General features: G+C 45.4%; 1 protein-coding gene across 4 annotated transcripts; it reads left to right on the top strand.

Annotated features, from left to right (window-relative positions):
- Positions 1–25,859: 25,859 nt before the first annotated feature.
- LOC142575244 (uncharacterized) lies at positions 25,860–63,181 on the top strand. Of its 4 annotated transcripts, none has more exons than XM_075684427.1 (9): positions 25,863–26,191; positions 29,421–29,580; positions 31,664–31,815; positions 33,335–33,517; positions 35,874–35,990; positions 37,065–37,151; positions 46,722–46,860; positions 47,948–48,038; positions 58,584–58,764. In XM_075684427.1, exons 1-9 carry the CDS (start codon positions 26,057–26,059, stop codon positions 58,618–58,620), a joined length of 1,101 nt encoding a protein of 366 aa, XP_075540542.1. In that variant the 5' UTR covers positions 25,863–26,056; the 3' UTR covers positions 58,621–58,764. The 4 variants fall into 4 exon arrangements, with proteins under 4 accessions (XP_075540543.1, XP_075540542.1, XP_075540544.1 ...); XM_075684430.1 differs by lacking the exon at positions 25,863–26,191 and adding an exon at positions 26,619–26,700; XM_075684429.1 differs by lacking the exon at positions 47,948–48,038 and having other exon boundaries at positions 25,866–26,191; positions 58,584–58,788.
- Positions 63,182–63,609: the final 428 nt, after the last annotated feature.

Here is a 63,609-nt window from a genome sequence, read left to right as displayed (position 1 = left end):
AACCCCTGAACCGATTTTAATGAAATTTGTTGCATTTGAGAGAGAATGTAAATTCTAGTGACTGTTGGACATGGAATTTTGATTTATGGGGTGAATATTGTGAAAAAGATTTTCAGAGATTCGAAAATTATAGACGCACGAAGTTTATAAATTAATACCTCTGCATCAAAAAGAGATACCGCAGTTCTGTAAATGTCATCCGTTAGATCATTCAAAGCTGACAAATTCGATACGTCAATTTATGTATTACGTTAATTTTTTACATTGTGTACAAGGGTTCTGCAAGAGCTGTATTTCTGTATTACTGATTTCTTTAGATTCATGTGTAACATATCGATGTTGTCCCCTTTAGAAGTAACATCAGGTGCAATTCACAGAATTGTGATATTATTTTTTCTTGTTGAGTTAGAGAGTTGTAAACACGATAGTTTGGTTCTCTGCAAAGTTTTGATTTTTTGCCAATATTTCAGTAAAAAACTGGCAATCTAAATCAAACATTGTAAACCAACAGTCACTAGATTTTCAGTTCCTCTTTTGCAACAAACCGCCAAATTTGGTGCAGTGGTTGCCGAGAAAAACGAATTCTCCTTTTACATGTGTTTAGGTAGAAGCATCCGAGCTAAGGCTTCCTGTTAAACCCATAAGCAATATGACTGTCACCCGTTATCTCGTCTGGTTTTTCCCTAATTATACAGCACTTTTCGTGCAAACTTGGCAACTGGAAACAAGAGTCGCAAGGAGTTGAGAAGTTAAGCGACCTACTAAGGGAGAGAGCCAAGGCAACAGCCAAACAGGAAGAAAAAGCGAATATTAACAAATTTAACCGCTGTTTATGAAAATCTTTATGGATCAACATATTTTTTTTTTAAAGAGGAAGTAGAGAAAACGCCGCCGGAAGTGGAGAACAATTCAGTGTGTTTTGAATGACGCCTCTGCAGTTATCAGTCGAGCCGCCTGACGTAGCCACTTCTCTGCTGTGCTTATGTGGGTGTTTTTCTAACCTTCCAGGGTGGGCGCAGTGCGTCTACAACCGCAGCGTTCTGCGCTCTACACGGTTGTACGGGACTGGCGGCCACGCATCGTTGCGTAACTTCGCAAGTAACTATGCGAGTCGGTTGTGGCACTTGGTAGAGCAGTAAACGAGGGATCCCAAAGAGCTGTGATTGTTCCACAAATGTATATTCCTCTATAATTCTTCCAGAGATAATTAAAAAAATAACGCTGTTTTAATCGGATACAACTCAAGTCTGCAGTGAAGCCCTGCACACGCCCTCATAACCTCCAGCCACTGTTCCTTCGCGAGGCTGCAAATAATTCGTACTTCAAATTTTGCCTGTTACCCAAATCAGACGGTAACCAGAAAAATAAATTTATTAGCGCGCAAATTTATACGTTTTCCCTCGCCTATTATAGTGGAATGGCGAATGACTAATTCTTTATTGAAGTGAAATAAAATGCTTGCTTCGCAAACATTTGTCAAGTTGCACTTCAATTGGCAGTGAAATTTCATGAGTAAGACGGGCTCAGCAGTGAAATGTACCACATACTTTTGAAGATTTAATTAATTATATAGGTTTAGAAGTGCCGAAACCATGATGCATGTCGTAGTGGGAGACTCCGGCAATTCGTACTACCTGGCGTTTTTTAACGTACATCTAAATCTAAATACATGGGCGTTTTCGCATTTCGCCCCCATCGAAAATGCGGCCGCCGTGGCCGGGATTCGATCCCGCGACCTCGTGCTTCGCAGCCCAACATCGTAGCCACTAAGCAACCACGCCAGGTAGACTTTTGAAGAGTGAAATGCTAAGACTCCATACACTTTGTCCGTGTCTATTGCACACCTCATTGCTACAGTCGATGAAAAGACTCTTCAAGAACAGCAGACGCTCCGGAGGTATCAAGTACGACGCCATTTTGAAAAGGCCGCATGACGACGGCTTTGTTTGTTTCTGTGATTGGCTGTGTTGCGTTTCGCCTGCGACACGTGGTTTTGCCGGCGCGACGGCGGCGGGGCGGCGGACATTTTGGCCCGATCGTCGTCACCGCAACACTCATCGCCAGGTGTTTCCAGGCGCGTCTGCGGCGATGCGACCGCCTAGGGATTTCGTTCCAGTCATTGTGCCCGAAACAGGCGAGGCCAAAGCAGGGATCTCCTTCCAGTTATTGGGCCCGAAACAGGCGATGCCAAAGCAGGGATCTCGTTCCAGTCATTGTGCCCGAAACAGGCGATGCCAAAGCAGGGACCATCTTCTCGTTACAGTCATTGTGTCCGACCGGCAGCGCCACGACAGTGTGCTGCGCAGCGCCACGACAGTATGCTGCGCAGCGCCACGACAGTGTGCTGCGCAGCGCCACGACCAGGTGCTACGAGATCGTGCGCAGCGCCACGACATGGTGCTACGGCATCGCTACGACAGTGTGCGTCACCATTAGCCCATTGTACATTCACGTGCTCGTCTTTTGAGGGGTTCCTTCTTGCCCTCAACTGCGAGAGTATAAAAACAGCTGCCCCCGGACGCCAGAGGAGGGCTCCGATTTCTTCCGTTGAGTGAAGTGCTCTCCCGTCTCTCTACTTCGGTCAAACCTGACCGCCAACTCTTTGCGATGTTAAAATAAACAAGTTGTTTCGTTGTTACCTGTCGACTCATGCTTTGCCGAGACCTTCGGATGCTTGCAGTTGTACCCCAGGCCGCCAGGCCAACGCTACCCTTGGGGCTTGCGACCCAGGTACAACCACGGGCGTCAGCGCCGAGTTCCCAACAGATCGTACCAGCAGTCAGATCCAAACATCTGGTGGCAGCGGTGGGATCGCCTACGACTTCAAACAACGGTCTGCCAGCGGCGAGATCACGACAACGGAGGCCAGCAGCAAAGAGATGCAGTTGACAGTATGCTGAGCAGCTCAACGACGATCCGGGAGCAGTGCAACGAGCCCTGTGTGACGACTGGTTGCCTGCAGCGGAACGACTGCGCGGAATTCCTGCCTGCGAGGTTTGGTGAGTGCGGGACTTTCTTCTACTGAGCTTTGCCAGGCTTTTTGTTAGTGTCAGAAACAGAGCTGGTAATTGTGGTTGTCGTTGCTGCCGGGTTAGTTTGCGGCAAGACAATAGTAAGCAGTAGAGAAAGCAGCATTCAGAGCAGCCATGGATTTGAAGTCGTTGCGCAAACCGAAATTGTTGGAGCTTGCAAGAGTTTCAAGGTCTGTTCTCTGAGAGGCCTGGTAGGACTTCTGTACTTACTCATGATATAGAACTTACCTCCACAGAGCCAGTACGATCCAAGGCGTATCGGGTGTCACCCCGCCAGAGCGATATTATGGAGGCTGAGGTAAAGAAAATGCTACAGCTCGGTGTTATTGAGGCAGGTGAGAGTGATTATACCTCCCCTTTGATTTTAGTTGAGGTACCGGGCAAGGAACCTCGTCCTTGCGTCGACTACCGCAGGCTTAATTCCATCACTAAGGATCAAATTTATCCGATCCCTAACATCGAGGAGCGCCTTGAGAAAGTTAGTAGCGCTCAGTTTATTTCCACCCTAGATCTTGTCAGGGGTTATTGGCAGGTTCCACTTACAGAAGAGGCTAGTAGGTATGCGGCGTTCATTTCACCAATGGGAACATTCCGTCCTAAAGTGTTGAGTTTTGGTTTGAAGAACGCGCCATACTGTTTTTCAAGCCTCATGGATAAAGTGTTGCGGGGACAGCAAGAATTCGCTTTACCGTATCTAAACGACGTAGCGATATTCTCCGCATCCTGGTCGGAGCATATGACACACTTGCGGGCAGTGCTAACCCGCCTGCGCGAAGCAGGCTTGACAGTAAAGGCTCCTAAGTGCCAGTTAGCACAGGCCGAGGTTGTCTACCTCGGTCACGTGATTGGTCAGGGTCGTCGCCGCCCCTCTGAAATAAAAGTGGCCGCTGTGCGAGACTTTCCGCAACCGCGCACAAAGACCGATATTCGGTCGTTCTTAGGTGTCGCCGGCTACTATCAGAGGTACATCCCTAGGTACTCTGATATCGCGGCTCCCCTGACGGATGCTCTAAGAAAGACAGAGCCTCAAACAGTCGTCTGGGACGAGACAAAGGAAAGAGCTTTTAGCGCCCTAAAGAGTGCCCTAACAAGCCAGCCTGTGCTACGATCGCCAGACTATACAAAAGGGTTCATTGTTCAGTGCGATGCTAGTGAGCGAGGCATGGGCGTTGTACTGTGCCAACGGGAAAATGGAGAAGTAGAACACCCCGTCCTGTATGCTAGTCGTAAGCTGACCAGTCGTGAGCAGGCGTATAGCGCCACCGAGAAAGAGTGTGCATGTCTCGTGTGGGCCGTTCAGAAATTGTCATGCTATCTAGCCGGCTCGAGGTTTATCATTGAGACAGATCACTGCCCTCTCCAATGGCTGCAGACCATCTCTCCCAAAAATGGCCGCCTCCTGCGCTGGAGCCTCGCTTTACAACAATATTCCTTTGAGGTGCGTTACAAAAAGGGGAGTCTCAACGGTAACGCCGATGGCTTAAGTCGAAGCCCCTAACGTAGGAATCAGCCTCAAAATTGTTTGTTACTGATGTTTTTCTTCCTGAGGCAGGATTTTTTTTAACATATTGCTTTTGTTTAGTGTTTCAAAGTGATGATATGCTTTCTAGTGCAATTTTTCAATTTGTGGACGCGTTCTGAGTGATGCTAGACTACTGTAAGGAACTAGGCAGTGGTATAAAAAGGGGAAAGAGCCTGGCAGGGCTTAGTGAGGGTTGTGCCGTGCTTGCTGACTGAGCGGTTGAGTTTTCAGCGTAGTTCTAACGCTTGCCGGGAACGAGAACAAAAATGTGAACTCTCCCGAAGTCACTTTGCAGTGTCCCGTGCGAACCTGAACGAGAGAACGAGGCCTTCTCTGTGCGCTGCGCTCAAGAAACGTCAAGGGACGCCCGACTTCGGTTATGAGCATCATCGAGCGACATCCCTCCGGACAGCGGATGCAGTCCCCTGTCCATCGGGATCTCCTTTCCCCGGCGGGGCGGTCTGTTGCGTTTCGCCTGCGACACGTGGTTTTGCCGGCGCGACGGCGGCGGGGCGGCGGACATTTTGGCCCGATCGTCGTCACCGCAACACTCATCGCCAGGTGTTTCCAGGCGCGTCTGCGGCGATGCGACCGCCTAGGGATTTCGTTCCAGTCATTGTGCCCGAAACAGGCGAGGCCAAAGCAGGGATCTCCTTCCAGTTATTGGGCCCGAAACAGGCGATGCCAAAGCAGGGATCTCGTTCCAGTCATTGTGCCCGAAACAGGCGATGCCAAAGCAGGGACCATCTTCTCGTTACAGTCATTGTGTCCGACCGGCAGCGCCACGACAGTGTGCTGCGCAGCGCCACGACAGTATGCTGCGCAGCGCCACGACAGTGTGCTGCGCAGCGCCACGACCAGGTGCTACGAGATCGTGCGCAGCGCCACGACATGGTGCTACGGCATCGCTACGACAGTGTGCGTCACCATTAGCCCATTGTACATTCACGTGCTCGTCTTTTGAGGGGTTCCTTCTTGCCCTCAACTGCGAGAGTATAAAAACAGCTGCCCCCGGACGCCAGAGGAGGGCTCCGATTTCTTCCGTTGAGTGAAGTGCTCTCCCGTCTCTCTACTTCGGTCAAACCTGACCGCCAACTCTTTGCGATGTTAAAATAAACAAGTTGTTTCGTTGTTACCTGTCGACTCATGCTTTGCCGGGACCTTCGGATGCTTGCAGTTGTACCCCAGGCCGCCAGGCCAACGCTACCCTTGGGGCTTGCGACCCAGGTACAACCACGGGCGTCAGCGCCGAGTTCCCAACAGATCGTACCAGCAGTCAGATCCAAACAGCTGGCAGAGTAACACCACCCCGCGTGGGCTGTGTGCCTTGTTTTTCAATTGCTGTTCTTTTTTTAAGTTGTATGTTACCATAGAAATCTTTATTTTACACTTTCGCTTCTTTAATTTTTCTTGGCAATGTTCTTCCTGCGCTTCTTTCCTGCGCGAGTTCATTTGATGTGGTTTCTTGCTTGCCTAGTAAAGGTGACGTGTATCTCACAGGCGTACCTGTGAGATACACCATTTCTCTTTTGCAGGTTTACGCGTCTTTACGGCCAATGGCGGGCGTTATTAACATTGGCACTAGTAAAGGTACCGCCCCCCCTTCATTTGCATAGAAAAGTTACCTTGGGTTGAACCCCCCCCCCCCCGAAAAAAATTCTGGGTACGTGCCTGGTTGAAACGTCAGTGGCAGTTGTGGAGGGCACGGCCACCGTCTCCCAGTAGCGTGTGAGGTAGTCGACGCAAACGATTATCCAATGAATGCCAATGGCTGATTTTGAAGAAGGTCCACGAAGTCGATGCCCCTTGTTGGAAATGCATGCTTGGAGGCGGTATCGGCTGCAGGAGAGCAGCTGGAGCAGTATATAGATGGGCGTTTGTGGCGCTGACACTGCGTGCAGCTGCCCACATACGCCTCAACAGATTGTCGCATTCCAGGCCAATAAAAGCGTTCCTTAATGCGGTAAAGCGTCCTCGCCGAACTTAAATGGCCAGACGTAGGGTCGTCGTGCACAGCACTCAGAACCGCTGTGCGAAGGCTCTCCGGTACCACTAGGAGAAAATGCGCACCAGTGCTGGAAAAAGTTCTTCTTATACAAGAGTTCTTCACGTACACACAAATGGCGTGCTGTAATAGAGGTGGTCATAACGGGGAAGAGCGATGTCAATTTAGTGTCCTTTCGCTGTTCGGCTTTGAAACTGTCGAAGCCTTGAAAGTTCGGCGACACAGAAGCCACAAGTTGAACGAAGCCGTCGGCGTCACACTCCGTAGTGCTAAGTGGCACACGCGAGAAACAGTAGGCGTCAGCGTGTCGCCGACCGCTCTTATAAAAGACGGTATTGGATCTTGCCGTTGAGTGCGGGAGTTGGCCGACGGTGAGGAGGATTTTGAGATGAAACTGAAGGTTTATTTACATTATTTACAGTAATAACACAAAGTTATTAACACAAAGTCATTGACGACCGGCAGCAAATCGGACGCTGCGGCCCGTGGCAAGAAGAACGAAAAAAATGAATGAATGAAGGAATGCTTCTCTCTGCTCTCTCTCGCTTTTAACCCCCTTCGGTGTCTCGGGGTCACGTCTTTTTCAGTCAATCGTCGAGCCCGCTCAGGTGTCGTCATTTTCCTCCAATGGTAGGCACCCGTGCAAGTGCCGTCACAATCGGCAGTTGGGGTGGCTTCAAGGACTCCACTGTCGGACGGGTGAATTGCCACCGGCGTTACCTCATGGCCTGCAAGTGCCGTCACAATCGGCAGATGGGGTGGCTCCAAGGGCTCCACTGTCGGACGGGTGACTTGCCACCGGCGTTGCCTCATGGCCTGCAAGTGCCGTCAAAATCGGCAGATAGGGTAGCTACAAGGGCTCCACTGTCGGACGGGTGAATTGCCATCGGCGTTACCTCATGGCCTGCAAGTGCCGTCACAATCGGCAGATGGGGTTGCTCCAAGGGCTCCACTGTCGGACGGGTGACTTGCCACCGGCGTTGCCTCGTGGCCTGCAAGTGCCGTCACAATCGGCAGATGGGGTGGCTACAAGGGCTCCACTGTCGGACGGGTGACTTGCCACCGGCGCTGCCTCAGGGCCTGCAAGTGCCGTCACAATCGGCAGATGGGGTGGCTCCAAGGGCTCCACTGTCGGACGGGTGACTTGCCACCGGCGTTGCCTCGTGGCCTGCAAGTGCCCAGCGGGAGGAGACGGGTTGTTCTTCGAACGACCTTTCAGAGCTGAAAAACAGCTTTGCTCGGGACCAAGATTACCTGGAACCGTGCCAGGCTCCCGTTGCACTTTCGGGAAGAGTCAAGCAGGGGGCAATAGCTCGACGTGCGGCGCACGAGGAGGGGGTGACAACTTGTCTGACAGGTCCGGGACCGTGTTAGACGCGCTTCCGCGCACCTTAATTGGAATGCGATGGCGATTGGATCTGGTTGGGGAACTCGAGTGATGCCAGGAAAAGTGTCCGTATTTAACAACGGTGAAGCTGTATTTTTGTAGTCAGAGCGCCCAGCGCGCAAGGCGGCCGCAAGTGTCACGAAGGTTTACAGGCCAACACAGTGGTTGGTGACAAATGTGAAGGGACGTTCTTACAGGTAACTGAGATAAGAACGAAACCTTATGAACCGCAAATATCAGCGCGAGGCATTCTTGTTCCGCGACAGTGTAATTCTGCTCAGGCCTACTTAATGAACAACTTGCATATGCGATCACGTGTTCGCGGTCGCCGTAGCGCTGAACTAGGACCGCGCCAATACCTATACCACTGGCATCCGCGTGGAGTTCCGTCGGAGCTGAAGGACTGAACTGCTTAAGAACAGGTCGTGATCTCAGCAGAAACTTCAACTGACGCAAAGAAGAATTGCACTCCGAGGTCCACTCAAATGGGATGTCTTTTCATAGCAGGCATGTCAGTAGATACGCAGCGTCGGCAAATATAAAAATAGAGCGGCGGAAATAGGAACAAAGCCCCAGAAAACTACGTAGCTCCTTGGCAGAGCGCGGTGCACTAAACGCTTAAACGGCTGCTGTCTTCTGGGAACCAAGGCAGATGCCGTCCTTATCGACGAAGTGCTCAAGCACAAGTGTTTGACGATCTCCGAAGTGGCATTTCTTTGAGCTTAAAACTAGGCCAGCGTTTCTGATGCAGTTCAGGACAACATCCAGACGTGAGTTGTGTTCGCTGAAGGTGCGGCCAAAGATGAGGATGTCGTCGAGGTAGCACATGTAGATGTTCTACTTGTTCTTGTTCTACTTGTGCTTGTTCTACCTGTTCTACATGTAAGCCGCACAGAACAGTGTCCATAAATCTCTCGAAAGTTGCCGGAGCGTTGCACAGTCCAAATTACATCACAATAAATTCAAGAAGCCAGTCAGAGGTTACAAAGGAAGTCTTTTCCTTCTCCTCGGAATGCATCGGAATTTGCCAGTAGCCGGATCGTAAGTTTAGTGAGGAAAAGTAAGAGGCGGAATGAAGGCCGTCTATTGCGTCATCAATACGTGAGAGTGGGTACGCGTCCCTTTTTGTTACAGTATTAAATCGGCGATAGTCGACGCAAAATCTCCATGATCCATCTTTCTTTTAACAAGAATCACTGGAGTTGACCACGGACTCGCTGAGCCTTGTATGACTCGTGCTTTTACAATTTGGTGCAGTTGTTCGTTGATAGCCTGGCGCTCTGATGGTGAAACGCGTTATGGCTTTTGTCTAATCGGATTTGCCGAACCCGTGTTGATGGTATGACGTGTTCGAGACACGGGGATTGAAGGTATTTTGTCCTTCTGCGCAAAGTCAAATGCCGAAACGTGCTTCGAAAGCGCACCTACTAACGCTCGGCGTTCACTCGTGCTGAGCGACTTATTTACCATTGACCAAAGGGCCAATTCCGAACTGTGGCCATCAGGTTCTTCCAGCACGTCTGTAAGTTCAGCTATCGATAAGGACGCATGTTCCTTGACGAAGGCTGATTTCAAGCCGTCTGGCAGTATCACGGGCTCCGTAGAACTGTTTACGGTCCATAAGCCAGCGTGTCCGCCTTTGATCGACGCCAGACAATGTGGAATCAACACATTCTTCTTCACATAGTTAATGTGCATCGGTTCTACGGTAGCATCGAAGCTGTCGGAATCGGCGCCGAAACAGACAACGGGAACACAAACGGTAGATGATGCAGGTGCGACGGTATCGGCCACAAACACACAGGGTAGTTTCGCGATCTACAGGGTTCTCCAGGAGTCCTGACGGCATCCTATCACTTACGAATACTTTCCTTGTGCTGTCGATAGTGGCACCCCCAAGAAGTCCATGCCCAGAATAACATCATGGGTCGACAGAGGAATAATCGCAAACTAGATATGTCGTAATAACATGTCCTTCCAATAACACGCACAGCACTACATATAGGTCGCAACGGCTCGCCGCTCACTCCACAGAACATTTTTGCTTCGTCCCATTTGAACACAAACTTCGCCCAAACAAGTCTTTAAAACAGACACTCATAACCAAAATTGTTGCACCTGTGTCACCAGAGCCATCACAGGCACATTATCCACAAAAACGCAGTTTCTTTTTAAGCATCAACACAGGAGGTATTTCTGTCAATAGCACATTTCCAGCGACCTCACCTCCATCGGCTGCGCCGTACCAGACAGCACGTTGTTGTGCCTTACTACGAGCACCATGTGGCTACCACGAGGCGACGAGAGCTCCCACTTCTCCGCGACGAATCAAGAAGTCGACAATGGGTGCGACTTCAAGAAGCGCCCAGCCATCTCCGCGACGAATCAAGAATTCGACGCGGGCGAGGTCATCACCCTGCCCCGCCTGGTTCCTGCCGACGAGAACTCGCCCAAACCTGTTCCTACCGACGAGGTGTCGGCGAAGAGATTTAAGGGAGAACCGGCCCATTGTAAGAACAGAGAGTCGCTTGCAACCGCCCAGTCGGTCTGCTGCGCTCTTAACTGCTACCTATACGCTATCATCCACTATCTGTAAATATTGTATAAAGTGTTTCGTTTCTTCTTCGTCTGCAGAAAGAGTTCGTCTTTCGTTCTCAACCCCGAAGTCACAATGACGTGTGCTGGCCACGGGACAGCGTGGGGCCGTTCGGAGGGTCGTGAAAACTCTGATGGCTGGCCATAACAGGAGGTCATACGGTGGTTGCAAAACCGCGAGGTAAGACCGGGACACCGCAGGAGTAACAGACAGGGACAGGTCGAAACCTTGGTTATTCGCCGATTATCCGAATGTTATCATTTTCCCTCGTGTAGCGGGTTTGTCCATCGCGTGCGTCAGGACGGTACACCGGGCGCCGAGAAGGCCTGCGCTGAGCGCGCCGTTAATAGTGCGACGTCGGAGAGCGTGTTCTCATCCTCGACTGTGGGGCTGCGCTGCACTCCACGGCCGCTGCGCTAGCCGTCGGTTGCCAAGGGGCCGAATGTGGCGCAGTCATGGCCTCACGTGACGTGTGCATGCCATGGATGGTGGTCAGTTGGTGAACGCGACATCTCTTCGTGGTGGGAAATTTCTTCGCGGACAATCTGTCGGATGGTTGAAGGAAGGGGGCAAGGGCAACTGACCAAACTTTGGCGTAATCCGACGCATCTTGAGCGTTTCAAAAGTTCCGCAATGCCGAATGACGTCTGGCACAGAACTTAGGCTTTCACTTCCGATCAGAAAATTATACACACCCTCAGCCACTCCATTCAGCAATTTCCCACCTTAACTTCTTCCGACATAAAAGCACTGACCGTCTTGCACAGCTTTAACACTTCTATATATGTGGCGCATGTCTCACCTGGTAGTTGCGCCCGTTGCGACAGTGTCCGGTCAGCAGGATTCTTTTTGGCGACTGAGTCCCCGAAACACGCCTTTAGCTCGTCAACAAAAAGTTCCCGCATCGTAAGCGCGTGTCCTCGTGGTTCTCGTACCGCACGGTGCAGTATCCGTCAGGGAGAACGCCACATCGGTTCACCGGCCTTCGTTTTCCTCATACGTACATATGTGCAACAATATTCGATTCGCTTCTTGCACTATTCGATCCGCATTCGATTCGGTCTCAAAAACTGCTGTTCGTAGTACGAACAGCAGTTCGTACACTTCTGAAGGCAAACGTCGTTTTACATCGAATCCATAAAATACAAATGGGCGACCACTTTTCAGCAGCCATCGGTTCGTGCCGAATGGCCCAAGCCCTCCTTGTATACTGTTTATCCATTCTGCGCACAACTGAAACCACTCGTATGATTTTGTTTTCTGTGTGCAACTCATTAAATGTGACCCCCCTCCGTCTCTATTCGTTAATTTATAACGTGCCTCTAGTCGTTAGTATCTTATACTTGCCTGTATTGTGTAATGGTGCAATCTGAATTGCTCGCTTCAGGAGCCGCTTAGATGAAAGAAATCTATCTGCCACTGAACAGGATCCGTTGCACACATTCGCGGATACACACCGGCCTACGGGCAAGCACGCACATACAGACAAACACGCCGGCACTAAGACACACGCATGAACGCACGCGTGCGCTGATGAGCACGAACGCGTGCGAACACGCGCGCATATTGCGTTTATATTTCATTTTCCCCTCCGTTGTTATATGCGCAGACGCGCCGCCGGCGCGATAAACGTAACTTTCTGCTTTGCATAAATTTTAGAACACGCAAGGAGTTGTTTCGGAGCCCGGACCCCATCTCGCGGCGGGTGTGCGAGCCAAACTTGCATTGCCGCAGCCTCAGAGACTGTGACGTCAACAATCTCAAAGGCCATGTCTTTTTTTATCTCGCGTTCATTTTCACCTTGCGTGGCGCTACAGCAGATGGCCACACAAGCAGTCGCTATATATGGCTATAGCGAACCCTAGAACTCGTGCACATCTGCATAGTGTGGACGACATTATTCTACCGTGGAGTGAACTAACTATATGGCAGTTCAAGGAGAGGAGGACAGAGGTCACCTCTGCTCCGACCGCGCTGAGTCAAGCTGACTGGACCCTAAATCCACAAGAAAAAGACCGCCAGACACTTGGCAGTCGCAAAATATTGCGCGAAGTTACTGTTGCCAACCCGAATAAATCCGCAATTTCTAGACTCCCTTCTACGGGCTTTTATATGTACACGAAGTACTTTCGCGCTGTTTGTTACTTCGCTTACCTGAACCCTTGAAACTACGCCGCCGCGTATGTGGCGAGGAAAAAAGAAGACATTATCTAGAGAGAGAGAGAGAGAGAGAGAGAAAGCTCTTTATTCAAAATAATGTTCCTGCAACATTATAAGGGTCTTTTAGGCGAAACATTAAAGGGAAGCTGAAGAGTCTGTCGAATTCAATAAGACGCTCATATACGGATGCGGGAACCTTATAAACCATGAAGGTAAAATTTTAGGGGGGATTTTTCACTTAGGAGCGACGCAATCGTCGGTTAAAATTGCGCTGTAGCTCTGCGCCCCGTCGAGCGCCGCGCGCTGCTGCTGACGCTGACGATGCGAGCGGAGACCGGAAACCGCGGCGTACTGACCGTTCCTTCGCAGTCTCCGCGACCGTGCCTGACCGGGCTTATTTCTGCGTGCGTGCCGTCCTAATCTGCTTCGCTCGACCCTACATTCCTTTATTTGTGTGCATATAGGAGTGGTAGTTGACGTGCGCAGCATCAATTGAACTTGTAGGCCGATCATGCCGGCGTTCTGTACAGCCTACGCTTGCACGAACACCAGCGGCCGCGACGATGATCCGATGTTCCATTAGTTCCTGCAAGACAAGAAGCTTTCAGCTAAGTGGGAGGCTGCTGTGAAGCGAAACAACTTCAAGCGCTCAAGAACAAGTGTTGTGCTCTAACCACTTCCGTGACGATTACTATCGGAGTTTATCAATAATGCGTGCTTTGGGTTCTCCTAAAGAAAGCAGTTAGCACGCTGAATGGAAGGTGCATGTTTATCGCCTACCCTTGACGCAGGTTTCATCGCCAAGCGCCGCGAATTTTCTATTCGCACGTGTGTTGTGAAACAGCCTGCATGCGGCTACCATAACGCAGTGCAAGCGTAAAGCTTGCATGTGTTGGAAAGCCTGCTCACGCCAAGACGCTGCGCTCCCCCTTCTCTCGCACACATAAGGAACCGACCATCTCACGTAGCCGACGGAATTCGCCGGTTACGAGTAGCATGCGGATGGCGCGCTGATGAAGGTTCTATACTACACGTGCTACAACAGCCGGTAAACTTTTCCCACGTTTAAACCGTCTGTGTAGATTGCCGACACCTTTGGGGCAGCGCACAAAGGCTGAAGATCGCATCACCGCTTACGTTCTACGAGTAGGCATGCAGGAGCATAACACTACAGTTTTTTGCCCGGAAACGTACTCACTGGAACGCTGAATGCAGCTTAGCAAAAAACATACTCGCCAAAAAACATTTCCAACACAAGGAGATGCTAACACTTCGCCTTCGTTCGCGTGGAAAGCAGTGCTTGCACCAGCATTTTTTGCTTCTTGGAGAGGCCGGCTCTTCGCAATCGGCTCGTACATGTAGTATGTACAAGTATGTATGTACGTGTAGTATGTACAAGTATAAACCTCTTACAAGTGATCTTGCACGCGACAGCGACAGCGCTACAAGCGAGGCGATGAATGTCGCGTTCACTCGTCGTCTGCAAGCCGAACTCCACGCGAGCGACGGCTTTGAGCGACGACTTCCCGGTATGAGGGCGGCAATATACGCGCCGAAACTAGCGTGACGCATGCTTTATCAATTTAAGTTGATGTATTTTACTGACGAAGGAGCATAAAATATTTCTGAAGGTCTTGCACTAGGTTCTTATTGTTGCACGTGTAAAATTCTATAGTTCGGTCGTTCCGTGCGACAAACAGTAGTATTTGAGTTATGTACATCCAGTTTCGGCTTCGCACAATTAGCTAGTCGCTCATAGCATTTCCGGGCGACGAGTCTAGATTTCTAGAAACGAGCGATCGAGCGACAACACCGAGCGATTTGTTCAAGCGACGGCGTGTTTTGTCGCTCGAAGCCGTCGCCCGTCACCGTCGCGCGGAAAATCGCTCTCGTAGAGTTTGAACTTAACGGCGAACTCCTCAGAGAAACGCAAGCTCTCGAAAATTTCCATGACCGTCTCAGCAAAACACCACCAAACTACTTTGCACCGTGCTTCGTGTGTAGCGGCAGCAGTCGGTTCGGATGAACACCATTGTTGACGTCACGAGGCGCCCGACCAATCACAGGCGGAAACGAGGCGCGCGAGCTGGGCGTGTCTGCTGCTGCACTTTTCGTTGAAATAAAATATGTTTGCGCTTTCTTTCGCTCAATTTCAATGCGATATTCGAATTCAGAGGGTTGAAAACCACGGCGTACTGCTCTTCACTCATTTTTTCTGGAAAAGCTTCCAGCTTCCCTTTAAATCAGTTTAGAGTGGCAGAGTATTCTCTTGCGATGTTTACATGTCTTGGAGGCAAAATGTTGATTGCTGGTGTGGAAGAGGAAATTTTATTCAATTTTGTTCCCAAACAGCAGCGCCGATTTCATCGGCGTGGTCAGTTATTCCTTTCTTTCTTTCTTTCCTCCTTTCTTTCTTTCGTCCTTTCTTTTTTTCTTGTGCGTGCGTGTGTGTGTGCGCGTGTGCGTGTGCGTGTGTGCGTGTGTGTGTGTGCGCGCGCGCGCGCGCGTGTGTGTGTGTGTGTGTGTGTGTGTGTGTGTGTGTGTGTGTGTGTGTGTGTGTGTGTGTGTGTGTGTGTGTGTGTGTGTGTGTGTGTCGAAAGTCGAATCCAGTCGCATATATATTTCGGAGTGAAATGCATTTTTTTTCTCTGTTTCCTTATTGATCGCCGCTTAACTTGTACAGCCTCGAGAAGACATTGCCAAAATGCGCGACGTCATGGATAATACAAGGCGGTGATGGCACCGTCTTTCTTTCTCGCGTTCGTTACACCTTACCAGGCCTGCGATTATGGCTGTTTGACACTATTAATATATGTAATGTAGTATTGTATCATTAACAGTTTGCTAATCCAGCTTCGAGAACAGGCGACCGATTTGCAATGACTGTAGATTTACTTGACCTTTCTGCTGTGAGACACGTGACAGCTCCAAGGAAGCCGGCAACATGCAGAGCGAGGCCTACAGTGCGTGGTGACTATTCCCGATATAACTATATACAGCCACGAGCGTCAATTATATCGGGTGACTTCGCATGCCAATATCTTTAAGTTAAATGCTGCCTCGGTTGGAATGCGCATGCAGGCACGCGCGCTTTTATCCTGCGCCGACTGATACAAACCCAGTCAACGAAGAATGACACCCTTGCGACCTCACGTCGCAAGAGCTGTGTTATCGAGGCTCCACTAATCGTTATGACCGATAATAAATTGAACCGGTCGGCGGGGTCTTGTGGCGCTTGCAGGCACAGTTTCCATATACGTGGCTGTTTCACACACACACACACACACACACACACACACACACACACACACACACACATATATATATATATATATATATATATATATATATATATATATATATATATATATATATAATGTGTGTGTGTGTGTTCCAGTTACTTCTGTACTTCAATGCATAAAAGACCGTTTTCTATAGGAAGTAATTGAAACAACAGTGCATATTTACGGCGAGTTTGATGGCGCATATATCTTCCAACTGCTGTCATTCTGGAAATTCGTTCCAAGTGGATACGAATTGCAAGCTCACCGGCTACAATTAAAAATTATGTGGTTTTACGTGCCAAAACCACTTATGAGGCACGCCGTAGTGGAGGACTTCGGAAATTTCGACCAACTGGGGTTTTTTAACGTGCACCTAAATCTAAGTACAAGGGTGTTTTCGCATTTCGCCCCCATCGAAATGCGGCCGCCGTGGCCGGGATTCGATCCTGCGACCTCGTGCTCAGCAGCCCAACACCATAGCCACTGATCAACCACGACGGGTTCACCGGCTACAATCCGTAAGTTATAATATGTGCCATAAAGTAATTAAAGTTAATCCGTGAAATTTTTAATTAGCTGGATATGTGTTTCGATTTCTCGTGCAAGTAATGTCCGCCTCTCCGAATAATCCTGCTCAAAGACTAGACATTATGCTATCTGCAACAGACGATACTTAACATTCCGGAAACCTTAGAAACGATCACCCCTCATAGCGTTGTTCTTTAAGCTATGTTTTGTATATAGAGTGTTCGATCTATTTCGTTCTTTCTTCCTTTCTTTCTTTCTGTCTTATTTTTTTTTCTTTTTTGAGAGATAGAGAGAGAGAGAAAAAGTAATTTTTAGAAACAGAATGCCTGAAATTCGCCAAAAATTTGCGACGAAATAGAATCTTGCTCTAATTATTTTTGAGCTTCAATGCTTTAATTGAATCACTCTGTTAAATAAAGCTAAGAAAACAGCGCATTTTAACGCAAGTTTGACAGCGCTTATCTCAAAACTGGGGCTTGTTTAAAGAGAGAGAGAGGGAGGAAGGCTGGCAGGTTAACAAGAGGCGAGTTTCCGGTTTGCTGCCCTGCGCCGGGATGGGGGATATTAAGGTTGGAAAGAGGGCAGAGAGAGAGAGAGAGAGAGAGAGAGAGAGAGAGAGAGAGAGAGAGAAGCAGGATCAGGTAACAGAAGAGGCGCTCCAATCACGGGCGCTCACACAGGTCGGTCGATCTCATGAAGCGCAGTAGCGCTTGCATGGCCTTCTGATGCGTTGTTAAAAATTTTGTTCTAAGGAATCTGCCTTGAGAACTCACTGGCTTCAATTCATGAATTACATTATGAGCCATAAAGTAATTACCTAAAAAGTTTAATAGTTAAAGTTTGTCCATTTGTCAATTATGCTTTTTATTATTTCTTGTGCAAATACGGTAATCCAGCTCAATTAGTACATTCGTGCCTATAAGCCACAGGTGATTTTCTTTTATTATTTCTTAACGTTAAAAAAAAAAACATACTCCTGGTATGATATTTTCCTCTTGTGTTGGATCTCTCATGTTTGTCTGCATGTCTTGTTTTTCTTTTTTTCTTTTTTGTTACTCCACTTGTTATGCTTGGACGGCATTGTGGTTCGCAGCAATAAATAAAACAGGATCAGCAGGCCAGTTCTGCGTTCTAGCCTTTCATGAGGAGGAGCTCAAGTGCCCTAGCTCTGCGCGTGGCCTTGATTTCTCCCCTCTACATCCCTCCGCATGGGGTTCTCTGATTGCCGGCGCTGGAAACGAGGCAACCGGAGCTGACACAGACTTCTCGCGCCTCGCTGGCGCCGTCTCAACACCGCCATTACATAAGCCTGCCGTGAGTCACCGGGCTGCCGATTCCGGTACAACGGATGGTTTATTTAAGATAAACGTTTGGTCGTTATCGCCCAGGCCCGAGGCTCGTCACTGACCAGGCGCTGGTCCCAATGGCAGTTGTGGGGGTAACATTTGCACCATGGCCTATCCTTCCCGCTAGCTGGCATGCACTCGTGATGTGCCCTCCACGGGAGGCGAAACGTATCGAGTGAATTGCGCTGACAGTCGCTATTGTAAATGCTTTAAGTATACCTCGCAGTCCCGCTTTCAAGATATGTTTCTCGATAGCGTGTTGTAAGCCTACTAACGAAAACATGTTCACGCTACTGATTTACAGGTCGGAGCTGTGTTTGCTCCAGCTTCTACATAAACTTTCTTTCATGTTTTCTCAGGTATTCAATGTCGTTTCTTCATCTTATCTGCATGTATACATCTGCTTTCTCATGATGAAATGTTCCCGTATTGTGCGCATTCGATATATAGAAATAATTAACTTCACTGTTAGACATCATTTCGCCGGCATGCTTTTCTACGTACTAATCCTAAACTACTATCTCGATCATGTTTAATATGATTGATACTGGCTCACGACATTGTTTTGTTATTCTTTGCGAGCTGTCGCCTGCCAGTGACTCCTTGGCCCCGTCATACTGATTGATGCAGCATTCTTGCCAAGGAGACCACCAACATATACAAGTATCGCGCGCAGAGGTGCGGTTAGATCAGTGACAACGAGCAGCCAGAGCGTGCTTCCACAAAAACAATTAAGTGCAAGCGCCGACAAACAATTTTTATGAAAGCAAGCTTTCCGGCGCAAATCAAACCCGTCCTGTTGTTCTTCGTTCTCGTTTAGTTTGCGCCAAAAAGTAATGATTAATCAATATGTACAACTAGCTCGAACCGAGATTTTACAAGAAACTATGTTGGTCTTATGGTCTGGTGTTCGTTGTCACGAGACTTATCTCGGACCTCTCGGGCAGGGAGAGAGCGTATCGCATGCCCGATCACAATGCAGCGACAAAACATTCGCAGCCACAAAGTCATTGACCGAAAAGCGCGGAATAAAAAATGCGAGCGCCGACTCTCCTATCTTGCAGTGCATTTGGTGCGGCCAACTACATTGTCTCAGCGATAAAAGGCGCCCAGTATTGCACAGTGCTCTCGGCCTCCAGCTCACCTCCTCTCTTGTTCGTTGATTCCGACGGCACTCTCCTCCCTTTCTTCCTTTCCTAGCTGCTGGCGCCAAACGCGTGCGCCGCGCGACTTGGCGCGACGATCAAGTCGAGGAACGAACGCGTCGAGAGCCTCCCTCTCGGAACGGAATACGATTGCGGCGCGTTATTCGATTCCGATTGCAACCGGTAAAGGTGTGATCAGCCTATTTTCAGGAGTGAAAAACTCGTTTGCGGCGAAAGTTACTCATTCCAGTCCTAGCATAGAGCTGCCTCTATCTCCGCGGAGATAAAGGCGATCACAGCCCGCCGTCTGAGCAGAGCAGCGGCGGCATATTGGCTTTTGATGGTGACTGCTGGCAGTGGGAACTGTAAGTAGGAAGCGAAATGAAATGCTTTGTACGTGGATGCCATTATGGCGTGCAGCTAGGTTCGTGACCATCACGTGAATAAAATTGCAGTTGCTTTAAGCACAGGTCCAGTATAAAACGGGTGTGCCGATCATCCTGAGTGCCTGCGGTGTGCCCTGACTAACCTTAGGGCACCTGCTAGCAGTGTGTGGTAAACAAACCTCAAACTTTAATCCTAGACGGAGGTAGCTTGGTCGCAGGCGCGTCACATGCATTGCGTAACTGCGAGTTACGTCCACTGAATCGCTTTATTCGGTGATTGCTATAGCAGCAGTGCCATAAAATTAGTCAGGGCATACTGCAGGACCCCAGGAGGATCGACACACCCGTTTTATACTGGTCATCTGCTTAAAGCAGCTGCAATTTTGTTCACGTGATGATCATCAACATAGCTACCATAAGGCATCCAAAGCTTGTTCATTTCTGTTTAACATCTTTAAATGTAACTTCAGAAAAAAAAAAAAAAAGATGCCGACGTACAAAATCAGCTTTTTCAACAGCCGCTGCCATAAGAGTGGCACATATGTAGTAGGTTTTCATGCATATAAATGCAACCAAATATCCCGACAACTTCGGCAGGCGGGAATCGCTAGGACGCCACAGTGTCCCTGTATATCGGGGAGCATGTACGCATGGACATTCGGTCGAACGCCTTTATAGCGAAGTGTTTGGGGCCTCCGAGGTCGCTCGTTATACGCAGGTGACTTCGCTGTAAAGGTCGCGTACCAGGACAGAATTACTCCTTCGTTTTAAACAGGTCATTTTGTTGCAGAGGCGTTCGTTGTAGAAGCTCTCGACTGCACATAACTACAGCACGCGGCACGCGCAGCATGCGAGGAGCACCACGTGGGCAACAGCGGAAATGCACTCGCAGTTCTATACAGGAGAAAGTCCACTTTGACCTGCTTTGTCTCGCTGCACGCTTCGCCGAACATAGACACCCTTCTAGCGAGAGATTTCCGTGCCTTCTATGATTTGCACAGCCAACCGTCTGGCTCGCCGAGGCCTTAGTTCGAACGTCTTATCAGGCTATAGTCGACCGCTCCTGCTTATCTTACTCCGTGAACCGGAGCACCAGACTGTCTATTTAAATACGACCACGCCATGGTCATCGCAAACTACAGCAAAATTCGCGGTACACAAAGTATGTATATTCTTCCTGTCGGATTTCTTTTTCTCTCTCTCTCTCTCTGTCATCTAAGGGAACGCAGCGCGCTAAAGTGTCGAAGATTATTAGCCGTGGCAATGCACGGAACTGCGTTCATATCGCATTTTTGATAAGCGGGTCCTTCCGAGACACGATAGAGACTCGTTGTCGGCTTGGCTGCAAAACGAAAAAAAGAGCCGCACCCAAGATGGACCTTGCCGCACCCGCGCTCCTGCTGCCGGCATGAGCGTCGTACGCACGCGCGTTCTAGCAAGCTACGCCGGTGTGAGCAGAGCGGACCCTAAACGCTCAGGTTTTGTGTACTGAGAGAAGCGTGGCGACGCTCCGCTGAAACTGTCTATAGTTCGTCGGAAATAAATCTTGTCTCTCTCAATAAATTCTACCCACACTGTTATGCAGATCGTTGCCCTGGCTGTGGCAGCTCGCCCACAATCTTCCACGTCACGATTGAGTGCACTGTAAATCTCTTTCCTCCCTTGCCAACTCTCCTTTACCCCCTACGCAACAAAGAGCTGTGGGACGATGCCCTCCGCGACGGAGCTCCCGAGGTCCTCCGAGCTGTGATACAACGGGCTCGAAACATCGCCGGAATCATCCAAGGGACCCTGGACTGAGGGTTCCTCCCACACTGTTCTCGCCATTCAAATATTATTAATAAAGATGTTTTACTCTCTCTCGTCGGAAATACGCGTGTAATGTTTGCGTTTGTTTTGAGCGGCTGTATGAACAAATAACGGGAAAACCTTTGAGTATGAGAAACACACCTGTTATATTGCATCCTGCTGAAGGCGACTACTATCACAAGCGTCGACAACGCGTCCTTCGACTGGAACCCTGCACGGACCTCAGCCTCCAGCGCCTACCGCATTGAGCGTCATGCCTGGTCCATGCTGCGCGAGGAGCCAGAAAGTGGTCTCGGCTGTGTTCGTGCAATCATATATATTGACAGTGGCATACACAAGACTTTTTTGCTCGGGGACGGGGGGACGGGGGGAGGTGTACATAGTGTGCCTGAATATGGCTCCCCTGCGGGACCCATATACACAGGAAAGCTATGGGGGCTGGTGGGTGTTGTCGCACGTCGCTCAGTAATTTCTGAGGGACGCTTTTGGTGGCGGCTACAATGGTGGCAGTAGCAGTAATCGATGTAGCTGTACCTTGCAGAGATCCCGGTTTCGCCGTGGAGAGTGCGTAAATCTCAATGCCATAAGGTCGGCCGCTCTCTCAAATTCAGTCATTGGAAGTGTGCAGATGAAAATTGGCGACTTCGTTCACTAAGTATCTCTTAATTCACGTCACATAGAGGTTTCATTTTACTGGAATTGTTAGGCTGCTTTATTGGGAGCGGCATCGTCGCCGACTACGTAGGGGAGGGGGTGGGGGCGAGCCCCGTCTAGTGTTTTCCAGAGGAGAGAGAGGGGGGGGGGGCGATGCCGACGCCTATATACCTCCAAACCCCTGTTCTGTTACCCACATCATTTAAGGTTTCTTTTAAGATGCCTCTACCTTTTCACTTAAAATTTCATTGCGGCTAAAAGCTTACTGCGTCATTGTTGGCGCGGACGTGCACGTCTGTTAATTCATGTTTTCGCTTTATTTCCGCAAATACTGGCAAAAGCAGGACAAGCGCATTCAAGCCCCACATTCTTTTTTTTTTAATTACTACTGTGAACACCACGCACAGACACACTATATGTAAATATACAGGGTGTCCCAACTATCATGCACAAAGATATAAATATATCCAAATGCTACGTAGCTGGACCGAACTAAGGTAATATTGTTTGCCGTCGCTTGTAGATACTATGATTATATTGTGCATTCCGCCTAATTGCATAATTAGTCTTAATTAATTAATAAACTTAGCAAATGTTATATTTATATTAAAATTCTGAAGGAAAATATTGCAGTGCAATATATAAGACTCCCGATACCACTTTCTGTTGCTCGAAGAAGCAAGCAAATACACGCAAGGTGCCTCGAGCGGCCAGTCGCGCGGCAATTTGGCGTGTATTCGCGGAAAATTTGTTACATATATATATTTTTAAGAGAAAGTGGGATCGAGCTAGCCAACTAACAATTATTCTATAATGGTATGGATAGCCTATGCCTAGAGAATGAATGTGTTGTATGTTCACCTCGCTTCAGAGTGGTTAGCGCGCTTCTTGAACCTGAAAAAAAAAAAAAAACTTTCAGTGATCCCTCCGGCAGAGACTTTTATCAACGGCGTGTGAAATGCACGTGAATGATATGTCTCAGTATTGCTTCTCTCTCGAGTATGCAATGCTAACGACTCATTAAAAATGAATCTCTTATAATATATTACAACATCTATTAGGGATGGGAACATCGCCACTCGCATGCAGAGGTCATAGATATGTATAGTTCCCTCAGTAATCGAAATGAGGCCCAGCCGGATTCCCTCGAAATCGATCACTTGCCCCACTTCAAGCGTCCTATCAAACACGGTAGTGCCTTCACCAAAGTGATCGTCTGAAACGATACATTTCACTCAGAAGTGCAGTGGCTGTACTTTAGGAAAGCAGAATGCTCAATTTACTCAAAGCTTAATGTTCGTTGTATATTCCTTGCAACCAGTCAACAGTAATGGCAAAAATAAGCCGCGTCCACAAACGTGTGCGCCCTGACTGTAAGGCTTAATCTGGCTATGTATTCATTAGGCTTAATAACAGTTACACTTGAAGAAACTTCGTGCGACCTCGAAGAATTGTTCACTGAAGTGACTTTCACAGTCTGAGTTCCCTCGTACCACCATGAGATTGGCGTCTCTCGGTGGTGTAATCTTCCTTCGTGTAATTAATTGTCTTACACTTGGCTATCACTAAAGGTTATATATATATATATATATATATAGCCCAAAATTACAGACCGAGCATAGTCGACGCTGTTCTTCCCCTTCAGCGCCAAGCCAGTCGAGCCAGCTGGTGATGGAAATGAAGGGGGACGATAGGAACCTGATGTTGAGCGGCCGGACAGTAGAAGAGGCAATGGAATAGGTGCGCATAAGTAGAAGGGTGGTTGGGTCAGGAGGGGTCGGGGCGACAGCAATAGAGAAAGAGGCGGGAAGGGGCAATCAATGCATTCATTTGGATGTGCCGCAGAAGGTGAGCCTCCGGCACAGTGAGTGATGGATGAGGGGGAGCCGTCAATCAATTTCCGTCAATCCAAGGGACCCACAATATATATATATATATATATATATATATATATATATACGTGTGTGTGTGTGTGTGTGTGTCATATTTTCTTCAAACCTCAGCTTGAATTAACACATCGTCAATATTTGTAAAAAGAGCCTCTAGTATAGTTGGTGTACTAGCTCGTTGTCGACATATCGTACCCACGAAGGTGAAACTACAAATATACCACGCCCTCATTTTGTCTCACATAAATTACTGCAGTTTGGCGTGGACTACCACGTCAAAAGGTAATATATTAAAACTTCAAACGTTACAGAATAAAGTCATAATGCATGTAGCTAACCTAGATTACCGCTCATCAACGCAATTTACGTGACGGGATTATAATGTTATTAAAGCGGAAAACATGTACGTTTTTCGCATTCTGCGATCGCGTTACTTCTGATTCTTTTAAACTATTTATTAAAGATACTGCACGTCTAACTGCCAGAGATGTTACCTTCCGAATAAAAACATCTGGCTTGTTCAAAGATTTCGCAATAATTACAAATTACAAACGCTGCAATACAATTTGCCAGTTATTATCAATAAGTACAGCCATGTAAGAAACTTCTCACTAAAAGTACTGCGGTTCCGTTTTGTAAATATGAAATAATTTTGCTGTCATGAGACACTGAAAAATTTATCTCTTTTTTCTGCTTGCACCTTTCTGACTTCATTATACTTTGCATAACACAAAACAGATAGCAAGAAAATCGAACTTGTAAAAGTACATTATTTCTGGCATATATCGTTCTTTACAATCATGGTTCTTCTTATGGTTGTATGTCACCTGTTACTATGTATTTTCTGATTTCTATGCATTTTTTTTTCCGAGGACATGTAGTTACATATGGCGTACTAACAAAAGTTATTTTTTACTTTCATTTATTTAGTGTACTCGTATTCGGAAATGGTAAAAAAAAATGTCATTGTTTTACAATATTGTGTATTATACTTTTTAGTTATTCTTGTTGTAGTCCCAACTGCCTTGTAAAAAGTTCATTGACCTAGTCATGCTGTCCATAACAGCTTTTAGCCAATGAACCTCTCCAGAATATTTTCTTTCTGTGAAGTAAATGATTTGATTAGATTTGCGTGTTCGTTTGTGTAGTCATATCATAAGAACCAAACAAACAGGCACCTAGGACAGCATCACAAGCGTAAGCGAACACGTGGTTCGTGCCGCACCTGCGCTCAGGGTTTTTTTCATCCACTTTCATTTCCATTAATTTATAATTTTCTTTAATTCATTTAATAAGTACATGCAATTTCCCCTATGCTGTCCTTGGTGTTTTTGTTTGTTGGCTTCTTAGGATATGACTAATAAAAATCGGGCACTCGGTTTCCTTTCTTTTCGTTCATATATATGTGTGTGTATGTGTGTGGGTGGGGTCCGGAAAGCTGGTCCGTAGTTAGTAGTTAGTGCGTAAATGGTATTGTTCTGATTTCATTACGTAATGGGTATCGAGGAGAAGAAGTGGGTATGCTGGCAACGTGGAGTCTGTTTATATATATACATATATAAGAGTAATCTATAACAAAAAACTTGATTTGCTCGGATCAGTCAATCTTTGGCAAAAAGATTGTGTGGGTAAGTCATGCGGCCTACCATGGTAGTTTGTGAAAATTCAGACTACTCGTTTTTGCAGGCTTAATAACTTTTCATGGTTTTTTGCTGTCGTTGTTCCCCAAATCAAGATACAATAACTTAGCTTCCAGTAAAAAAGGGCATAGTATATTGCTTTCTTTAGCCATAATGGTATTAGATCACCAGTTTTATACGTACAGCCTGCTACTTTGTAGGATCATTGCTAAGCTTATTGACGTTATTGTCCCAGGAGAAGTTTTCTTGAAACCATGCACCCAAACACTTTTGCGTTGTTACTTGTTCTAGCCTGTTTGCTTGAAATCGAACAGTTATATTAACTGGCAATGGCTTATTTATAAATTTAAATATCATATACTTGACTTTGCTGACATTCAATTGTAGTTTTTTTATGTACCGCTAGTCAGCTAATAAATTTAAGTAATAATTTATTTCTTTTTATAAGCATTGCAGTGGACGGTACGACACTTTCTCCCAAAGTCGCTGCTGCAGGTAGCAAAAATTCAAAATGAGCGCCGGAAACCATGGGCCGTGACAGCGCACGCGCGTGCGCGTGCACGTGATCGTTCACAACTTCGCGTCGCTCCCGCGTTGCGGAGGCGGAGCGGCGGAGGACAGGCGCCACCATCGTAAACGCCGCCGGTAGGTGTGCGCGCGCAACGACCGTGCGATGGGAAGCCTCCAGAATGCCGCCGGTGCCGAACCCGGCATTGCAGCATCGGGACGTGAGAGTCCTCCTGCCAGCTTCAGTCAGCTGGGAATACCAACGGGCCCGGAACTCCGGAACACAGTTCTTTTTGGGCCGGTAAGGTGACTTGCCGCCGCAACAGCCGCGCTATCGATGGCGCAGTCGGCGGGGCGCGTCAATAGCGCGCTCACTGACGTATGTTTAGAATGTCGCACAATGCGTGCTACCAGTCGCCAACTGCCGCTCATAAGGTCGCCGTGACGTTTGTGGTCCAGCTTGTGACCCCCGATCGCGCAGCTACTCGGGCTAACCACAAATCATGTAGTTGACAAAGATATCCGGACGAGTTTCACAGTGCAGGCACGCGTAAAACGCGCCGCTTTTTACGATGAAAAATTATCTTTAATTTAATTTTTCACGAAGGTCTTATTTCCGGCGCTGTTAGACCCGCGCGTTCTAATTCTGCGATGAACTTTTGCTTATCTGTTTGGGCTATACGTCGTGTGATCGGAGCAGTAATTCTTCCATATAAAGATCGCGTTTTTGTTTAGGCATTTATACCTTCTAATTGACGCTAGCTAGAATGCGCGGTTTGACAGCGTTGAAACATACCTTGTAACTCCGCTGTAAGTTTTTATCTTTCTTTTCTTTTCTTCGTCTTTATCTTCTTCCAAGTACGTGGAGCTTTTTATGACATCCTGACGCGCCTGACGATATATCTTTCCGCACTTTCGAAGCTTCGCCGATGGAGTGTTGTCGTACTTGTCAACGCGAACAAAACTCTAGGCCACACGTTTACGGGCATGAGTGCAGCACGTCATAGAAGTGCATGAAAGATTATCACAATGCGTGAAATGTTTCAGAATGGTAAATTTGCCGTTCTTGCTGTTCATGCTCTTTTGTAGCGCTGTAAAGATTGAATACTTTAGTAACTTGCGATTCGCTGATGATATTGCCTTGCTTAGTAACTCAGGGGAGCAATTGCAATGCATGCTCACTGACCTGGAGAGGCAAAGCAGAAGAGTAGGTCTAAAAATTAATCTGCAGAAAACTAAAGTAATGTTTAACAGTCTCGGAAGAGAATAGCAATTTACAATAGGTAGCGAGGCATTGGAAGTGGTAAGGGAATACATCTACTTAGGGCAGGTAGCGACGGCGGATCCGGGTCATGAGACGGAAGTAATCAGAAGAATAAGAATGGGCTGGAGTGCGTTTGGCAGGCATTCTCAGATCATGAACAGCAGGTTGCCATCATTGCATTATTGCATTGCATTATTGCATTGCATTATTGCATTATTTCAAGAGAAAAGTGTATAATAGCTGTGTCTTACCAGTACTCACCTACGGGGCAGAAACCTGGAGGCTTACGATAAGGGTTCTACTTAAATTGAGGACGACGCAACGAGCTATGGAAAGAAGAGTGATGGGTGTAACGTTAAGGGATAAGAAAAGAGCAGATTGGGTGAGGGAACAAACGCGAGTTAAAGACATCTTAATTGAAATCAAGAAAAAGAAAACATGGGCAGTACATGTAATGAGGAGGGAAGATAACCAATGGTCATTAAGGGTTACGGACTGGATTCCAAGAGAAGGGAGGCATAGCAGGGGGCGGCAGAAAGTTAGGTGGGTGGATGAGATTAAGAAGTTTGCAGGGACGACATGGCCACAATTAGTACATGACCGGGGTTGTAGGAGAAGTATGGGAGAGGCCTTTGCCCTGCAGTGGGCGTAACCAGGCTGATGATGATGATAATGATGATGATGATGATGATGATAAAAGATTGATATAGGTTGAAATTGATACATGTCTGCATCCTGTGAGAAATAACGCACCATAAGCCAATTTCTTTGTTTATCACTATTGGTAAATGTTTTATCTGTGTGCACTATGGTGAGAGCTATCTGGCAAACCTTGATATAATGTAATGATGCTTCTGCTGCATATCCTCAAGAATGATTATTTGACACGAAAATAACAGTGTGAGCAAACAAACCTACTCGCACATGTTTCTTTTGTCACATTTGCTTTCCTTGGTTTAGGTAATTAGTGCATGCAACTGAGAATGATCGACGCTCCTAAATGTGATTAAGTCAGGAGTAGAGTTCTATTATGCATACATGATGTAGCGTGAAGCAACGTTTATATAAGGTGTCCAAGCTAACATTAGCCAAGCTTTTCAATGAAGAAAGAGATTAAAAAAAACACAGTGCAAGATGCGATTTCAAGATTCAAGTCTGTTCAGTCATCAGATCACTGACAAGCGAACACTGTAGTTGTTTTAATTGTATCTTGCAGAATGTTCTTTAAATAATTTTTTTCATTAGACAGCTTGTCGCGTTAGCTAGGACACACGGTAAAAGCTTATAAAGTTAGTGTGAAGGGGTACACATTCAGCAGTTCGTACTGCTGTGTAGATTCAAGTTTTACTTTGTCTGCCTTTATTTTTGTGTTTGTGTGTGAAGTTGTGCATCATTAAGTGCAATGCATTAGACATATCAGCAGTATCTCAATAATGAATCACGAAAATAAAGTTTAATTGAGACAAAGACATGTTCCAGCACATAAGAAAAATAAGCAGATGTGCAGAGACAAAGCAACAACAGAAAAGGTAAAGTGCTTATACCTTAAATGCTGGACTTTCTAGTACATTGGGCCCTTTCTCGCTTTGTCCCTTTCTCGCTTCCCTTTTCTCCAGTTTATTTAGTTAATCAGATTGCCTTGGCTAACTGCAAAGCCAGTGCTCTGCATTTTCTGTCGTCCTTTTGTCTCTGCAACTCCTTTCATTTGTCTTACGCTCTAAAGCATGTCTTTGTGCAAATTCCAACTAGCCCAACTCCCTGCCTTAAAAGTTTAATTGCATTAGAACAGCTAGTCAATCACATTGTTTATGAATCTGTTGGATTTCATAAAGACTGTGCAATGATGTGAATTAACCCTCTCCATAATATTTATGAACTAGCAGTCATTAATTATGCTCTAAAATGTGTTTGCGGAATGCAAGGACTATATTTTGAAGCTATCACTTTCAGAGATATTTTCACTTTTGTAAGGTTTTGCATGGCTAGATCCGGAAGCATCGGTACCTACAGGTGGCACCATATATTATATGACAGTATGTCTGGCCATTGTGCCAGGAACACTGTCACTCATAGAAGCTGATGTGTTCGATACTAGCCTAGCAAAATTTTATGAAAGTGGAAGTAAGTATCCTCAAAAGTGATTGCCTCAGAATACTGCCACAGATTACTATGCCAATTGTCCCATTTAGTGCCACTGATGTGTGAAATATCTTTTTGCTCAATACGTATGTAATTGGTGCTGTTTTCTATTTTTTTCTCTCTGCAGATTAAGCCACTGAGAGCTGTGTCTCGATTAGAATGGGCATTTTTTACCATTTCATCGTTGAGCCTCATTGTGTCCCTGGGTTTCACAGTAGAACGTTTGATAACATTACCAAAGAACACGGATGATTACACTTTTGCCATCATGTTGTGCTTCACATCATGTAAGTTAATTTGAGCTTTGGCATACCAGAACAGGTATAACACTGTTTTAATAACTGCTCTGAATGACGTGCGACATATGCAGCTGTGAGGAGACTTTCACATGCGCCTCTTGTGTGTCTGCCCATGCTATAGTGCCAAGAGGCAAATGGTGTGTGCAGTGATTGATAGAGTGCACAACTGTTTACTAACAGAGCATAAAGCTCTGGGCCTGTGCTCCTAAAGAGCTCTGTGCAGGAGGCTATATCTGCACTGCTGAAGTTAAGGTCTACGAACATGCTCCAAGAATGCTGCCGGCTACTGCTAGCTTGTGTATTCCGTGTACTTTGTGCTTCTTTTTCGATGTCCCTTACCATTTCCTCCACACAGAGTAACCAACCAGAACTACCTCTGGTAACTTCCTTACCTTTCTATATATCTTTTCTCTCTCTCTCTCTTGGTTCGAGGGAGGAAAGAAACAGTACATATTTAGTGCTTCAGAAATGTGTTGAAGTGGGCTGATTTGTGATTCACTGAACAGGAATGAGCAGTGCAAAGGGCAGGACAAAGATTAGGAAGACATTCACTCCATTTATACATCTTTCTAATCTCTTGCCAATCTTCTGTAGTGTTTGTTCCTGGTTTAGCAAGGGCTTCCTACTAAAGAGAACAAGTAGAAAGAAGCCAGATCTGTGCATCTTCTGCTAAGTGCAAATAGCTGTTTTATACGACAGTCCCTAAATCTTGTGCAATCACATGCAATCTTGTGCAGCTGTTACTCGGTCACATGCAATCGTGTGGAGAGGTAGAGTGTACACTACTTCAGTATGCTGTAACATGAAAACGTTGCTGGCATTCTGACTTCCTGCACACCATTGCGAAGATATTTTTTTTAATGCTTAGGAGCAGCTACGTGGCTGACACTAAAAGCAGTGTGCTCAATAATACCGCTCGTGTGCATACATGGGGAGGCCTTAAAACCATGTTATGAATCTTAACAAGTACTTTCTGTGAAATAAAAAAGCAGCTCAAATAACTAGCAACAGATACCTTGGTACCTTGGTTACAAACAAGCCATATTATTCTGCACGTCATGTGCAGACATAGAATAAACTACAAGAAAATAAGCAGTGCTAGATGAGAAAAATACTGCACGTAGAAAAAGATGTAAAAAAGAAAAGCAACAAGAATAATGGCTTCTTTTTTATCCTATTGCAAAGACATTGTTATGCATGTTATTGTTAGACATCTTGGAATATAGGTGTGTGCACGGGTCCTCTTAGTATCTTTTTCTTTTCTCCTCATCTTTTCTACCCTTTCCACAACCCTCACTGAAGATTAGCCAAGTGGGCAGTTAACGTGGTTAACAGCGATGCGTTTTACCTCATATTTTTTCTCTGTTCTTTGGGGATATTGTGTTAATGTGCAGTTATCAACAGATTACCTGTATCGTGCAGTTGATACTATCAAAATTAATTCAATGCAGAAAAGTCATACATAAGTACTCTACCTTCATTTGAGGATCTGCACCTTCCTGTCAAAGGGCTATTATAGATGTTCTGTTGAAGTAGAGCTTTTACGTTTACAAAAGTGCTTGGCAGGCAGCTGTTCTGCAACAGGTGCTGTTATTGCACTGTGCTTTTTTGCTAAAAATGACCTAGAGCCGTAGCTCTGACCTGAATCTTTTGTGTTGTTCTGTTTTTTTTTCTTGGCCTTTTTGTTGCCTGTATCTAGTTTAAAGTGGGGCAGTTAACACCTGGCCTGCACTTGCATTTCTCTGCCTATATGTATTAATATTCTGGTCATAGTCATAAGTCGTGTGTTGGGCGGCTACCATTAACTCTTCTGGGAATCAAGAAATTGAAAATTCGCTTTTCTTTCCTTTTCTAAAAAAAATCACTTAAATAAAACTCCTTTTCACTGTATTCCTTCACTGTATTTTTATGCTAGGTGTTACACAAATAGACTCAGTGCAAAATGTCTGCCCAGAAGTTTGGTACTGCGAGCCATTAAGCTGGTCACATAATTGGAGTTGCCAAGGCGGATCTATTACCTCTGCTCATGTGATGTCACTTCTTTCTTCCTTCTTTCTCCTTTTTTTTTCAGTATTCTGTTTCTTTTACATTGTGCATGGGATACTGAAGGAAAGATACCATGAGATTGCTGTCTTCATCAGCAGTAGTTTTCTTCTTCTTCTCTATTTGGTCCTCAATGTTGCATCAGCAAGCCAAACTGTTGGAGCATCCATTGAGAAAAAGGTACAGTCAAAGCACTTCCATTCTATATGCTTAGCAGAGAGCCCTATTTAAACCTTTAAGGATGGAAGATGAGCTCAGTGCCTTTTTTTGTTTTTCGTGCCAGCCTGTAGATTATTTGACCTCCCGTGTTCCTCTGCGCTTCTTCCAGATGGCGTGCTTTATTTTGCACTTGTTGTAAATAACATCAAGTGGCTCAAGAAGCTATTGAAGAGTGAATTTGGGAGCATAGACTCACTTGTGTGCAGTAAACCTACCATCATTACAGTGTAATCAATTTTTTTTTAATTATTAAGCTTCACCTTTCTGACAGGATATTTTTCTGCGGTCTTGCTTTATGTGATCATTAGAATCGTTTGCACATAATGTTGGGAGCATACACTAACTTGAGTGCAGTGCACTAACTTTTGTTGCAGTGTAACAAATTTTTTTTTTTTCCTAGTAAAATTCACCTTTCAGACAGAAATATTTTACATGGTCTTGCTTTATATCGTCACAATCACTTTCACACAAAAAAAACATCTTCTTCTGGCAAGATTTTACATTTTTTTACGGTGCCTAAAAGGAAGCTTTAGCTCAGGCCCAACTCCGACGTGGCCTATTGAAATACATGTAAAATGCAGAAACGCTTTTCTGAGATAACCCTTGGACCAATTTTATAGAGATGTGTTGCATTTGAGAGAAAAAGGCAACTTCCAGCTACTGTTGGAAGTGGAATTTCGATTTAGAGGCTGAATTTTGTTAAAAGAATTTTCCAAAACTTGGTAGGTAAATAGAAGCACGAAGTTTACAAATTAATATATCTGCATCAAGAACAGATGTTGTGTTTCTGTAAACAGCATCAATAAGATAATTCAAAAAGGACCAATTCGATATGTCAATTTATATCTTACATGATTATGTTACGTTGTGTACAAGGGTTCTGCGAAAGCTGTATTTCCATATTACTAAATTATTTGAGATTCATGTGTAACATGTCAATTTTGTCTGCTTTAGATATACTATTACATGCAATTCGCAGAATCATTATATAATTTTTCATTGCTGAGTTACAGACTTGTAAACTTGATAGTTTCGTTTTCTAAAGATTTTCAATATTTGCCCATTTTTAATAAAAAATTGACGACCTAAATCAAAAATTAAAAACCAACAATAACCATATCTTAGGTTTTTCTTTTAAATGCAACAAACCTCGTCAAATTTAGCGCAGTGGTTGCCGAGAAACACGAATTCTCCTATTGCATGTATTTAGATAGGAGCACCTGAGCTATAGCTTCTTCTTAAAGAAAAGGGTAGAGCATAACATGCCACTATGAAGCCTTTTTCCTTTTCTGATGCTTTTTATTAAGTCTACTTGGATTCGGGTATTTTGTCTAGACTTCGCTGTTTATGCTAACTGCAGCTTCATATGGCTAAAGAATTTCGCACCTGTTATTGATACTTCTGGCTGCCACTGAAGTACATATACGAAGATGAGAGCAGTTCAGGATGTTAAGTGCAAATTGGTGCATGTCCCATGCAGGTGCGGCTGGGTGTGGCTGTCTTGTTCTTAATCGGCATCGTGTATTTAGGTGTGCGAGTGGCACATGGATACCGGCGTGAGCGGAAGCTGCTCTTCCGCATCAATGCTAAGGAAGATCTGCAAGCCATGCTCGGATGGCTTTTTCTCTGCTCTTCGCTCATCTTTTTCGACGTGCAGCTACAGGTGGGGCCAAGCACATATCCACCAGCTTTTCCCTGTAAACTGGGACTCAACTGCTCCCAAATGGCTAACTCCACAGGTTTGGTTGCTGCAGTGATTTCAGTCGTAAATGAAAAAGACGTCTGGCTTTGTAGCCTTGGAGTACCAATCGTCTTATGTTGAAAAAGGCTTGGAAAATAAGCTCCTGTGATAAGTCAGCATGCCCACCATAGTAGCCCAGTGGCTGTGGCGTTGTCCTGCTGATATTGAGATTCCGGTGCCGATCCTGGCTGCGGCAGGCACAATATGATGGGCGGAAAATTCAAAAATGCCAGTGTACTTAGATTAGGTGCACATTTAAGAACCCCAGGTGGTCAAAATCCATCTGGAGGCCCCCACAACGATGTGCCCCATAATTAGATTGTAGGTTTAGCATGTAAACTCGCAAATTTCATTATTTCCTTCTTAATTAATTTAGTTTGGCCTCACAAGAACCAGGTGTCACTCCTATTCATATTCACATCCACTCACAACCTTCTTCACTCTGTAATGCTTAATCTCAAGCCAGTGACATGAGTGTGCAGCGAGTATGATTCATTGTATTCGTGAGTGAGTATGCCAGCCTATGCTTGCTTCTTTAATATAAAAATATTAGATTAAGCTCAACAGGGCGATGATGGAGGCTAGTTGGTTGCCGCTCATTTCTTCAGACACACGAATGGAGCACAAATTAAAAACTGATTGTAAGCATCAGAACATCAATTGTCTTCCTCTTGTTCACTGCCCTTACCCTTGTATAACTACATGTATCTATTACCAAATAAATTAGTCATTAGTATGCACTCCATTCATCTATCTGGTGGTGCCTTCCCTGCTTTTATTTTGCACATAGTGCAAGAATAGAAAAACTCGATCTGCATGTTTCTTTCATTACTTATTCTTTTGTGTTTGTATGTGAATAAGGTCACCATGCACTGCTAGATGTTCACTCCACTGACCACCACTAGGGCCTGTATACTTGACATTGTCTTTGATGTACAGCTTGAGCATCATGGAACGATAGAAATCAGTTAAGCCTTATAAAAAATAAGAAAACGACAGACTTAATGCTGGATTTCTGACATGCACATTTAATATTATATGCATTGACTTATGTGTCTGCCTTGATGGCTTTTAATAAGACTTATACCCGTGTCACACGAGCAACTCGGATCTCCTTCAAACTTCCTTCCCTTGAAGGACCACAAGGGAGCTTCACCTCAAAGGAGTTAGCTCCGTGTCACACGGCCTATAAGCGAGCTTTTGAAAACTACCGCTGGGGGCCCATTAGGCGCTGCTCACCTCGTACGTAGTCATGAAAGAAACACGTTATATATTGCTCAAAAGTTTTGGTTACTTGTCTTTTCTTACAAAATACAATTATTTATGCATTGCATTTTAAAAATGTCATCTATCTTAAAGACAAAAAAAACGAGCATGTACTCAACATAGCATGTACCTCATACACAGTGATTTTGTCCGCTCTGCTAGCCACCATGTGCCTACTCGAGTCGAATGTAGGTTCTCAATTCAAATATCTTTGTCAGTGCTCAAATACTATATTATATGAATAAAACAGTTATAATTGCTGGTAAAAGTGAAATTAATAAAAATGAGGGTGATTTCCTGACTCGAAATTCAAGCACGCTGGGAACATGAGTACTCCCTTCAGTTTGCGAGGGAGATCTTCCATCTCCTTTCGCTAGGAACTTCCTTAAACTTCCTTTGCTAAAGGACTGCCGTGTGACACGGCGCGCATCTCTCTCGAGATAAAGACGTCCTTGGTTGAAGGGAGTTAAAAGGACTTTAGCCGCATCCGTGTGACAGAAGTATTAGTCGTGCACTCTGGATCATCTTCCTCTTATTACTTTAAATGATAGTGAATAATTCACAGAAAAAAAATTTAGAAGCTACATATAGATGAATGCAGTGTTTGTAAGAGCAAGTAACACTCCAGCAATACCTTTAGCTTTATAACCATAGGCTTATTACTAGTAAAACATAAACATTGAGGTGCATCCACCCTAATTTTTGCCAGCGCTAATGGTTGCTGGTGGTTTCTTTTCTTCTTTAAGTGAGACCTTGCTGCTTGACTTGAGGTTCTCATGTGCCATTATCAGAAACAGCTGAGAATTTGCTGGCAGTGTGAAGTCCAGTTACAAAAGTTGCATAAAATTTCTTGCATTCTAATTATGTTAGCACAATGCTTATAATTTGTGCTACAAACTTGTAGGTTGTATTTATTGAGATTATGTCCTGTTGCTAATGTTAGCACCGCTGTAGTTCTGTGAATAGGTGAGCAGAAACAGCTGATGTGCATCAAATGGCTCTTTTCTTGCAGGGCACCATGCTCATCTTTGTCATGCACAATGGTGTAGATTTGAATGATGTTGAGACCATTGTGCTGGCTGTTGGAGTACTAGTGACCCTAGTCTGGGCCTTTGCTGGGGAACGCACTGTGAGTAGTGCATCTTTTTATAGCTATGCTCTATTAAGAGTGCGCCACAAAATGCGTAGTGTAATATAAAATTATAATCAGCTGGTGCTGACTGTATTTCGTATTTTAATGCAGTAGACAATTCTCAGAACTTGTAAACAGCCGAAAACACATGGCCACTACTCTTTGTAAATCACAATGGTGGCTGTGTGATGGACCTTTCACAAGCTTAAATATGCCAGAAGTGCTGGGTGCAAACCATGGTACCACAGGTAACCAGATAAACCACTGGTCTTTTCTAATGAGTACACATTTCCTTGGTGTGGTGGTCGGTGGCTCTTTATGGTGACTGACATCTGAGAACGAGACTCTGTGGGAGTACAGTCAAACCCAATTATAACAACATTGAAGTGCCAAGAAAACTAAATTGTTATAACCAGGTTGCATGAAAAAAGAAACAGAGCGGACAGACATCAAAACATTTTTGTTAAACAGCAGTGGAGTCGAACCAATTATAACATTATTTGTTTTAGCAATACTTGGACATGACAATGAGCGGCTGCAGTACCGTGAACTTTTCTGCGTGTTCTATGGTAAAATAAACCACTTACTACAATATTTCCATGCCATATGTTATTTGTTATAACAAATACCTGGCTACCTCCCACATTCAAGGCGAGCTCTCAGCCATGAGACTACAGCTGTTTGTTCATGAGTTCTCAACTAAAGTGTTCCACATATCCAAATCGCACTGACATAGACTTCTCAATTGAGTGTCCCAGATGTTACTGCAGCATGAGCTATAATAAAAAGTAACAGCTTGGCTGCATACACCCTTTTCTCTGAGATTCACCCTGTCATATCGTCACTCAGCAGTGTTTCTCACGACTCTTTATTTGCATGCATACAGAGCAGACACAAGTTCTGCTTACAAATTTTGCACGCATGTCGTACTTACACACTACGTGCTACACATCACTATCGCTACTTTGCGCCAACACATTTTCGCTATAAGTATTACAACTAATAAATTTTCTGGGTAAATTACAATGGCTGTAACATGATAATCCCGTTCCCTTTCTCCATTCACTGCAGATATACAAGGAAAGCAAGGCCTGGCTATGTGTTTTTGTCCTGCTCTGGTTTCCCAACGTTGTCTACATAGGCCTGAGGCTATACGATGTAAGTTGCCTTCAGAAGTGTCTCAACACAAATATTTACCTATTAGTATAAAGTCAGAGCCAGCTTAGTATAAGCATACAAGGTAGCTAGCTGAGTTTAATGTGCGAAAAACATTGATTAGTTTTAAAGCGAAGCTTTCTTTGTCTGTCTTCCTGGGTTTGGTGTGGCTGTTGTCTGGCTGGGTCAAATGGTATCTAAGCGGATATATTTGTAGATATATATACAAAGGTCACATGTGTGCTGAATGCAAGTACTACCAGCAAACAGGCTTATATGAACGCTGCATGCCACTTGACCAAGTAGTGTCAGTAAGTGCATCTCTCTTCTGCGTAATAAAGAAGGTAAATTCCTGTATAACATCTGAACATATAATATCAACACGTAGTTGTTTCTAAAGCACACGGACCTTTTAAGAAAATAGCACATTATATTCAACAGATTCTTTAATTTACTTGATTTTCTTTGATTTAGCCCTTTGGTATGTGGGTGTGTGCCCATTCTTGGCCAATGCTCCAGAATGGGTATGTGCCACTATGACACAAGAGGTACAGAATGCTTAAATGTAGCTGGGCATCTGTATTACTTCCCTGCACATACACCTGTCATAGATGTTCTTCCTTCAACATAAATCGCCTTCGTCCAGGTGACATGAATGTAGTGACGTCTCAGAGAGTACATGTGCCTGATTTGTTGCTTGCGTTTCGACATAGCTAGTGAGCAGTGTAGTGAATAAAAATAAAAATTGCATGAGAATAATGCTGTGATATTTGTGGTGGATAAATGTAAACATTGCATCATATTGCAAGTTGTGTAGGATGAAAGTATACACAATTGTATGCACCATCAGTATTTGTATAGCATCTTATTAAGAGCTTCACTAAAGCTTTGGTTTACATAGATTCCAACATGTCCATTGGATCTGCATAATATTTTTTCGAGACATCTAGCTTCAATCATTTTATCCTCCTCCTCCTCCTCCTCCTCCTCCTACTCCTCCTCCTCCTCCTCGCCCAACCAGCGATAGTGTCACTTGTCAGGACCTGTATGGTGCCTGGTTCTTTAAAATACCAATGAGCAAAAAGAGGCAATAGTGACAGGTAATTAGTTGTAAGCAGTTGAGACCACGATAATGTTATGGCATGTGTGGAACGACTAGTACTCCTCATGTTTAAGATACCATCTTATTGCTAATTTCTATTCAGGTGCAGCTGGAAGAGATGTCGGACTTCATGTTATGGCTAAAACATTGATTCATGAAGTAACAAATGTTGTGAACTAATGCAAAGGGAGTCATAAATTGGAAAGGTGCTGTCCACGCAGAAAGGGCCAAGGAACTCTGAGGAGGTCAAAATTAGCCCAACGTCCTCCATTATAGCTTTTCTCTACATTCATCACGACCCCTTGATGTAAATGCAATCAGACAGCCTATTTCTCTTTTTGGCAGTATGAACCACTGAAATAAATATGATGAGAAGGTTGCAGGTTTGGTACCTGGCCATGGTCACCATAGTCAGTAGGACAGAACGCAAGAATGCTCCTGTACCAAGTTTTCGATGAGCTTTAACCCTTTCTGGTCATGTGTGGGTACCCTCCCGACACACGAAAATATCCATTCCAGAGGTGCCCAACATGCACGCATGCTCGCATTCGCCAGTTATTTGTCTTGGTAGCACCCACTTTAGGGAACTTTTCTAATAAGTGCACTTGACAATGTCTCCAGATGAGGGCAACATTTTTCCTTTCTTTTTTTTCCTTTCTTCATGCTTTAAGGGATTTTCGCACGATTTGCGGCGTGAAGCGCCGACAGGAAAGCGACATTTCATGTGCGTGTGTTTTATGAACAGTGTTCGCATAAGTTTAGTGAATCCGAAGACTATTTTAGTGCAGTTTATGAATATATTTCGACTTCAGATGGTGAACAAATGTCCTCAGATGTCCTCAGAACAATTTAGAAGGAAGCAACAATGAGGACCTTACAGGCTTGCAGTGCAAATCGTGGTCTTCACCCAGGAGGGTGTTTCGAGCAATACACTACTTAAGTATCGTTGAGAGCCTCAGAAGTAAACTAATTTTCTGAAATAAATCACTTTAAATCCATTTGTATACCTGAGCATTTTTCCTGCAAGGTGCCTAAAAGCGTGAAATGGCTCCTGATTAGAACGATTACAAATTGGGTAAATGTATGTTGCCGAAGGGTTAACGAACTCAAAGTTGTCAAGATTAATCAGGAGCATTCCACTATGGCATCTATCATAGCCCCTGAGCCCATTTGTTGCTAGAGTACTGAGTAAACGAGAAGAAAAGGGGTTAACCGAGGGGCCCGATTTTTATTAGTCATACCATAAGAAGCCAACAAACACTGACACCAAGGACAACATAGGGGAAATTACTTGTGCTTAATAAATGAAATAAAGAAAAGATAAATTAATGGAAATTAAAGTGGATGAAAAAACAACTTGCCGCAGGTGGGAACCGAACCCACAACCTTTGCATTTCGCGTGCGACGCTCTACCAATTGAGCTACCATGGCACCGTTTCCCCATCTACTTTCTTGGGTATTTACGTGTCCTAGTAGAACCCTGGGAGTGTTAGCCAGTGCCACCACTCTCAGACTGGTGGCGAACGTGGAACGTCCTTTTTTTGCCGCAGGCGTCACGAGAATGTGATCTGTTCTCGTGACGCTTGTGGCAAAAAAGGACGTTCCGTGTCCACCGCCAAGGTCTGAGAGCGGTGGCACTGGCTAACACTCCCAGGGTTCTACTAGGACACGTAAATACCCAAGAAATTGGATGGGGAAACGGCGCCATGGTAGCTCAATTGGTAGAGCATCGCACGCGAAATGCAAAGGTTGTGGGTTCGGTTCCCACCTACGGCAAGTTGTTTTTTCATCCACTTTAATTTCCATTAATTTATCGTTTCTTTATTTCATTTATTAAGCACAAGTAATTTCCCCTATGTTGTCCTTGGTGTCAGTGTTTGTTGGCTTCTTATGGTAAGAGTACTGAGTGTAGCACGCAACAGAGCAGTGGATGGGGAACAAACAACGTGGACGAGCTCTATAGTGTTAATTCTCCATTCATTGTTCTGTTGTGCACTGTAAGTCATGATGCACCAAATAGCTCAAACTTGTGCATTGCTTTAGGAAGTTAAACACCATCAGTAAATTGGTAACATTTTGCTGCTGTGTATAAGCCTACCCTTCTTGTTTCTTGCATCTATCATTGATATTGCAATCAGGCTCAGCACGCTCTTCTAGCTTTTCTAGAAGTAACTAAATTAGGCTGAAATTTGTAGCATATTTCTGTTTTCAAATGATAGGGCCTCAGACACTACTGATTCTATTTTAACGTCCTTTAGTAGCATGACCTGCTGTGACCAGCCCTACTGTGCATGACCTTTACTGTGTGTGTTCTGCTTTATTCTTTGAAATTTGTCATCTTGCTCTTTCTTTCCTCTTTCCTCACTTTCTTCCTATCTTCCATTTCTATATTGACACGTGTACTTATCTTTATCGAGCGACCACATTTCGCCACTTAACAACCGTAATCGCACAGCGAGGGACGCGCCTGCATGTATCCGACGTTTCTGGAAAGTTATCGATGCTTCTACCCTGCTGTCTGTTGTCGCCGAACCTTGTGTTATCTGATTTCATCACCTAACGCGAATGGTGTAGAACTTTGTGGAAGGCACGTGGGTCCGAACGATTAGTCTGGACCATTCGACGACTGCTCTATAAATGCCGACGCGCTTGACCCGCTGATCAGATTTACGGCGATCACCGACTGTGTTCGCCGCTCACGTTGTGCTTTAAGTGTAGTCTGTTTTGTGGGCACAGGTTCGCCCAATAAAAGCTAGTTTTTGCCTTTCACAGTATTGCTACTGTGTTCTTTGACGTCACGACCACGTGACATCTGGTGGAGGTGCTTTGCGTTCATGTACCGGAAGGCCCCACAAAGCCGTGACCCAAGCCCTCACTCGGAAGACACCAACATCGCCAAGAACCAGCGAGGTAGCCGCAGGCTGCAAGTACTGCCCCCGGAGCACGGACTTTTGCCTGAGACGACTAGGAAGACGGCCACCAAGTCCACCCCAATGGCAGCCCCAGCGTCACCCGTCATGCTGCAGCAGCCCAGGGAGCCTCCGACGTTCCGCGGTTCAACTTTCGAGGACCCGGAAAGCTGGCTTGAGACGTACAAGAGAGTCGCTACGTTTAAAAACTGGAACAGCGACGACAAACTGCGATATGTCTTCTTCGCATTGGAAGACGTGGCCAGGACGTGGTTTGAGAACCGAGAAGCCACCTTAATGACCTGGGAACTTTTCCGAAGTGGCTTCCTGCAGCCATTCGCAAGCGTCGTACGCCGAGAACGAGCCCAAGCGCTATTAGAAACCCGGGTGCAGCTACCTAATGAGACGACCGCGATCTACACGGAAGAAATGAGCCGTCTCTTCCGCCGCGCCAACCCTGAAATGCCCGAGGAGAAGAAAGTCCGCCTGCTGATGCGTGGTGTGAAGGAGGAACTTTTTGCCGGAATGGTACGAAGCCCACCAAAGACCGTCGACGAGTTTTTTCGCGAGGCCACCAGCGTCGAGAAGACACTCGAGATGCAAAACCGGCAATTCGACCGCCACATGAACTCGACAAACTACACCGGAGTTCAATCACTGGCCACCGACGACCTGCGCGAGACTATCCGAGCGGTCGTGCGGGAGGAGCTACAAAAGCTGTTCCCATCATCACAGCCTCAAGTGTCTTCGATTGCTGTCGCCGTGTGTGAGGAGCTCCAACAACAACTTGGAGTAGCCCCTGAATCGCCGCAGCCTCAGCCTCAAGCGATGACTGCCGCTGTCGCCCGCCGTCAGGGTCCCCCTCCACGACCGCGCCAGGGCCCCGTAATGCCGCAATTCCGTGGACCACCGCCGCTGCCGCCAGCACGCCCACCCGTCGCCCAGCGCAGCTACCCGAGGAAGACAGACATTTGGCGCGCTCCTGACCACCGCCCGCTCTGCTGCCACTGCGGAGAAGCGGGTCACGTCTACCGACGATGCCCATACGGAGAGATGGGACTGCGAGGTTTCGCCGTGAATGCTCCGCGCCCGCAGCAAGGTGAACGCCCCCGCGATATCGCCGACTACCTCGCCACTACTCAGTGGAGCTCTCGACGACCGTCGCGTTCGCCATCACCAGGCCGCTACCTGTCGCCGCAGCGCCGACCATACACTGGCCCAGCCCGGGGCCGGTCAGCGAGCCCATATCCGAAAAACTAAAAGCAGCAACCGATGGAGGTGCGGTTGCTGTTCGTTGAACTGACGAAGATCCTCCGCCGCCGCCGAAGAGACCATCTCGACGACATAATAACGACACGCCGCCATCCCGACGAAAGACGACTTGATGACGCGACGTTCCAGCTTCAGTTCAACACGACGCAGCCTTGATCCGACGCCAAGACCTAAATGCAATGCCAAACAAAGAACCACCGACCTCGACGTGCTTCTCGACGACCACACAGTCACCGCCTTAGTAGACACAGGAGCCGATTACTCCGTCATGAGTGGACCCATCGCTGCCCAGTTGAGGAAAGTTAAGACTGCATGGGAAGGCCCTCAAATTCGGACCGCTGGAGGACACCTGATTACGCCGACTGGGATCTGCACGGCAAGAATTACCGTTCATGACCAGACTTACCCTGCCACCTTCGTTGTCCTCCAACAGTGTTCATGAGATGTCATTCTCGGCATGGACTTCCTGAACCAACACGGCGCAATCATCAACCTGAAGTCGAATTCAATAACGCTGTCGGAAGATAAAGCGATACCGCCGAAGAGCCCTCGTAGTCACCACGCTTTGAGTGTGCTCGAAGATCAAGTGAGCATCCCCGCCGTGCTCCAGCATTATTATTTCCGTCGGCACTGAAACACCCGCTGACGTAGAAGGTGTCATCGAGGGCGACCAACATCTACTGCTCGACCGTGAAATTTGCGTCGCAAGAGGGATCGCTCAACTCCACGGAGGGCAAGTGGAAGTTATGCTAACCAACTTCAGCCAAGAGTTCAAGCACATCAACAAGGGCACGACAATCGCATACATCGAGGAAATTGTGGAAACCAGCAATGCCTTTGCCCTCTTGGATTCAGCCGCATCTACCCCGATGAGCATTGTCCCCGAACCAGACTTCGACGTGAATCCAAGTCTTCCTATGAGTAAGCAGCAACAGATCAGAAGTCTTCTCCAACGATACTAAGACTGCTTTTCGATGTCATCGAGGATTCGACAAACACCAGTTGCAAAGCATCGCATAATAACCGAAGAAAGCGCTCGACCACTCCGTCAGAGCCCTTACCGAGTTTTGACGCGAGAATGTGAAGCTATTAGGCAACAAGTCGACGAAATGCTGCGTGACGACATCATCCAGCCGTCGAAAAGCCCGTGGGCCTCTCCTGTAGTCCTGGTAAAGAAAAAGGACGAAACCCTGCGCTTCTGCGTCGATTATCGTAGACTGAACAAGATCATGACGAAGGATGTGTACCCCCTTCCACTGATAGACGACGCATTGGATCGGCTCTTCAACGCTAAATACTTCTCGTCGATGGACCTCAAGTCTGGCTACTGGCAAATAGAAGTCGACGAGAGAGATCGCGAAAAGACTGCCTTCATCACGCCAAACGGCCTCTACGAGTTGAAGGTCATGCCATTTGGACTGTGCTCGGCGCCTGCAACGTTTCAGCGCGTCATGGACATGGTGTTAGCTGGACTGAAGTGGCAGACGTGCCTTGTTTACCTGGATGACGTCGTTGTCTTCGCCGGAAATTTCGACGATCACCTTAGGCGGCTTGCGACAGTGTTAGAAGCCATCAAGTCATCAGGGCTCACTCTGAAGCCGGAAAAGTGCCGCTTCGCTTACGATGAGCTTTTGTTCCTAGGCCACGTGATCAGCAAATCAGGAGTACGCCCCGACCCACAGAAGACAGCTGCCATCGCAAAGTTCCCGCAGCCAACCGACAAGAAGGCAGTGCGCAGACTCCTTGGCATGTGTGCCTACTATAGACGCTTTGTCAAGGACTTTTCACGCATCGCGGAGCCGCTAACACATCTAACCAAATGTGATGTCGCGTTCAAGTGGGAAACGCCGCAGGCCAAGGCATTTCAAGAACTCAAACGACGCATGCAGTCGCCGCCGGTACTTGCACACTTCGACGAGGACGCCGATACCGAAATCCACACTGACGCCAGTAGCCTAGGCCTCGGTGCCGTCCTAGTCCAGAGGAAAGAAGGACTTGAAAGGGTGATATCGTATGCTAGCCGGTCGCTGTCAAAAGCGGAAAGCAACTATTCTACGACTGAAAAGGAATCCCTCGCCATCATTTGGGCTACAGCTAAATTCCGCCCTTACCTCTATGGCCATTCAAAGTCGTCAGTGACCATCACGCATTGTGTTGGCTAGCTAACTTAAAGGACCCTTCAGGACGGCTGGCGCGGTGGAGCCTCAGACTACAAGAATATGACGTCACAGTAATATACAAGTCCGGAAGAAAACACTCCGACGCCGACTGCTTATCGCGCGCCCCCATCGATCCCCCGCCGCAAGACGACGAGGACGACGACACCTTCCTTGGGATAATAAGCGCGGAAGACTTCACTAAACAGCAACGAGCAGACCTGGAGCTAAAAGGCCTCGTCGAGTATTTGGAAGGGAACACGGACGTTGTCCCTAGGGCATTTAAGCGCGGGTTGTCTTCGTTCACGCTACAAAACAACCTGCTCGTGAAGAAGAACTTCTCACCAGTCCACGCCAGCTACCTTCTTGTTGTACCGTCAGCGCTGTGTCCAGAAATACTGCACGCCCTACACGACGATCCAACCGCTGGGCACCTCGGATTCTCCCGGACGCTGTCGAGAATACAGGAAAGGTATTACAGGCCGCGTCTGACCGCCGACGTCGCCCGTTACGTCAAGACATGCCGAGACTGTCGACAATGCAAGACACCACCGACAAGGCCAGCAGGATTACTACAGCCGATCGAACCTCCTCGCCGACCATTCCAGCAGATTGGGATGGATTGGGATGGATTGGATGGCCGTTTCCGATATCAGCATCCGGGAATAAGTGGATCATCGTGGCGACGGACTATCTCACCCGCTTTGCTGAAACTAAAGCTCTACCAAAAGGCAGCGCAGCCGAAGTGGCAAAATTTTTCGTCGAGAACATCCTGCTGTGACATGGTGCCCCAGAAGTCCTCCTCACCAACAGAGGAACGACTTTTACAGCAGAGCTCACCCAAGCCATTCTGCAGTACAGCCAGACAAGCCACAGGAGGACAACGGCCTACCATCCGCAGACGAATGGTCTCACGGAGCGCCTGAACAAGACCCTCGCCGACATGCTAGCAATGTACGTCGACGTCGAACACAAGACGTGGGACGCGGTCCTGCCGTACGTAACCTTTGCGTACAACACGGCGGTGCAAGAAACAACACAGATCACGCCGTTTAAGCTGGTTTACGGCAGGAACCCGACGACGACGCTTGACACCATGCTGCCGCACGTAACTGACGAAGAGAATGTTGAAGTCGCTAGCTATCTCCAGCGCGCCGAAGAAGCCCGACAGCTCGCCCGCCTGCGAATCAAGAGCCAGCAGAGGACCGACAGCCGACACTACAACCTCCGACGACGCTTCGTCGAGTACCAGCCTGGCGACCGTGTTTGGGTCTGGACCCCGATACGTCGACGAGGACTCAGTGAGAAACTACTCCGACACTATTTCGGACCCTACAAGGTCATCCGACGTATTGGCGCTCTGGACTATGAGGTCGTGCCAGATGGCATTTCGCATTCACAGCGGCTCCGCGCATGATCTGAAGTGGTCCACGTGGTGCGCCTTAAACCCTTTTACGGACACTGATGAACTTCGTCATTTTTGTTCTTTTCTTTGCTACGAGTGCTTTTGTTTATTACCTTCATTTGTTTGCAGCATCGGGTCGATGTTTTTTAAGAGGGGGGTATTGACACGTGTACTTATCTTTATCGAGCGACCACGTTTCGCCGCTTAACAACTGTAATCGCACAGCGAGGGACACGCCTGCATGTATCCGACGTTTCTGGAAAGTTATTGATGCTTCTACCCGGCTGTCTGTTGTCGCCGAACCTTGTGTTATCTGATTTCATCGCCTAACGCGAATGGTGTAGAACTTTGTGGAAGGCACGCGGGTCCAAACGATTAGTCTGGAACATTCGACGTCTGCTCTATAAAAGCCGACGCGCTTGACCCGCTGATCAGATTTACGACGATCGCCGACTGTGTTCGCCGCTCTCGTTGTGCTTTAAGTGTAGCCTGTTTTGTGGGCACAGGTTCGCCCAATAAAAGCTAGTTTTTGCCTTTCACAGTATTGCTACTGTGTTCTTTGACATCATGACCACGTGACAATATTTCTGTCTCCTCCTTTCTGAAAAATAGGCAGGTGTTGTGCCCCTCCGGTAGCAGTTGCTAACCTTCTTCTTGCTTTCCCTTTCCTGTCAAGTGTACATATGTTTTCAAATCAAATAATAATTATAATTATAATAATTCTTGCAGTTGCAACGGAGCAAATCATTGACCGTTCTGTACCAGGCCACAGTGACATGTGCTGTGGTTGCCCTACTGATACGAGTGATATTGGCATTTACCATGTACAAGGTGGTGCGCAACTTTGGCCGCGGGCTTCGAGAAAAACGTATGTATGCGTGCGTGATTTTAAATATTTTCCTTCTCATCAACCAGACGTTTAAGCACAAAGGGGGCTGCTGTGTATGTTGGAACTGCAAGAACAGCTACGAGAGAGAGAGAGATCAGACATTGTGCTTGGTCGTTTACCTGTAGTCATGATTTTAGAGTGCAGCGATTATTCATAATTGAATATTTTAATACCCTGATTTACTTGTCGCCTTGTCACTACCTAATGTACTAGAAGTGGTGAGTTGTGACCTGTGTTTAAAAGCATTGCTTGCTTGACAACATTTATAGGCATGGTGGCACCGAAGTAGAAATCACTCCAACAGGAGTGACCCTGTTGCCAAAATACCTATCTGGCCATAAGCTTCAAAGCTTCAGAGTGGTAAAAGGAAGTTTTACTACAATGAGGCCCCTTCTTTCACACTGTCCCCTGCCTGTCTAACAATGTTCTTACTCCATTTAGTCAGCTTAGTTGTTATGCCACATTATTCACCTTTTCTTTCCCTGACAATGATAGATGCTAGGATGCTGAACCACGACCCCTCCAATAAAAAGTTTGATTAGAGCTGGTTAAGACTGCAACTTGGCACAGCCTCTCATATTGCTTAATAGTTCAAACAGATGTTCAGAGATGGTGCAGTAATATAAATTTTCTGGCACAATACTGTGCCATACTCTGTGGTTGGTGATTGAGCATGAGCTGAACTTTTCTCATTGTCATTATCCTGACAGCAAGCACATTCCCATTACTACTTAAAAGAATAGTTGTAAGATCGGTGTCTGTCATCTCTCCATTACAGTGCTATAGGAGTGCTTGTGGAATGTAATCAGCATGAGCCCTTACATATTTTGTTTCGCTACATCAGCTTATTGCAGACACCAAACACAGTATCGCAAGTAGCTAGGAATAACTAGCTGCAGCAGTATGTGCAAATTGTTATATCACTTTCACGTCACACTTTCCAGTTCTTTTTTTACTAACATGCTGTTACACTTTTCAAATGCTCTCTCTAATTGAGTTTTATACTTGTAGTGAACGGCTTCTGACTAACTAAGGGGGCTCGATTTCCCTAAATTGGGGAAAGCAGTGTGCGCAGGAGAGTCATTGGAGTCGCTGCGCCCCTCCACTTACTACCGCTACTCTGCTCCTGACGTGGGCGTAGCTCATTCACCCTGCAGGTGAGGCTTTTGCAAGCTATGGCAAAGGCTCTCTGCACGGCTGGTCTGCCCTATACGGTGGTGGGCATGGCACGTTGCATGTTGCATGGCGACACTCCGCGACAGCTAACCAAGCAATGGGAAACACTTCGTACTTAAAACCATCAGCTTGTGGAAAGATGGCACAGAGGAAGACAGAAGAACACGTCACCAAATCAGCTTTATTTCGAGTGCAGCTCTTAGGCGTCCGTTCTTGTGGCGTGCAGCGGCATAACCGAGCGAACAAGCACAGTGAAAGATGAAAGAGCGAACACGGAGCGGGATATGAAAGATGCGAACAGCGGATACCAATGAGAGTGGCCCCTTCAGTGACATGCGTGCGGGAAACTGGTGTCATGCGGACTTGCCCAATTGCTCGATGCATACTCATAACTGGTCTCAGCCAGACTGCTTGTTCCGTACTATCGTCTGCTCGCATCAGTTTTGGTTTGCTTGGTTTGGTCTCGTTTGCACTTGTTTCGATTGTCATGGTTTGCAATTGTTTTGTAATCTAATTGTATATGTAGCACGAATTGTGTAGTGTTTTCTGGAAGCCATGCGACACCAGCGATTTCACTGGAACCTTCGACAAGTCATGTATAAAAGCTAATGCGGTTGACTTGCAGATCAGATTTTTGACGATCACAGACTCTACTACAAGTCTCTCTAAATTCTTTGCCTCAATATATTGCGAAATACATGTAGAGGTGCACTCAAATTTCGCATTAGGGAGTATCGTAATCGTAGGTGAGTTTTTATGGATGCGCAGAGTGCTTGCATGAAAGCCCTTCATGTGAAGCGCAGACTAGCCTCAGGTGTGAAACGAACCTAGCAAAAGCTGGTGCATGTGCTGAACTTCTGAAAAACAATGCATGTGATTTAGTTGACGCAACACATTTCGTCCTTATTTTCTGGCATCTCTGGCATATTTTCAGCGTAGTGCCCATGCACCACGCTTGGCTCTCTCGATGGGTAAAGATGATTATACCTCACTGGAAACCGTGAGCACAAAAAGAAAGCAATATTTTTCTGCAGTGCCATCCTGATGAGTTCACATGCCATTCGTTTCACATGCCATTGGTCCAAACTACAATGACGGAGGTGCAAGCTCTCAATAAAGACATTGCATGTGATGTACGACACTGCCCTTCTTATGTCCTGACCTTCTTTATGAGAAAAGACGGGGAATGCGGGAGATGGCAATTCAAGACGATGAGCAAAACGTGAACAAGGTGAATGCAGGAGCCAACGTTTCGACAAGTGGACTTGTCTTCTTCAAGGCGACATATGCTTTCCTCGCCACAGTATTTATAGGTGGGGTTCTTCTAAAGGGGAGGGGGTGTGAGGCGGGAGCACGTGGAAACGAGGGAAAGTGTGTTAGCGTGTCGAATTAGTAAAGGAACGCTGTGTACAAGGTCAAAGCCAGGACCCCCCCCTCCCCTCACCCCAGTCTGTCAACCCACGCGCGTTAGCCGGCGTGTCAAGGGCGTCTGACACGCCAGCTGACAAAAAAAAAAAAAGAAGAAGAAGAAAAAGAAGGGAAGAAAAAGGAAAAGGGGGGGGATACGCCAAGAAATCAAACTAAGTGTTGTTGCCTATAGCTTGAGGTTTAGCATAGCGAATAGATTCTAAAGCTCCCTTTGAAACGTTTATGCCTATTGGTTGCAATGTCTTGAACTTATGGATAAGGTATGATTCTCTGTATTTTCTTCCTCGTTCAGAACGAAAATTTGACTGTAAGATGTAGAGTTTAAGTTCATCAAAGTTATGACCTGGTTGGTTGAAATGCTCGGCGACGGCGTTGGGAAGTTTTTTAGGTGTGTCCGCGCGATGTCCGTTTAATCTGACGTTCATTGATTGTCCTGTTTCACCGATATATTGTTTCTTACAGAAGGAACATTCAAGCATATAAATCACATCCGAACTTGTGCAAGTGAAGCTAGATTTGACTTCATGTGTATAATTATTTGCGGTGCTTTTAATTTTAATGTCACTTTGAAGGTGCCTGCAGGTTTTGCACCTAGGGCGACAGCATGCTTTTATTGCGGGGGAATGCTGCTGGCTGACTTCTGCGTGCACTAACATGTCTTTAAAGTTCTTGTTTCGGCGATAGGTAAAACCCTGGGTATATCCGGGAACGCTTTTCGCAGACGCTCGTTACTTGATAATATTGGGTGGTATTTTCTTAGGATGTTGTTTATGTTTGGGAGTGCATTAGAATATCTTGTTATAAAGGCCGGCGGTTGTTTGGGAGTGCATTAGAATATAACAAAATATTCTAATGCACTCCCAAACATAAACAACATCCTAAGAAAATACCACCCAATATTATCAAGTAACGAGCGTCTGCGAAAAGCGTTCCCGGATATACCCAGGGTTTTACCTATCGCCGAAACAAGAACTTTAAAGACATGTTAGTGCACGCAGAAGTCAGCCAGCAGCATTCCCCCGCAATAAAAGCATGCTGTCGCCCTAGGTGCAAAACCTGCAGGCACCTTCAAAGTGACATTAAAATTAAAAGCACCGCAAATAATTATACACATGAAGTCAAATCTAGCTTCACTTGCACAAGTTCGGATGTGATTTATATGCTTGAATGTTCCTTCTGTAAGAAACAATATATCGGTGAAACAGGACAATCAATGAACGTCAGATTAAACGGACATCGCGCGGACACACCTAAAAAACTTCCCAACGCCGTCGCCGAGCATTTCAACCAACCAGGTCATAACTTTGATGAACTTAAACTCTACATCTTACAGTCAAATTTTCGTTCTGAACGAGGAAGAAAATACAGAGAATCATACCTTATCCATAAGTTCAAGACATTGCAACCAATAGGCATAAACGTTTTAAAGGGAGCTTTAGAATCTATTCGCTATGCTAAACCTCAAGCTATAGGAAACAACACTTAGTTTGATTTCTTGGCGTATCCCCCCCCCTTTTTTTTTCTTTTTCTTCTTTGTCAGCTGGCGTGTCAGACGCCCTTGACACGCCAGCTAGCGCGTGGGTTGACAGACTGGGGTGAGGGGAGGGGGGGTCCTGGCTTTGACCTTGTACACAGCGTTCCTTTACTAATTCGACACGCTAACACACTTTCCCTTGTCTCCACGCGCCCCCGCCTCACACCCCCTCCCCTTTAGAAGAACCCCACCTATATATACTGTGGCGAGGAAAGCATATGACGCCTTGAAGAAGACAAGTCCACTTGTCGAAACGTTGGCTCCTGCATTCACCTTGTTCACGTTTTGCTCATCGTCCTGACCTTCTTTATGTTACTTTTGTGCAAGTTGGTCATTTTCAAGTGTGAAACTTTACTGAAACAAACCTCAAGTGGTCTGTCAGCTGAAAACTTGCAGTGGTGATTTAATTAGCAGCTGTGGCTTTGCCCTATTCAGCAAGAGGCCAGAAGGTTCAATCCTCAGTTGTAGCAACCTCACTGCAATGGGGCCTGACTTGACAGTAAAAACAGCTTAAATGAGAATTACGTGCATTGAGGGACCTTATATGGTCAAAATGAATCTAGAGTCATTCGTTACAGTGTTCCCCATAGCCCAATTGCATGCTTCAAATGTGTAGATAAACTTGTAGACTTTGGTCTAAGTTGGGGAGAACAAAGGAACTTGAGAAGCAGCTGAGGACCATGCAGTGAATAATGGCATGGAAAATTCAAGACAGGATAGCTTTTTATTTGTAACCGCCAAAGAATCCATTGAATACAATGGCTAAGTTGTGCTGCTCAGCAAGAAGTCATAGGTTCAATTCTCAGCCGCAGTGGCTGCATGCTGATGGGGGTGGAATGAAAAAGCACTTGTGCATCAAGATTTTGGTGCATGGGAAAAGGTTGCACGTGGTCATCGTTTAAGCTGAGGCCGACCACTAATGGTACCTTTCGTGCTCCTCAAATATCCTTGGTGCCACCTTTCGTGCTCCTAAAATAGCCTTGGTGCAATTAGGTTCCATCACTCTTTCAACCACAGAAGAATGCATGTGGTCACTACATGAAACACTCCAATTAATTTTTCCTGATGAGATGGGCTTAGTTACTGCTGCATACCTTACCATGCATATTTGTTCTTAAGGAAAGAAACAAGGAAAAGAATGCTGTTATTGGGACTATGGCACAATGACTTCATAGTACAATTATATTTCCACCAGAAATAAAATTTTCATTAAAACCAAACTATACATACCTTGTGGAATCTGGCAGCATGTTTAATAAATACATCCGTACATTAGAACTGCAGTTCTCTTGTAGGTTGAAACTGCCTACACTCAAAGCATCTTTTATTCATGCTTTGTCCTTTTGCCACTGTGAAAACGTGCATCACTGAAACATTTCAAAATGCTCAAGTGTTTGGTCTTATGTGAGGTTCATTACTAAATAAGTGAGAATTTTCATATAGGCTGAAGCTCTGTGCAGCATTTCTGAACAAGATTTCTATTACTGATAAGTCTTTCTGCTCCCTAAGTAGTGTTTCGTTCTATCTAATAGCTGATGATTTGCAGATTATGGTTCAGAAAAGCTAGGAGATCTGCATGGAACACATTGTACATAAACCCATTGGAATGCTAGTAGCAGATGCGAAAGTTATTGGCTTTTATGTTATAATTGATGCACATGTCACTTTCCAAGAGCATCAAATTAAGTTGTTCACTATTTTAAATGTTGTTGTTGTTATTATTATTTGTTTTGAACACATATACACAATTAACAGGAAAGGGAAAGCAAGGAGCAGGCTGGCAACTGCCACCGGAAGGGGCGCAACACTTGCCTACTCTTTAGAAGGGAAGTGACAGCAACACAGAAATAGAAGATAGGAAGAAGGGGAGGCAAGAGGAAAGGAAGAGCAACAGGACAAATCTAAAGACTAAAGTTGTGGGGTCTCTCCTCCCGTGCTCTTGGGACAAAGGAACGACAACACAGTAGTGCAAACAATCACAAGGGCATTTATTGCACCTTTCATAGATCAGTGCCTGCTAGCCGAGTTGCTATCCACAAAACATGCCGATGGGCGCGCGACAAATCTAGCAGTCTGACTCACCGCGACCGGAAGCGAGCGAATATGTTCGCCCCATGCTGGATCCCAACGCCTGGTCCTTCGCGTGTATGGTCACACGAATCGTGGCGCGTTCGAAGGCGGCCACGCGAGGCGGTCTCGCAGAAGCATCGGTCGCCGCGCGCGCGGAATGTCCACGCCACGAGCCGACCCGCCGGGGAAGAGGGTCGCTCCACGCGCGGCACGGCACGTCCGTGCTGTCCTGCTTGCTGTCTCGAACCCCAAAGAGAGACCGAGCGCCTTGTCTCCCGGCGCCCGAGTAACCCCGCAGCGGCGCGACGCTCGCGCCATCTCTCGCACCGCGCTTGTACCACTCTGACCGCCGCGGGCGCCAGGCCACCGGCGGGCGAAGCCGCCCTGCAGGAGACGAGCCATGCGGGAAAACTAGATCTCAGGGGAGGCGTGAGAGTCACGCATCCCCACAAAGTAAAACACAGTGCAGATCACATACAGTAGAGCCGGTCACTGAAGGTCACGAAACTACAGAATGTTGAATAGAATAGTTTCGACGCTACAAACATGAACCTAAGTTAGTTAACTCTAGAAAAGTATGTAGAACGCGATGAGCCTGATAATGTTTAGATGCACAACCACTGGGGCATAAAAATTCGCTGAGTGTCGTACACCGCAGGCCAAGGAGATGATAGTTTCTCACTAGCGACATGCGGCTGCGCACTGAAAGCGGGACACTCAAATATAAGGTGCCGAAGTGTCTCGCAGCAGTCCTGTTGAAGGCAGATCTTGAGAATGTTTGTTTCCAAGTCTTAACTTTTGCCAGTGACATATTTGCATTGTGTACTTCGAGTGACAAGATATGACTTGCTTTCATCCAACGAAATGACATAATGCTAAAGTGATTGCCTAAGCCCAGACTACAGCAAGTTGGAACAGCATTTGTGGCTAATTCAGTTGCTTGAGAAATGCTGTGAATGACAAAATCATGGCAAAAATTGGGGTTCACTTGGGTGACGCTAAAGAGGGCATATACGATGTAGTGTAGTGCAAGCGGTAACTTTTTGTTTGTGGGCTTTTCTAGGAGAGAGGGAAGCCATATAGGGATAGTTGAATGTTAACATGTGTTGTTTCATGTCCTGACAGGCACAAAAATAGTGCGATATACTTTTTATAGTCGTGCTAAAGGCCTTAGACATGGCGAAACTGGCACAGGACAGGAGAGTGACACACACACACAACAGTAGCGGAGTGTGTGCATGTATTTGTGTCGTTCTTCTGTCCTGTATTGATTGCTGTATGCCTAAAATCTTTAGTATGATGTACCAACAAGTCCTACGTGGAAACATAATTGGTTTTTTACAAAAGATTATGCGATGCATCCGCATTCTTGAACTACAGACTGTACCATCATATTTGTCTAAAGAAAGTCAACTATATAGTTTGGTCTTATGTGGTAGAAAGGTGCTAACATAGGTGAGAATCAAATAAAGCTTTGGCTTCAACAATCCCATCATTTTATTTTTCCTGTTCTTGTGCTTTCCAGCCAAGGCTACTGTGAATACCTCACTTGTACTAGTTTTGTTTGTTTGCCTGCTGTGTTAGCCATGGCTAGCCAATTGTGTGGTTAGTCAAGTGCCTGGGTAGCCCATACCATGCACAATCAAAGAATATTTTTTATAGTTTTTCACACATGTGGCTCCTCAACATGAAATGCACTGTTTGCCACTTTCATAAAGGAATAAGCAGTGGCAGCTAAATGAAACACATAGGAGCCTTAGCCTACAAGCACACATAGACATTAAATGGCAATGACAAAGACAGTAAGTTGAGTTGCCCTAGTGAAAAACAGTGGAGCACAGACATTCCATCAGCATCACAGGAAATGCAATGCACTTGCCAATTATTGCAGCAAGGGTGGCATTGATCCAAGACAAGGCCATTTCTGTGTTCATTTGGGACAATTAGAGAAGTTGGGCTAGTTGGTGTGTATTCCAAACTTCAGACATACTTAACTAGCAGCACTAAAAGGCTGTGCAATGAGATCGAAAAAAATTTGAGAAGTTGTTTAGAACATTTAGAGATTTTGCTTTGCAAGATTATGCTAATGAGAACAGCCTATTGAACATTTCTCCACTAAGCTTCACTCATAGTACCCTTGAACCAGATTTCATTGCACAGCGCTGCAATCCCAACATTGCAGTAAACAAAATAATGCCTCCAGCGGAGAACAGTGCAATGATAGCACTTAGCAAATCACACCTACTCCTCTGCTACCACAACAAAAAATTCTGTAGAGCATAAATTCTCTTGCTAGATTTTCATGCGGCTTAGAATTTGCAGGCGCAGCCTCTGCCCTAAAGTCTGCACACTGCTGTACACCTTTTAAATTACAAACATAGTTTCCATCAGAATTTAACTTTTTTGTCACTGCGATGCTGCATGAAATTTTGGCTGCAGCTGCACGCAGAATAGATCGCAGCTCCCATCATTTGGGTAAGTGCAATCACATTCACCAAGATGGGCATCTTACCTATAGTAGGATGCACATATTCTGATGCTAATGAAAACTTCACATTTGCAGTAATGACTTATTTATTTTAGTTATTTACAAAATACTGCAGGCCCATGCTAGGGCCCATGCAGGAGGGGTATCAAAAAGGTTTACACAAGCACTGGTAAAAACATCAAACAGAAATCATCACAGATCATGAAGAGAGGGAAAAAAATAATGTATACATAAACATGACACATCAATAAGCACCTTATGGCCGTGAAAACAATTATAAACCTTGCAACTTTAGGAAAAACAGTCCTTGGGTTCACGACAAGAAAGAAAGCAAAAAAAGCGAGAAGAAAACAAAAGATCAGCGCTCCACATTATGACATTAATGCGTCGAATGAGTCACTGTTCTGAAGCATACATAACGGCAAAAGTAAAACTCTTGCTTGGGCTAGTTGGTTCATGCTTGAATTAGTAAAGGCAAGGCGCAGAAGACCAGGATTCGAGATGAAACACGAACGACACGACCGGCGCCACTCGGACTTGAGTATTTTGCATACGTGCCTGAAGTGCCCAGAAGATGGTTCCAAGATGCCGAAGATAGACTGCACTTCCAAAGGCACCAGTTTTTTTCTCAAGCAATATGACACCACTCAAGACTGGCAAGCTGAGATGGCGATCAGCTTGACGCACAAAATGGCAGGATCGGTGCGAAAGCTTTGTTGAAAGAAAGGGCCCAATGTAGAAGAAATATGCTCAAGTAAAACTCTTGCTTGGGCTAGTTGGTTCATGCTTGAATTAGTAAAGGCAAGGCGCAGAAGACCAGGACTCGACTTGCCTTTACTTGCCTTTAAGTCTAGTACACTCTGAACATGCACGTGATGCCCACGACAAGCAAAAGGATCGTTCCATCAACACCAGGAAGGTTGAAATCGCCACCAATAATTATTTTTCGTTCTTAATTTTGTTCTAATTATCATCGTTCTCCTGTGCGAAATTCGACATGTGTTCATGTAGATCATGTAAAAACCGCGGGGTTGCATCAGGAGAACGATACACTGCAAATAGTAATAAATAAAAGCCCCAGCATGACAACTTTAATGAAATACTTTCGTGATTGTCGATTTGTCTTAGAAGAGTTGCTGGAATGTTATGTTTAACCAAGGCGGCGATGCCACCTCCTCTTGTATTCATATCCCGCCTAAAAATTTGGTATGAAGGTGGAAAGATGCTGTTGTCATGAATATCATCACATAGCCAAGTTTCCGTGATCACGACGACATGAGGGCTGTATCCCAGAATGATGGCTTCAAGCTGATCACTTTTATTTACAACACTGTGCGCATTTATATTTAACAGACGCAGCTCTTCAGTACATGAAGTTTCCTGTCAATTTTCGCTGGAGGTTCTTTGACGGCTAACCAATCCTACCCTAGAATTGGCGTCATCGTCCCATGCGTATAAATCATTATCTATGTGCAGTTTATCATGCAAAAGAGTCACTTTCTTGCCCTGCTGCTTTTTTATTGTGGTGCTTTGCCATAACAGCTTGCGTTTCCTTAGTGTGTCCGCTGAATAATTATTCTGAATGGAAATTTTTGTTCCCTTGAGCTTTCGCACGTCTTTTAGGACTTCCTGTTTTTCGTTGTAATTTTGAAAGAATACAATCACTGGTCTTTTCTTTCCCATCTTTCCAATGTGATGTATTCTTGCGATAGAGCAACATGTTACATTGAGTCTCTTATAAAAAAAGATCTTCAATCACATTTACGCGAAGAGCTGTCTCATTTTCACCCCTGTCATCTTGTATGCCAAAGATAACCAGATTCGAGTGTCTGCTCCTGTCTTCAAGGTGTACTACTCTAGCTTGAAGCAACTTTACTGTCTGTTCTAGGCTGTCAACTTGCGAAACGCGCCTTTCCAAATTGCTGAAACGCTCATTAAGGTCAGAAATCATTTTTCCTATGTCACTCTGCTGATTCCTAAGGGTGGCTATCTCTGTGACTAGCTTGTTCTGCACTTCTAATGGCTGGGTGAATAAAGCTTCTGTGTTAGGACCCGGGTTCACTTCAATGTCCCCACACAATAAAAATTTACATGCACAAAGAACTTCGCATGCAATCTCAATGCACTGGCATGGGCACGGCAGGACCAGGAGGCCACGGTAGTCACTTTTGATTGTGCTATAGTAAACACTAACCTGCACAAAGCAGAAGAACGGCTTGTGAGGCCACATTGCGAGGCTCGGTCCGCCGCACCCACACTCATATCTTGTGCATATCCTGCACTGATGCTCAGAAAGGCAATTGAAATACCTCTCATTCTCTTGCTGAAAAAATGCTTAAAGGAAATAGAAAATACGGTTGGTAGACAGGAGCTCGGAAATAAGAAATAAGTGATGTTTACCAAGAGCAGAGGCTTGGTATGTCAGAAAGCAATGCGAAAGCACATAATAAGTGACAACACTGTCTTTAAGTTTTCAGAGTAGCTCCCGGCAACAAGAGAACTTCTGGCAACATCTAGCCGAGGCTAATTCATAAATGTGTATTGAGAAAAATACTCCACTTCATTATAAAATGAACTAAATTTAACACCTCTCTTAGACTTCTCTACAAAGGAGCCCAAACTGCGAGAAATACAGCGAAATTCATGACATCACAGTTTTGCATCAATGAAGCACCAGTTTTTTGGGGAAAAAAAGCTTAAGAATAGAAATTTGTTGTTCACTTTTTCCACTAGTAAACCATTATTTTTTTTCACCAATTAACAAATGCAGATGAAGCTTCTAAAGAGTAATCTGCTAGTCTAGCCTAAATAATTGCATTCATTTAGTTTCTCTTTGATTTCAATGTTTTAATGCAAGAAGTCAAGCAATAATTTGTTTTCAATCTCGTAAGCACAAATTAGAATGTTAATTGGCTAGTGCTGGTATTTTAGAAAAGTAACTACGTGTTGTCATTTACATAGGCTAATGTGCTCTTTATTTCCCATGGGTGGCCATGGAAATTGCAGTGGAAGCCATTGGGACCAATCAGCCACATCCCCATGAAGAGGCTGGAGACGAAGAAGGAGTGTGATCTGGTCTTGAAGCATGGTTGCACACTGTGCCGTGTGCAGTGGGATGTCCCAGCTGTGCACGTCAAGAGTGTTCTGGTATGGAAGATCAAGAGTGCCATAGCTCTCAGCACAATGAGTGTTTGCAATCAATCAGCAAGCATGGAAGTGCCCTTTATATCATCCTGTTTATAGTCCAGATGCTTCTACGCATTTTTGGTGATATAACTGCCATCTTGCGAAGTGCAATTCTCACTGTGAATGAACTGCAGCCTACGACCAAACAGTTTCTGTCACATTGTGATCGTCAGATTGAGTTAGTTTGGTGTGGCATACTTTAGTTCTATTATTTTGAACATGAAACAGATAAAACTAATTGTGTGTGCCAGGTTGTCTATGCCAGGAACTGAGAACTACAAAAAACAAAACTGGAACATCATTCCATCTGTTACATTCTATGCATGTGGCTTCTGCTGCATGTTAAGCGAGCAAGTTCCTAGTGTCATGTTCCTTTGCTATAGCAGAAATTGTTTTTGACATCCTGGCTGGTATTTCATGTCATAGTATTCTCATTTGTTCACTGTTTTACGTATTCTATTGTCCAGTGTTTATATAGTGATCTCGGTTTGTGTTGCACAGAGATTGTTGTCAATGCATCAAAGCCTAAAGCTGTGCTAGTCTGTGTGCCACTAAAAATGAATACTTTAGGTCACTGAAATGTACCTTGCGTGCCTTGTAGGCCAAAGGGTGCCTCTTGAATGCTTTTGACATTGTGGGCTGATTTATCGACAATATTTTTCTCTTAGTAGATTGTCGCCAGTTCTGTTGGCAGATTGTAGCACAGCAGCACTCTACAGTACTAATCTGACTGCATCTGCTCAGTGTTTGTATTGTTGTGCTTTCTGCCAAGTGTGAGTTTCTATCAAATACCTGAATTATTGCAGGACAGCCAGAGGTGTCTCTGATAATATGTTGTGCAGCATGTAGTGGCGCATTTCAAGCTATGAAATCTAATGTCCCCTATTGCTGCAGTGCTCATACTTTATCGGAATGATTTCCATTTTCAGCAGTGCACTTTTCCCTATCAATTACGAAACTCCAGAGCTTCCATGCCTGAAAAAGAGAAAGAAAAAAAATCTCTCTTAGGAAAAGGAAAGCTTAGATCCTTTCCAGACAGTTTTCATCACTGAAACATTACTTTTTCAAAAGGCTCATCACTATGAAGAAAATGTGTATATTGTTGGTTTCAAATAAGGGTATTGATGGTTGTACAATTCAGTTGTCTTATCTGTGTGACAGTCATCCTGGACCATACCACTGGTGTCAGTCACAAATTTTTGCCGGACATAAACTTTCCGGACTGGACATCAACTTTCAAGTACCTTTGAGAGGGTTCCTAGTTGTTGAGAAAATGCTAAATAAAGCATCGACCAATATAGAACCAAAATTTATGGACATTTGACATTCCCAGTTGTGGGGAAAAAAAATTCACAACCTAAATATACTATCTGTTGCACACATTGATGTAGAGTTTTAACAGTTGACTTCTTTTCATTCACCTGAGATGGTTGGTGCTCTTTAAAGCTGTTGACCTTCTAGACATGATCATGCTCACAGAGCCCTTGATTAGTTTTGAGGGTGACACATTTAGACTCTTGATTATAGTTTAAACATTCTGGTCTAATTTTGTGCTAATTTGTGGGCCATCTGCTGGAAATCATGTCCCGTCTGATGAGTGTGTGGTGTGCAGTGGACGCCTCGTTCTTGTGTTGTTCTCCAGTGTGTCCATTTAATGTTTTTTTTTTTTCTTTTATGCTCTCTCCTCTTTCTCACTCATTTACTTCCTTCCTTCTTAAACGCTCTACTATTCCTAATTCACAACTTTTTTTTTATGTGCTTTTTCCCTTCTAGAGCCAGAAGGCATTGTGCCACTCCGGGAGGCAGTTGATTTAACGTTCTCCTCCCTGATCATTTTTATGTATACATTCAAACCTAATATTAATTCACCTTCTGGTGGAAGTTGCTGAATGGTAAATTCTGAAATCGACATTGTGGCAGGAGCTTGTAAACAATGTCTTCCTATATGCATTAATGAACTACCCCTTGCAAGTGCATTTGCACACCCATAATAAGCAGAAGCTCTACAGAGTGTTGCCTCTGCTATTGCAGAATTTACAGAAATGCGCCATTTCATGTCACCCAAACTGATAATAAACAGGTTGTAAATAATATAGATAATGTTCATGTGCTTCCATGCATAAAATGCAGTTTTATGCCATTCAAGAGCGCAAGTAGTGTGAAGTTATCGGTAGATATGTGGCATCTCTTGAGACCATACAATGCATACATCATCGACAATATTCATTGTTTTTCTTAAACATCTATAATAACTGTCTGCTTCCACCTCACCAGGCACGGTTTTACTGCTTCTTACTTACTTTATGCTGAACTGTAATAGCATAGCTTAACCTCTTATTAGGCAGATTTACTTTTCCAAAGAAAAACATATGAAGTACACTTAAAAGTACTTACTTACGAGGTTAGAACATCCAAAATTACTTGCACACTATTTTATACGCCGGGGTGAAATTTGTCGCCTTGTTACAAAATGAAACTGGCATCTAGTGTGAAAGAATGCTTTCATAAATGCATATTTTCTCACTGTATGCCATTCAACTTGAAAGCGAACCAGCTCGTATCTTCTCGCATGTTCTAAACATGATGGTGTTGCAAAGGTGACTTCAATTTGTAAACCAAATGGATGCAGTTGCATGGCTTTCTTGGAGTGTTCATCCTCAATGGAAACTATTGTGCGCAGAGCACGAGTGCAATATGGTAGCATTGCACATGATTTCAGCATCCAGCTTTCTATCACTTAATCTTCCCATTCCACTTTATAACCTCAGGACCCATGAGTCACAAAATTTCGACAACTGGCCCTAAGTGGTTAAGCAGAATAGGTAATGTGCCACATGGGAACTGTTGGGAGGCACCTATCCCAGGCAGGTTTATTTTTGGCCCAACAGAAGAGAAATGTTAAAAGCACATTTATTGCAAATTTCTTAACATTGGCTCTTTACAATGTTCTCATCTTGATTATGCTTTCCACATATACCATGAAGCTTGCTTTTGTAACTGGGGGTGTGTTGGAGCGTGAAACAGCTGTAAAACAATTTGGCAGCTTATTGTGCAGGCATTTGCACCGACACAGCTTGATTTGAGGTGCTCGGATATCACCTTAAAGGGACACTCAAGAGAAATAGTAAATCTGTTTAAACTGATCAGTTGTTCCTTCAAAACTCTGTTTTCGCTAATTTTATGGTGAGAAGTTGATTTCAGGAAGAGAAAGAAAGCTTTCTCTTTTTGAATTTTGCCTCAGTGTCCCAGTGCTAGTACATCGGCGTGAAATCACGGATATAGTATTTTCTCACATTAGGGCCGTTTTGGCTGTGTAAAGGTTCATGAAACTTGCCAAGTTCAATCTCTAGCTCCTTTAGAATACAATTCAATTTATCTTTACCAAGAAAAAATTTACTATCGCCCAAGAAAAAACTGAGAATCCATGACCTTACGGCGGCGAGCTGGTGTGGGAACTTCAAGGCTGCAGTGATGCCACCGATCTGTCATTTTTGTCTCTTTGGCTTACCAAGACTCCCTTCACTGTAAGAGTGATGGTATTGGTGTTGTACAATGGCAGTCGCGACTAATGCAGCTCAAATTATTTTTTTGCTTTAGTATCCCTTTAAATGGACACCGAAGAATCTATGCTAGCTAATCTAAGCTAAGCTAACCTGGATTGGTAAATAGCACTTGTGCAACGCTAGAAGCATCTGTCTTACCATTAGCAGTCTTGGTAAACCAGAGAAGATGCAAGGACGAAAGACAATCCTGAAGTTCAGACCCACACTAGCTCCTCACAACATCATGAGGTTTAGAAATCATGTGCTTGGAACTAATTAATGATGGTTTTTTTATCAATAAACAAAGACTGCATGTCATTGTAAAGGTGCCAAAGGCTCAAACTAGTGAATTTTGATAACATTTTCTTAACGAAAATGGCCCAAGCGTGAAGATACATTGAAACCCACGTCTTACCGATCTATCGGTCCTGCGGTTAGCGTGTAATGTTCACTTTGCCTTTCATCTTCACACATAACTTCGCTTTTGCCACCATATAAATTGAAATTATTTTGAAAAGTGGTCTGTTTTCTGTGTAACATAACATGCGAGACCTGTGTGCCCGCACCACAGTGCTAGTTCCTGTCGCAGTATAGCTCACAGGTGACAAGTCAGTACTTGCACATATTGTTGGTAACGCAGTGTGTGGAATATACATACTTGAAGAATCATTGAAAATGAGCCTGAAAGTCATTGAAGGAGAGACTGCTAATCCTTTTATGTCACGGAAATGGCACCACTGTGCTTTGTGTGCATCTATTCACGAAGAGCTTGATTTGTGCAAATTTCTCATGTGTATCGTCCGACACAATGCATTTTCACACTTGTAAAATACATACTTTATTAAATAAAACATATGTGACTTGGTTTACAAAGTTTCTCAGCATCAGCTGTAGTGCTGCTAAGGTTCTGCATATCACGCACAGTCATGAGCAATACAAGCAGGAGCGCCAAATTTGCTTTCAAGCGCAGATTACTTGTGATGTGTGGATTCGGATCTTATATGTTCATATTTAACCAGTATCCTTCCTATAGAACATTTCCTGTAGAACATACAGTCTCATTGAACATGCTTATGCAGGGCATGCGTGTTTAGCTTCTACGGCTATTGAAAACAATTGGGGTGTTCCTTTTCATATTGCTCGAAGAGATACAGTCCGCATCAAAAGTTTACAGACTGTGGCATCAGAGAAAATATTTATTATCCTAGCAGTTTGTGACCTTAGCCAGTAAGCCCATACGACAGTATGTCGACTGCATATACTAGTGCCGACTGAAAATGCAAATATCTGGCTGCATGCCCATG

Source organism: Dermacentor variabilis, chromosome 3 (genome assembly GCF_050947875.1).
Source record: "Dermacentor variabilis isolate Ectoservices chromosome 3, ASM5094787v1, whole genome shotgun sequence".
In the NCBI taxonomy this organism is placed as follows: domain Eukaryota; kingdom Metazoa; phylum Arthropoda; class Arachnida; order Ixodida; family Ixodidae; genus Dermacentor; species Dermacentor variabilis.
This window is presented reverse-complemented; position numbering and strand designations above follow the sequence as displayed.

Coding starts and splice junctions, on each gene's coding strand:
- LOC142575244 (XM_075684427.1), top strand. CDS start 26,057: ATGGGAAGCCTCCAGAATGCCGCCGGTGCCGAACCCGGCATTGCAGCA. Junction 26,192..29,420: donor ACACAGTTCTTTTTGGGCCG/GTAAGGTGACTT, acceptor TTCTCTCTGCAG/ATTAAGCCACTGAGAGCTGT. Junction 33,518..35,873: donor TTTTCGACGTGCAGCTACAG/GTGGGGCCAAGC, acceptor CTTTTCTTGCAG/GGCACCATGCTCATCTTTGT.